The following is a 60,948-nucleotide window of genomic DNA, read 5'->3' on the forward strand; positions in this document are numbered from 1 at the left end:
CAGATCCTCTGATTACTGTTCTAAATAGCTCAGTGTGCCATGTTGAATTATGTCTGTACTTAGTAAAGGGCTTCAGGCAAAATGCCTGTTTGTGATTAGAGTGTAAAGGTTACCAAGATCATGTGAAACTTCAAAATCTTTGTCAGAATAATGCAGATGAACACGATTGTCCTCTGGATGACTGAAACGTGCACTATGAAACAATAAACAGACCATTAATGCCACTAAAGTGAAGTGGCTGTTGGTTTAAAATATATTCTTAAACAGGATCTTCTCTTTAATTTCGTATCCAAGTAACTGTGCTGTTTCTTCTCACCAAAAATCTGGAATACATAATTTTGTGAATGTTTTTTTGTGAATGTTTTCATTTAGCTTCTTCAAAGAAATATAAGTGAGTGTTGAAGCAGGAATAGTTACAGACTCTGCACAAAATTACCACTGAAGAAAACCAGATTTGACTTTCTCTGAGTGTTTTGTTATTTGAAACCACAACTTAAAAAATTCACTTAAAAACACAAGCCACAAAGTTGGACTCACTCAATCAGAAACGAATGGATGAAATTGATATAAATCTTGCCATCTACTATACCCTATACCTCTGCTATATAAGAAAGCAAGCGAGCACATTCACCAGAATGTCAGAGTATTTAAACAAGATGTAAAAGTTAGGCTACTTTACAGATGTCAACTTACATGACATGGGATGCAAAAACTGGATGATGTTGATGGTACATTTTATATTTATACACTAAAACACTAAAGTCATATCCTGCACCAATATTGAGCCATTAGCTAATTTTATTTATTTCATATAATTATCTCATATGTTAGCTTTAAAGAAGGTAATTTCCAATACCGGGTACTATTTTTATTTTCAGCAACTCATTGCATATTATTTATACAGCAATATGTGTTGCATTACTTTTTGTTGCTCAGCAAAGCTCAGTCAAAGGTGTCTTTAAACAACTCAAAATCCTCAGTGCCCACATGTTGCATCCTCTGTTTAATATGTGAAAACAAGACATTATGGTTTAAAAAGCAGTCAGCCTACATTTCCCAGGTGACCATCAACAGCTTGCTCAATTGTAGCTCCGGTGACTGCACAAAGCTCCCCCGAAGTCCCGACCTCACAGGGTTCACACATCCTCCAACTTCACTCACCACTTTCTCCACTGAACACAGAACTGATACATTACATTTAGCTGATGCTTGTTTTCCAAAGCAACTTACATTTTTGCTCTATACACTGTAGACACAGCAACGGGGAGCAATTCAGGGTTAAGTGTCTTGCTCAAGGACACATCAACATAGACTAGCGGAGCCGGGGCTCAAACCACCGATTGAAAGACGGGCATGCTTACCACAGAGCCACAGTCGCCCAATTATTACCAAACCTCCATCAAACTCCCAGTCACAGGCTGACCCCATATAAATGTCCAATTAACAAACAAATATGAAATTGGGAGCATTTTGATTGGCTCTAAACGGCCCTCAACATGGCAACGCCTGAGCTGGCGGCTTGTAACTGAAAGTAAAAACTACGGTGAAAGTGCTGACAGGGCTAACAGTGTTTACCTGAGGGCGACCCGGAGGGTGGGTGCTGCACCTGTGCGGTGTAGCCGCCATATGATAGAAGTGCAAAGCGGTGGCCTTGAGCTGGCCATTGGGGGACGCTCACATGCTCTAACATGCAGTAAAACAGTTTAAGTCAACAAAGCTCACATATCGCACACACAAAGGGAGAGCATCTTCCTTTCCTGCTCAGGTAATGACTTTACTATATCTTTGATGCGTGGGAAGTAAGGCCTACTTGTCATTTCTTAGCGGAAAGTTATTGAGATTAATGCTGCAATTTAAAGACCAGATGACTGGCCCATCAATGATGTTTCACCTCCAATATTTTCTGTCCCTAGAAACTCCTTCATCCTTTTTTTTTCTCCCTTCTTTTTTTCTACTCCGGTATTTCCCTCACTTTCTAGGGGTGTAGTCTGGAAGGGAACCTCCAGTTTACTGACACTGGAACACACAAGCGATCGAGTGTGGTTTTCCTGCTTAGATAGATGTTTTTCTGCCAAGCCATGGAAATGTGCTGTAGCTTTGGGGTTTCGGTGATGTGATGCTGACTCCATTACAACGTGGCTGTGCGTCAACCTCCGTTAACCCTCCTCTCTCCTCCTCTCCCCGTAGCCGAAGCCCCGAGCTCCATCAATCTGTAACAACAACACTCTAATGGCTGAGTAACACATGTGATTCAAGAGATTAGCTCGCCTTTGCGGCGGTTTTCCCCTGAGCGATAGCAGTGGAAATGTTGAAGAGATCAGAGACTATGGATACTGGAACCAGTGAACAGCAATATGGAACAAGGATACCGTCATTTGTTTTCATTGGCTCGACGCACATGTAAATTATGATCTTTAGTCGCTAAATGATGGCATCAGGTGAATCAGCAGTTAACGTCATGAGAAATGTTTTAATGTACCCCTGTAAAGATTTGTTGTTATACGTATAATACCAAAACATGGGGATCATTATAGCTGCTTCGCATAAGTGCATTAAAAGTAATGCTTCAGGTATGTTGTATCACACCAACAACACACTGTCAACAACTCTTTGCATTTTATGTGGCCTAATGAGCAGCTGTCCCCTTCAAAGAGGTTTAAAATATAATACAGTACCTTTTGGTTTATTGCGCCTCATACATTATGTGAGCTTTTCATGTGATAGATTATAGTTTCATTAAGAACTGGTGTGCTCCATAAAAGTCACCTAGATTTGACCTGCGAGTGTTTACATCCTGCTGAGTGCAGACAGACTTCAGAGATCAGTTTTACGACGAGCCACAACCAATCTTTACTTATCTGACAGGAGAGATATAATAGTTGCATGAAGGATTAAACCTCATGAGTGGACATAACATATTAGAAACAAGGCTGAGTTTATGACAGAGTTGTTTTGGCGCATTTAATAAGCATGTGCAGCCAGAAAGCCCTGCTTTAAAAAGAAAACCCGCTGAGTGGCTTGAGTAACATACTGCAGGGTGCTGTGGTTTTATGAGTCCTCCCATCGTTCAAAGACAAAACACTTTATCCTGAGACACCCAGTGCTTTGAACTGCAGGGGTGGACTCTGGTCATCCTGTCTGCGCTGTCTTCCAGGAATCAGTTGCTCACGTGAACAAGTACGCAGTTTTTCCCCCCTCAAGAATGACAAAGAATAACACTTTATAAGCTACAGCTGCAGTTTTAATACATGAAGGGACAAAGTTGGATCCAATACCTCTTTTTTTCTTTTTTTTGGCCGGGTTTGGTCTCCGGATGGCAATATTGATTGGTTGTGACTGATACATCTCAGCAACTATTGGAACGATTGCCATGATATTTGATCATACTGACTTTGGTGATCCCCTGACTTTTCATGAAGTGCCACCTGAGGGTCAAACTCCTCACTTATCATATGAAATATACCCACATCTAATAATAATAATAATATATCCTTTATTAATCCCCTTGGGGAAATTCTTCTCTGCATTTGACCCATCCTTGATTAAGGAGCAGTGGGCTGCCCTGTGAGGCGCAGCTGGGGGTTAAGTATCTTGCTCAAGGACACGTCGACATGTGAACTATGGGGAGACCAATGATCGAACCGGCTTCCTTACTGTTACGGCACGACCACTCATCCCCCTGAGCTACAGCCGCCAAAAACTAAAGCAAAACTACATGGATTGGCACAATATTTGATAATGACAAACCCATTGGCCTCCGATTGGTTTTAGTGGTGACATGCTAACAATGTAAGACGCTGAACATGGCTATTATTATCTTGATTGGTTGAAAATAGCACATTTCTTTGCTGTTTTAAGATTGACCAAAATAATAATAAACTTAGAAAATAGCTTAATAATGTGCTGTAATATGTATACATTAATGTCTTCATAAGAAATAAGAATGTTTCTAACCCTAACCCAACATCATTCAAGTCAAGACAAGTGAGATAAAGTGTGTCAGTGTTTCTTCAGAGTAGCTTCTTCAGAGTAGTCTTAGAAAAGTACTACATCCTCAAATCTATTGGAAATCACCAGTTTGTATTACGTAAAGGGTGACATTTTGTACTGCATATTTATAATACTGTATGTACCAAGTTCACTTTCCTGAGCTAGCTTTTCCTTTCATTCTTTCACAAAATGTCATTAGATCCGAAAAATTGCATTTGCATTACTCCGAAAGCTACAGGTGGTGTGTTTGTTAGTACCTGATTTATTTATAGTACATACAAACCTCATAGCATATACTCAGATAGGCAATACTTTCAACTAACGAAACAATCCCCAGTTCACAGACAAGACAAAGCGAACAGGAACATCAGGAGCATATTAAACAAATGCTTGTGTGTTTGTATGTTTTTGTGTATGATGCGTGCTGGCATGTTTTTCTATGAATGATTCCCAGTATGACAGATTATAAAACAGACAGATCACTTAAGGTAAAGCTAGGACTTTATACCGTAAACAAGAAAGCGCTTCTGGTGCTTAGCAGTCAAGTTGAACGGTGAGCTGCTGCTGTTGTGCTGCTGTTGTTTGCTTATTTCATTATATCTTTTTTTTTTCCTTTTTCAAAATGATCAAGAATGGATTCTAAAGTCAATAAAATGATGAAATGTAATGTAATCTTGAAATATGTTCCCATAAAATTCAGGACTCACACACTGTTCTTTCTTTCGAGAACAAAATGGCATGTTTCTCAAAAGACCGATGAGATGCATTAAGTTCTGCTGCCCAGGCCTTGATCTTAAACCTCCAGAGCATATGTGATGGCTCACTATACCAGAACAGTCTTGTCAACCTGCCTGCACTTACTACCAGGTGCTTTCAATAAGTTTCCCTCAGACTGAAATGTCCTTAAATGGAGCTCTGCTGAGTCCAAACATTACTATTGTACTCTTTCGCTTCTTCCAAAATAACAAAATAAAAGACCTTTCATCCCCAAGTCTTCTGAATTTATGGGGCCCTAGCTCACTTGTTTCATGAACAGTGATCAAACCACAACGTGTACGACCAAAACACGATTATCTCGCTGCCCCGTACTTTGGGCTGAAAGTGGAAAAATGTATGAAACTCCACTCAAGTGGTGACTTTTTATAGCTGGCATCAGATTTGTGTTTTACTTTTTCCATAAACAAATGAAAACAATTATCCTCTGAGATAAACCTGCTTTTCGTTGATGGAGATTTACAGATTCCGGCTCCTTAAGTTCCCATCTGTTCAACAGGTTCAGAGTGGCAGAGTGAACCACATAAACATTATAATCACAATGGTAAGCCTTACATAAAAGTAAATTGGTGATTAATCCAAACAGGTAGAGAAACACAGCTGACTGATTCCCTCTTCACCGCCTCGGCCAGCTGCCTTTGCTTGCTCCTCACCTCAGTAGGGCAATTAAAATGATAGAGAAACATTTGGAGTTGGTGATTGTAATCCTGACTCCATCACACTCTGCAGTAAAGGTCTTGAATGAACACCAGAGATTACAGACATGGCCAAAAGGATGACATCATCAGCAAACAGCACGGATGAAAGCAAACGTTTCCAAAGCAGAAAATGGGGCTCATGCAAGAACATTTTCATTTTCTTATTGTCCATACGAGTTAAATTCACAAAACTCAAGACAAACTAGACAAATGTGTTGTACGTGGCTGTCACTCCAGCTGCACCACCCACAGAAACTAAATGACTCCATAATGTTTCCAAACTCATGGCGAGGACCTTAGAAAACTTCCATGACTCATTTATTATCGGTTTTGCATGTACTGTACAAGATCACCGTTATTTGTCTAGTCATCACTCTAGACTTTGTCATTACACTTCAGGGAGACAGTTCCCAAGTTTGGTTTGTTGGAAAGCGTCTGGGTTCATTTCTGGTTACCATTACGATCCAAATGATGTAATGATGACTTATTTATTTTATTTTAGTACTTCAAATTATCATCAGGGAGTCTGTCCTTTTTGATAATAAGATTTGGACAACTTCAGCAGACTAATGACTTTAATGAGTTTTATTTCTTCTTCGTTATCTTCTTCTTTTTCTTCATTCTCTTATTCTTCTTTATCTTTTTCTTCTTTCTTTTCTTTTTCTAATTCTTCATCTTTATCTTCATCTTCTTCCTCTCCCTTTCATAAGCATACCATCAGATGTGGAGGTTTTAATATAATGTAGAAGCCCTGTTTTGTTTTCTATCAGGTAATTCCCACACAAACTTTGGTGAACACCTGTGAGAACATTCACTTCCCTCCTGGAGCTGTGAGGCTGATCACTCTTCTTTTCTCAGGACCTGCAGCAGGAATAGGATGTGGGTCGGGGAGCACTGCTGCAGGCATGTGTGTTTTCCATTGCTCAAGTTATATCTGTCAGTGGATCAGCTGTGGCTAAACAGGCATAAACTGTTATCCATTTACCACACAATGGCTGATGAAGGAATTTGAAATTGTGTCATGAACTGGCCTCTATGTTGCTGTGGAGTAATGGGAGTGAAGGTTTCCAAGTGTGTAGGCCTCACAGTTGACTTGCTGGCGTTGGCTTCTTCCAGGCTGTAAGTGGTCAATTAGTGCCAGAGTTTGGCAACACATTTTACACACTTGACTCGGTAACCAAGGCAATTCAGGAAATGGCCCGCAGGGTGGCGGCTGTGTTTGGGATGAAAACTAGCATCCGTACGAGTCTGTTGTTCCTGCTGCTCACGTGTTATTGTCCAATTTTCGAGGGCAGTTTGGTAGTTTATATCAGGCAATAAACAATACAAGTATTTGTCGAGAATCAAAGCTTAGTTTGAAAGAATATCATTTTTTTCTACTATGTTAGTATTCACTCATAACAACATATGCCTGGACTTAAATTGTAATCGCAAATCAGTTTGCACACTTCTTATGAAAAGAGGAACTTGGCAGGTTTTTTAAGTGCAATCTTCTCGCTAAAATACTTTGGTGATAATAATATGAATATTAGGAATATTATAAATTCACTTCAAAACTATAAAAACTACATCCAAGCTCTACAAAACTGACATTTTCCACAATCAAATGACTATTGTAACCTTTAAATACAGTGCTTCTTGAGCGGCACAAGAATACTGTTTGTGTTAAAGACCAATAATAACATGGATATGTATGGCCCACTGAACATGTCCATCAATGTCAGGCTTATCAGTATCAAGAGCCAACAGTGAGGCCGTGGATCACCACAGTAAAATTCCACTGGCTTCATCAGGTCACCTACAGAGCATCACCTGAGGGGCTTCCTGTCATCGGTTGTAAAACTGACTCGGACATGTGTGGGGTTGCCCTTTAAAGAGCAGGAAGCGGTGCACAGGCCGAGGGGTCAGCCCTACCAGAACATACTTGGTAAATCAGACGGCACATGTTACAACACAGGCTTGGCGGGGAAAACCTTTCTAATTTACAAGCAAGTGACTGTTCTTGGAGTTTCGTAATGTGTGCTTATTGACACATTCTTTTGTGATGCTATCAATGAAAACAGCTGTCGCCTCATGCCTGCTTAACAACAACAAATGAAGCCCTCGTTCAAAGCAGCATCTGCCATCATTTGTTTCAGCGCAAAGTCCTGAAATGACCTGTTAGTTTCACAATGTATCAAACAAAGAATGTGCCCATTAAAACATGCTCACGCCCCAGCAGGGACAGAAATGCTAATGCTTGTACTATTTCTTCATTGTATTGTGTCCAAGTCTAAGAACATATTAAAACAAAAACATGTTAGTGTGGTTGTAGCCTGAGCTTCATCGCTGTAAATGACCACATTTTGGCATGTCGTAACCACTCGCTCATAATGTGTATATGGGATGTGACAATTAAATTGATTTAGATACATAGTTTTCCCGAAATCCTATAATGTAAATTGTATGTGCTTTTTTTTTTGGGGGGGGGGGGGGGATACCTTCTTTGGATAGAATTGTTTTTGTTCGTGTTTTTAAAATTTTATTTAAGGGTGCCAGTGGGGATACATTTAAGGTTGTAGGCTGGGGTATGGGATGGTGGTTGCACCTGTAACAAAACCGTATAATTAGAGACAGCTAGCAGGACCTTCCACCTGTAGTAATAGAAGTCCATTGTTGAATGCAAACATGAATAATCACAAACGTCACACTATTCTTAAACACAATCTATGATCACAACCCCCCTTGTGTTTAAATCACAAAATAATATTGCATAACATAACGGCATATTCCTTGTACATTTGTATCTCTGTCGCATCGGCCGTGTAACGTGATTGAATCATCACCCCTCCTTTTGGATGTCTTCCATCCAGGGTTTCAGTTTTTTTGCAAGCCGGCTTTTATATTTTATTCCCATTGCTGGACCCATGTTTCTCATTTTGTTCTGATGGCGCAGATGAAACACAAATTGCAAGCCACGCTGAGCTCACAGGCGCCAAGGTTTAGAGAGGCAGAGCTTTATAACACTGGCAGCTTTTAAGCCTTTTCTGTTTTAATTAAAGCCACTCTCCTCTCTGCAAGACGGACACCACATCCATGTATGTCGAAGCTTCTTTGGAGGCAGTAAATCACCCCGGTCTTAATATCTTTATACCTGTTAATCGCATGCAACGTATACAGATCTCATTGGAACAAGAGAAGGACATTGACATTGTTTAGGGGTGTTCAAATATGATCCTGTGTTTTGCCTTTCTTACAACCTATGACAGATGTATGAGTAAGTGTTGCCACATTGTATCGCTTGGTCTCACTGAATAACCATGTGGTGACCTAAGACAGCCACGGTGTCTGTTTGTTTACAGCTCTACATCCTCCATGTCTCCTGCTTCAATATGTCTCTATCCTCTCAACCTTTAAAATGCAAGTTTGTTTTTTATCTGAGCAAATAACATCAGGTGTTTCTACTTAAGGCACCACGTATGCTCCAAGTCGGTGGTCTCCCGTCCCGAGCCTCCCTCAGTACTCATTAGAAGTGAATTGCCTCCATCTTGAATCAATGTTTTCTTGCTCCTCCGAAATGACAAAGAAATGTGATACACTTGAGATAATAATGCTTTATTTGCGTGTCGCACCAGTCAGAGCCAGGTTTAGCCTGCTGTCAGGAACACACTGCCCCATCTTTCTTTACATTCACACACAAATCATGCATTTGCGTCATTGGGACTTCAACTCTCTGTGATTCATGACCTGTTTCCAGATTGTTGTGAAAGTGCATCTTGATACCAGACCTGATTACTCAGAACCGGAAAAGAACTCTTGACACAATCTTACTACGAGAAAACAGGATTAATATACCCTCCAGATGTGATCATAAACATATGCTTTGATACCTCGAAAACAAACCATGTTTTCGAGTCAAAACAAACTTATATAGATTCAGTTATAGTTTGATAGCACACAACATGAAGCACACTGTCCATTTCTAACAATAAGGATGCTTCTCTTGTTTATATTAGTTTTGACCACATCAATCGAAGCTTTTACGTAAAATGCAAATAATCAAATACCAGTTATCTGTCACACTATACAAATTGAAGGTACAACATCATATTCCCATATAAAGCATGATGTAGCGTGTACGTATCTTTCATGCGACCCTTTTTCTTCCTTTGCACATGTTTTACTGTTGTTCATCATTCGTAATCCCCGGTGTCTGAAGTATGCAGGGGAGAGAGAAGATTCATGGTCATCTCTGTGCTGTTGCTGTCTTTGATTCTGAGTGAGTTATTTGATCCAATATATTCTAAAAGCCAAAATCAAGAATATTGTGTTATTACACTCACAGTCTTTCCAAATCGGTGATAGTAATCAAATACAAATAGTATTTGTCCATATAAATGTGTCTGAAAGCTCAAACTGAGACCACAACCGTATCTATGATTATCCGTTAAATTGCTGTCATTCTTTATATCTGCTACTATAAAACTAAGATAGAAATGAGTCCCTTGAAACTGACATTAAGATGTCCAGAAAGCCATTAAGCGGGCTTGGCAGACATCACTTAGTCATTTGATCTGACTTTAACACCATGCTGATTCTAAAAGTCAGGTATTTCTGTATTTCACATCCAAGCACTGTTTTATTTCCAAAGCTTAAGGACACTTTATTGTTCCAAGGCTCATGAGCAGCTTTAGTACTCTATTGGCTCAGAATTGTTTTCCATGATGCTGTTACCCTCCATCCTATCAGGCCACTCCTCGTCAGGTTTCAACAGCCGGATGGGTCAGTGTATTCTGCTCAAGGGTTCCTTGTTATGTTTTCAAATGGGAGAGCAAACTCAGAAAGATATATAATTGGCGGGTGTGTGGGAGTCCTCGCCCAAAGAAAAACTGTTATTTTAACACATTTCCTGCATTTCTGCACCACCTAACATCGCGGATTATTTCAAGAAGCATCCAATTGTAGTTCAGATTAGTTAGATTGAGGGTGCTAAGCAAACTCAAATATTGAGAGCCTCATTGCACTTGAAAGAGTCGACTCTTTAACTGGGCTCCTTCCCCATCTCCAGAGTTAACCCTGTCAGTGAGCCAAGTAAGCTCATTTTGACTTGCATCGACAGTACAATCCTCCTTTTAGCTCAAACTGTATAAAGTTTGGCTGGAACCTTGCAGGTTAATTCAATATGCACTAGCGGCTAGTGCATATTGAATTAACCTGTAACCGGCTAGTGACTAGCCTGTCTTTACCCATGTTCTATTTTCAGTCCATGATCGCCTTAAATGGTTTCATGTTTCTTACCTTTGTAAGCAGTCATACTTCTGTGTGGATGGACAGACTGTGACTGTGATTTCATTGACAGCCAAAGTACGCTGTGGGAAACGTTCAGCGACTATAGTTTGACTAAATTGGCTTCAAGTTCTGTATTACTTGTTTTTGCCCATTGCTAAAAATAGTAGAATGTTCATAATGGCTGCTTAAATAGAATGATGAAAAGCGAGGGGGCAAAATTATGGTTTTGCTAATTGAGTAATGTGGATGCATTTTCTCTACTAGCTCCATTGCTCAGGCGCCTCGGATCCCGTTTAGACCACACGAGGCTCCACATCCTCGGACAGAATTTACTCTGTATCTGTCTGGAATAAACTAAACTGTTTAACTACACTGATTGCAGCTGCTGCTGCAGAAGATGTTTACACAGTCTCGTCTTGATTACGTAAAAGTTGTTTATTGTCTAAATGCATGTAGAGCTAAATGACAATTAGCCAAAACATCTTAAACAGTCACTGAGGTCACAGAGTTCAGTCTTCAACCAAACGGCTCTATATGGGAATTATGATTGTCACTCCTGAAAGGTTGCACTGCCACGCAGTTTATTTCTGTCAGCATTGCTGATTAAGCCAAATAATACTTGTGTACATGTTTAACTTTGTTTACATGCCTTTGAACTTTTCCAGCTTCCTTATCGGCACGGTAACGTGGCTCTCTCATTCAACATGGAGATACTGACCGTGTGATATGCAGTCTGTTGATTGTCTAAGTCTAAATGTTTAGCCTAAACTCAACTGTTTTTCATACAAAGACTGCAAACATCACATTGCAAACATACAGAAACCACATATAGAAGGAAATTCATAATAAATGACCTTACACATTTTAATTTTCTATCTGCTGCTCTATAAACATTAAAATCCATTAAAATGTTCCTGTTCAAAATTGTAATATGGTTTGGATGCAAGACAACATTTAAATATTTTCAACCACCCAAATAAAAGAGGGAGCAGTAAAATATGATTGGTTTAGTATTTAGAATTTGCAAAGGTACTTAAACTGGGAGGGAATGTGGTTCAGTCTGAAACATTAAAACGTCACAATGTCCTAATTTCCACAGCTTTCATATATTCATTACAAGAGACAAAGTTTAACTTTTTAAGAGTAACAGAACAATATAACTAGACGCTTTTCAAAAAATTGTTTTTGCACTTGCTTTAGAGGCCCATTTGTTGCATTTAGTCAGAGCCAGACCAGCTGTTTCCCCCTGTTTCCAGTCTTCACGCTAAGATAAGATAAGCTAAGCTAAGCTAAGCTAAACCAAGCTAACTGGCTGCTGGCCTTTGCATCATATAAACATGAGTGGTCTCATTCTTCTCCCAACCAATAAGTGTATTTCCCAAAATTGTCGAACTATTTCTTTAAGCAGAAGCTGAACTTATTCTGAATTAGCCTTTTTTCTTTATAACATCCCCATATTTAATAATGTATCAAAACGTTGCCTGTAGGCATCAGTGTAAGCAAACATGGAACTACTTGTGCTGTAGTTCCATGTTTGCTTACACCAAATTTACACGGGACTTAAGAAATTAAAAATATGTTTTTTAAATATATTTTTCATTTCTTAAGTTACTCACTCAAACAGCTTTTTCCCCCCTGTAAACATGCATGTACCCTTACTCAAGTAATTATTTTGATGACTACTTTTACTTTTACTTGTTTTGCAAAGTAACAGTACTTTTACCTGAATGCAGGTTTTGGCTGCTCTGCTCACCTCTGACAACAAAGACAGTTCTGATACATGGACATAGTAAAACATTTTATGCTTCGCTGCACATTTCATGGCCTTGATGCTAACGTATATTTTCCCTCCTCTTCATCGTGCCTGGCAGCTATCCTTCATATTGTAAAACCTGCTCTCTGGTTTAACTATTACTCTGGGATATATCAAAGCTGAGATTCTTGGATGAGTTCCACATCCATTACTTTCTGCTTGCTTAGCAGATTGAACTGTTTGTAGGGGATGTAAATCTGTGTTATGAACTGTATAACCGATGAATAACAGCGGCCACTTCTCAAACAAAGATTTTGAACGATCAGTCACTCATGGCCACCGAAGGATGTATAGAGACTTGAGATATACTACAAGGGGCTTTTAGCTGGTTTTATCTATTAATCATTATTTTATGAACAAATCCTGGCTAGAGACACAATCAATTATCCATACTTTACACATTGTTTTTCTACTTGACGTTGTCTTTCTCAGTAAAGGTCAAACTAGCACAGTAAGGAGATATTTCCTGACTACAAAATAAATCAAAAGATCCACATGTTTTCTTCACGATGGCAGATCCACACATGTCTTTGAATCCCCTCCGTCTGTGAGGAACCACTTCACGACACGACTGACTTATTGCCGATGGCAGTGATGATTTCAGGCCCCCTTTGTATCTGACATAACCATGTTTCTTATGTCCAGATTGTCTCTAGATGTGGTTTAACTTCAGAGGAATAACCCCTCTCTGAGAAAGAGGTCTGTTCTATATGGCTGTTCTCATTACAGCTGTGGTCAATGTCACCACCATCCAGAGACAAATTCAGATGTGGGAGTTGAAATGAATGGGAAAGAGTTAGTTGGCCACAGCGCACGCTTGGGAGGCTCGAAGAGGAATGGTGTGTCCTCAAAAGGATGAAGAGCAACATCTGTCAGTTTTTTTATTAATGTAGTTGTATGGACCGATTATTGGAAATGTGGTTGATTCCAGTATTGTTACAATGTTTTGCATGGATGATGGGGATTTTTATACATCTTCTTTCTATCTTGTGTGAATTTACCACTGCATTTTTACAATATTAATGTTGGGTGTTTGTCCTAATCGAGTCCACATTATAGGATACAACTAACACCCATGCAGATTGATGAAATCAATTCATGTTTTGTTAAGGTTTTAAGCTTTATGTAAATAATTTGGAGCCAGGAGCTCAAGTTTTGTTTTGTAGATCTAAAAAAAATTTAAAAAATTAACACAACCTGCAACATTTACTTGTGAACCCATTGTAATTTGCCTTTTTAAAGCCCTGCTGGGCTACATTTAGCAAAACCACCCGTGCCGTTAACAGTCGTTTCCATATGGTTTCAAGCTTTTGCCCAAACTCTTGCAGAGTTACATAATATAATTCAACACACTCATATCACCTCCCTTTAAAAGCTGTGAAAACATTTTAGATTTGTTCATATTATGCTACAACTTTTGACCTCATTATTGAAACACACCGGTTGTTATACTTTTATTTACTGCTCTTCCCTGAAGGACATTAGAATATCACATGTTCATTTTTACATTTTGTACAGTCCACAGATGGCTTCAAAGATTTTAGTTCAACACCAGGACACTGCACAAGTAAAACTCAACATGAACATGAAATTAACATTACATGCATGCTACTTATTTCCCTCCTAAAATATATATGGTTTCAGTCTGTCTAACTGTTACACGTTGTGCTTTTGTAAAATAAATAATTTGCTTCAGCTGTTTCTGCTGGAATATAATTATCTTTCCAACCACAATAACTTCATTATTTATGTGTGCTGATGTGCCACGTCCTGACTAAGAACAGTTGCTGTAGACACAATCACAGTACCAACATTTGTGGGGTTGGTTTTCTGCCAGTTGGAGAGTAAATGTTGTTGTGCATCAACAGTTTCTGCTGGATGTATGGGTGGTAGGGTGGAAAATTATACAACGGCAGAAACAAAGATCAGGAGGTGAATGACTCAGCCCTCCTGCTGAAGTCGAACTGGAAGCTTTGATCATTTAAAAGGGAACTCCACCTATCTGACACATAAAGCCTGTTTGCAGGTCTTGGGGAGTACGGCTGAAAATGTGAAAAAAAAGCCTTTTGTGATTCCAGAGAAAGCTGCGTTGAACCTGTTAAATGACCTCAAGTGATGTCACTCGAGGCAGAGTCAGCCAGGGCTTAAGACGACAAGTTTTTAAATTAAAAAGATACCTCACCTTGAGGATATCGGCTCAAGGCTACACGAGCTGCCACCAGAATCTCTGACTGAACTGTTGGTGGCATAGTTGCATTGTGGGTAATGTGGCGCCAGATTTTGATGAGGTTCTGCTGCATATATTATAATTGGGTTAATTGGAGTGCAATGCAAAGCTCAATATGGAGTTAGATTTCATTCTGTGAGTAACGCATATCAGGATCCGGAGCTGACGGTCCTTCAATGACGTTTTCGCAACTTAAACAGAATCAACAGCGCCTTACTGCAACAGGTCTTTGACTATGGGCTTTAAGTCACACTTCAGTGCCTGTGCTTCACTGGCTGCTCCACAGTGGACTGTGAAGGAGTCAATTTCTGTAACTTCCCGAAACCGACAGGGTTTGAACTTCGCTCTAAGGCTATGTTTAGACCGACTTTATCTCTCCATAAAATAACACAGGGGCCTTATTCATTTAAGTAGGGCCAGTCCAGTGACGAGGCAAAAACTTTGCACCTGTCTTAACTTTTGTCAGACAGCATTGCGATGTCACCTTGCAAAGTACTGAGGTAGCCAATGAAATACATGCAAGCACACATTCCTCATAGTGCGTGAAATTTCTACTGCTACCTTAGATGCAACAAAAGAAAACCGCCACCATGATAACTTCCCAGAGTTGTGAAACCCGGTCTCTGGTGTTGCTCAAACTGGACTCCCTGGATCGTATTTCATGTCTCACCGATACCTGAAGCAACACTCCCCCACCAGCCCCTTGTGTGTGCACCGTTTTCGCCCGCTAACAAAAAAGATCGAAGGACATTATGGCAGATTGAATAGCAGATTGCCCCCAAAACCACCCAGCAACTTGGAAATATGCATCTGTAATTGAGGCAGTCATGTTGAATAGAGTAAACCTCCCACGTAGACAAAAGATTAAAGGTTTAGGAAAGGTCTACATAATATCTTTGTTGAGATAATTGAAGGTTTCTCGCAAGGAGAAATTACAGGACAACTGGTATAAGTACAACATACTAATGCACCTGTGCTGTACTGTAAGGGCAGATGAATAGAAACACTAAACCATTCGCACTTTTTTTCTCAAAGGGAGCTACTTTCTGAAACATAGAATTATTTTTTTTAATGTGCTGAAGGCTGTCGTAGATTATGTTTTACCCCGTTTTCCATCTTCTTTCGGGATATATTTGTAGAGAAGTTACAAAACCCAAACCAGTTTTTTTCAGCGAGCCGCTGTCCAACAATGTTTCTCACACAGTTTTACCACATTTTTTCCCCTTACACAATTTCATGCCAAGATTTCCATTTTATGTGACACACCATTTGTGGGAGTGCATCTCTACATGTGGAACCAATTTGCTGTGAGCTAATGAGTTTCACAGGTGGTTGGACTTGTTGCGTGCTACACTGTAGTCGGGAAAGGAGAGGAGATAGTGCAGTTTGGCTGAGGTAACTCATGCCGGCATTGTTACTGAGGGCACAGTCGTTGCAGGCTCCATTTTTACCTTATATGATGTCTTTTATTATCAGGTGTTTGCTCTTCAATCCCTCAGTGCATGAACTACACATTTGAAAAGAAACCTGTGTGAAATATTTTAATTCAAATGTATTTTTTTGCGTTTTATTTAGCTGTCCCGGCAGCTGAATACAGTAGGAATATACAGCACAATGTATACATGTGCAAACAGTATGTTATATTTGCAGAGCAGAGATAAACTGCTGCTGATGAGTGACTTTTCTGCTGAAGAAATGTGTGGTAACTCCACAGCTGTTTGAAGGCCATTGCTAAATAAAATGGATAGCTTTAGCCTTGGGGAGGAAAAAAAAATAAATGAGAAGGGAAAAATAGAATATTCTGTGAATGAGTCACAGGGCGAAGGGCGGAGTGATGCCGGCCCAGTCTTCACAGCTGAGAGAGAGAGAGTGTTTGTGTGTGTGTGTGTGTGTGTGTGTGTGTGTGTGTGTGTGTGTGTGTGTGTGTGTGTGTGTGTGTGTGTGTGTGTGTGTGTGTGTGTTGTTGGGGGTGGAGGGGTGGGGGGCACCATGAGGATCACTGGGGCCTTCTGGACCCAAGCAGTTGTTCTGAGCACAGACCAACACACATACAACCACACGTGCATCCACACAAATGATACAATAAACTACACACACATTATGCCTGCAGATTAGACATGTCCAGCAAGACTTCGGTTGTCCTCAGACTGAGGTCACTCCTGACACTGAGAATGACCATATAGATGTTAAATTGTTCATGACCCTGGTCCTTTCCATGAAACAATTGATTATTAAAATGCTGCTTTCCATTAAAATTAGTTTACACAAGTGAAAAAAGGTAGAGCGGCTTCACAGTTATCCTATTACTGTAATGTTAATGTGCAGTAATGACTGTATTTCACATGTATTGTACTAAATGTGTATTATAAGACGTCCCACATCACATACATCTCCACATCAACAGGAAGTATGGGGAAACGTCATGTTAAGGCCTCATAGCTCTCACAGTCCTACAGTAACACACACTCTACTATACTAACCTAACTGGTGTAATCTTTACCAGCTCCAGCCATTGACTCACTGCTTGTCATTTGGTGGGCAGGAAGTGTATTGTTTTTGCTTAAATCAGCTGCCATCTCCTGCTGTTGGAAATGAGGTTGATGAGAGCACTGAGACTGAAGCAAATTGATGGTTGCAAAAAAAACACAGTGAGCTAAAAGAGGCTAGAAGCTCAGTTTGAGAAGGAAGTCTCTCACTCTTGGCTCACCTTGGAAGAAAATGTGTCTACTCCAACAATTGCTAAAGGTGTCCAGCTGGTCTAAAACGATTATCGTCTTCGACCATTGAATGGTGAGAGGTTCCGAGAAGGTCAATTTTGATTCTCTTCTAAACATGTTCAATATTGATTATTTTTAAATGATTTTGAATGTGGGATCCTCTCATCATCATAATGCAGCCTTGATGAGGCAAAATCACAACCACCTGAGAGGAGTTTTTGTTGCTGCTGTTTACGTTCCTTTATGTAGCAAACTAAATACAATCTACTACTGGAATGTACTACTGTTTTTGTTTGCCATGTGTTTGTTGTGTTACAGATGGGCTACAACTGAATTTTATTAGGTTGCATAATGACAATAAATGATCCTTGAATCATTGAAACGCGCCAATTAGCCAGCTGCATGGCAGTGTGATGACTTGGCTGTATTTTTATTTCCTGTGTGTACTCTGTTTTGTTGAAATCAGCTAATCTAAAAATGACTGACAGTCGAAAAGCAAACAACTGAGCAAATATAAAACACATCCAAACATCACGTACTTGTGGCTGTTGGAGCTTTGTGCATTTCTCTATGAACGACGAAATGAAAGACGGTAAAAGCAGAATACCCTCAAGGAGGATAATTACAGGCTGTAGGCATAGAGACAACTGCCAAAACAAAATAGTTTGAACAATATACAGTGCTGGTTTTAATGGTTAATTCATTTTGAGGTCCCACTGCAACTGCAGCCGTCAATGAGTCACTTCTCAAGTGACCCATTTCTCTTACTTTGTGGTAAGGAACTCTGTAAAACAACCAGGAACTGTTAGTTTCTAACCACAAGAAAATGTCATTTACCCTCTCTAACCACTTCACTCTGTTTAAATCCTCTTGTCATCTTTGAAAGGAAACGTGGTGACATCCTAACCTCTGTCCCGCCATTGCCTACAAATTCCATCGCTTCTTTTCTGTGAATTGCTGTAACTGGAACAGTTGTACGGTTTGACCTTTGTGTTCTTCAACGCATTTGTGGCCGTAACTGAAATTTGCTGGAAATTTTTCTGGGCTTGCCAAAGTACAAATGTGAAGACATTTTCAAAATTGGTCAAACCCTTTGCCGAAAAAGTGAGTTTTTCTTGTACTATATCTAGTCTAGGAATAGTTTTTTTGCAATATATTCCACTATATTTGAAGAGAAAACTGTAGCCCCATGTGCCCAAAGATAAATATGGTATGATAAGCATGTATCTTAGAAACTCCTTAGAAAAGGAGCACAATCAAGATGGATTACGTTGCACCGGCAATTCGTAAATCCATTACTAATTGTGTGCATATAAACCACAAGCTTGCTATTTGTAAGCTATTAATGTAATAAAATCGGTCGCACCATTCAAATTTGATAAATGTTTTACTTTGTAAAGACCTCAATAATGTTGAAATCAATTGATAGGTAACATCTGTTGCCCTGTCTAATATAAAACCAGTGTGAACAGTAAATTACTTTCCTGGTTTGTGAGCACCAGTCCCTTTAGGTTTTTGGTAAACCTGCATAATTTTATCTGATTTCACCAGAATCGAACCCGGAAATCGATCAATCAAGCATTAAGAATAACTCTATAGCCAATCTTCTCGCTGATGGTCACATGGAGACATAAGCAGTAAATTGAGACATTATTTCTTGAGCAGACGATCAAAGCGCCTCCGACCCGCCTGTCTACAACCTCCACCACATGCATTATTGAAAACTTGATATAGACCCTAGTGTATACAAACAATTGGAGATCAAAGAATCAAAACACTCTGAGAAAATCCCAGCAGATTAATTTCAGGATATCAGCCCCTGGGTTTATGTTTGTATGACGTCACTAAAGACCCTGATTAACTGTCTCTGTACCGACACACGGATGGCATCCCTTTATCTGGTACACTGGCTTAGACCCAAAACCACACCTGCATCAGGGGAAGCCAAAGACGTCTGTGTGCTGAAAGGTCCATAAGCTGCTGTGACAGTCATGATGAAGACATCCACATCCGTTTTGGATGAACTCGAGTCTCTCTGACTGACGCCTTTGGCAGGCAGCCAAAAGAGAGGTCAAGGCACTGCAGGGTGTAGAGTGAAGGACACAACAGAGATTAATATCCTGTCAGACATGTGTGCACTTGATAAGCTGTTTGAACTGGCCTCCCCTGTAAAATACACTTCTATAGAACAAAGTATATGCAGCTATTCATCAGTGACTCTTGGAGGATTTTAATAGTTTTCATATGCTTCATAGCATCTTTTATTTTGTTTACCACAGATGAGTTAATGTTCTGCTTAAGATTGATTTAGCCATGTGAGAAAGTAAGAAAGGGCAAGTTATTGGTACCCAAATGGTTGTGCCTGTAATATATTTCAATGTTTTTTTAAACTGCCAAAATGCTGTTTTTCTGATAATTTCCACCAAAGATAGTTTGTATACCATTTATTTGTGTGGAATTGTACAGTTACTCTAGCATTGCAAGAACTGAGAAAAGTCTAAAGGTGTAGCTGTAATTGGATTTAAATTTGACAGACATGATTGGATTCTGGCCTAATGTGCAGTAATGTTGCAAACAAATAGCCCGTATACAGCAGCTCCACGTGTATTGTACATGAGGCCATGCATGATCCTGTTATTGACACCTCATCTGTACCACCAGTACCAGCTGACTGAAACATTCAGTCACATCCAGTATGGTCCATACAACTTGTGATTTATCACTATTACTCTGGTTCCTAATTCGATGGCCGAAGAGCAAAACCTCCAATCTGAAAAAAATCCCTTTTTTGAGAATGCAAAAAAAAAAAATGTTTTCTTGCAGAATGCTATTTGTTAAGGATACAGCTGATAGGAGGTTTTTCCCTACTTTTCCTGGATAATTTTGCAGATAGGTAGATGGTTACCCTGACATCTTAAAATATAAACGGACCACGCTATAATAAAGAGTTAGGTTGCTATACTCAGTCAGCCAAACCAAAACAATGACACAGGCTACATCAATTAAACAAAGAGTCCAAACACGGCTATAAATACCCTTTTCCAAAGCGGTATGCATCTGGCTGCACCAATTCAGTAAACATGTGACAGGATAGTAAAAACATCTGCAATCCAGCAAACAACAGGACACTGCCATCTTTCTGTACTTTTAGTGCAGTCGCATACACTCTGTACACTTAAATACATTGCATTAGCAGTCAGCAAAAAATAACAGGAATATCTTTGGACATCCTTTCTGAAACAAATCTATCTAGCTTTACATCTTGTGTAAATCAGAATAAATGAAAAACGCTGGTAGTAGTTTCACATTTATTAGACCACATGTGCTTTAAAAACCAATGCACAGCAGGCTGCATGAAACAATTAAATGAGAAGCGTGCCCCAACATAACACAATAAATAAAGAAATAATATTGGTGCTGTGAAATGATACTTATAGGTTTCAGTCTGGTTGATGGTATCAGGCTGGAATGTGAACTATTCACCCATCGCTATACATTTTAGGGATCTTTGAAAACAGATATATAGACTCCCATATTGAGTAGGTTGACTTGTTTTGAGAGGAAACACATCAGGTTGTTTTCATTGGAAGAAAATCATGTCCGTGATGAATACATTTAAAACAGAAATTGTGCAGGCACTGGATGATCAGTCAATAAGCTCCATAAGCCATCAACACTATCACAACACATGGGGGAATTAATGTATGTTTAAATGCCATAAAACATTTTTGTAAAAATACTGATGAACTGAATAATCTGTGCCGTAGGCAGAAGTAGATGAGCCAGAATACAACACTGCAATTTATGTAAAGCATTTCACTTTTTTTGTGCCTTTGCCAAGAAAGGTTTCCAGTAGATTCTCCATGTTGAACAAAACGTTTTCATTTAGGATACAAATACCTTTTAACAAAATGAGTCCAGTTAACAGAAAGCGTGACTCCTTGTGCTGTGCTTGGACACTAAAAGCCCAATTGTTAATGATAGAATAATGCTTATTTCAATCAATTTTATTTTCATAAATCTCCTCATGTTCCAATCAGATTCTGAGCTGCATGCCACCGACCGAGTGCCGCTAAAGGCCTAGTGATAGGCATTGGTCTCTGCCTTGTACGTCGTTCCTCCTTTTTTAGATTTTTTTGTCATATTTGAAGTCTCACATCTCAAAAAAATCAAATAAATGACAAATGTTTTTTCAAATTAATGCAAAAAGAGTATTTCATGTGACGTCGCAGATGCTGGCAAGCTTCCAGATAAAGAAACATGTTTTTTGATACAGTCCCTAAAACTCTTGTGAACTTGGCCCTACAAAGAGCGTGCTGGTCTTTGTGGCAAGCCAGACCATGTAGCTGGAATGTTGTTTATTGGAATTCAACGTCTTCAAGTAAATTCATTCCCCAAAACTGTTTCCCAGCCTACTGTGTCACGACCCTGGCTCCAGGGACCATTCCCAGGTTCTCCGCTAAAACATGAACATCAATCATAGTTTATACTTTGAAAGAAAGCGTCACAGATTGAAGGAACGCTGGCTATAGTTGTGGGTTTTCTGACCACTAGACCAACCTCTCCTGGGACATTTATCAACCAGAAAGGCAGTAAAAGCACAGAGGGAGACTCGCCAGGCAAGGCAAAGCTCCAAACCATAACTTGGTAAAAATCATGTTCTAATGTTCCTGGGAAGGTCCCACCAACACTCACACAAAATGTTACAATAGAAATAAATATCACTTATCAACCCAGTATTTTATATTTGGAATCTGCATTTAGTTTAAGATTTAATTCTCCGTGGGTTATGGATTGTTTACTGCTGACAGGTTATAAGAGGGAGATAAGTTTATCTCTGTAATCTTTTCATTATTATCCACTCAGCAATAATACAGGAAAAGAAAAATAAATCATCCTCTCCTGTGAGACTAAAGCACACAATTTTTGTTCTTACGCTGCTTTAGAGAAAGACAAACATTAGGAGACCCGTGGGTCAGGAGATTTCTTGAAGTAAAACAGAACATATGTCTCATGTTTGTGTCCAATAGTAGTTCACATTCAAACTCTGCACCCATGGCGTTTCCCCATATCACCTCTAGAGTTGGCTTCAGGATGGAGGGATACATCGTCTGTCCGTGCAATCTCTGTTCACTTTGTCAAGGAGCTTTATCTCTATTTTATCCACCCAAAACACAGACACACTCCAGCTGAGCTCTGTTCTGTGTCATCTGCAAAATCAGTGATGTACAGCCAGAGAAAATGTGTTCAGTTGTCCTGCATCTTGTCAAATTATGTCTTTGTTTGCTGACAGAGCATTTGTTTTAATTGACCTTCATGTTATTTCCATGTTGTATTAGAATTGATATGAATGAATATGGTTTTCTAAAAAAAATGTAAAAACCGTGACTTAAAAAAAGTAGTTTTTTTGAAAATGGACCAGAGAAATTTAGAGAAATGTAAAATGGATCAAATCTGAATTTCTGAGTTTAAAGTCAATAATTTACAAAAAAAACTTGGAAAAATAGTAGATTGCAAAACAGTGGTAACACCAGCCGTCTGAATTTAAAGAAAAACAAGAAATAACTGTCATTGTGGTAATGATGGCCTCTGAGCGAAGAGAAGGTACTGAACGATACATATACCTTGTTTTTTGTTGACTGTTTTTCAGTGGCGGGCCGTGGTTTTGGACGTACACCTGCTGTCTAACAGGCGCCGCGCCCCCCCGCAGAGTCACGTCCTCCTTGTTGTCTCCTCTGAATGTGCTGCTGCGTGTCTCATGCGGTCCATTCACCACATAATAAATCAGCCGTTTCTCAATCAAGATAGCTACTTGCTTCTAGCTTCTTCTTCTTTTTAAATGCGGATTTATCCAACAAAAGGTACATTACCGCCACCTACTGTTAAAATTACAGAAAGGCCACAACAACAAAAAAGAAGAAAAATTAGCATAGCTAGGGTTTAAACCACCAATCCTCTTATTAAGAGACATGCATGCTAACCATTGAGCCAACAGTCAGAATGGTTTAGAGGACTGACATTACTACAAATATGGCTTAACTGGCCGTATTCATTCGCAGCGTTAGTGAGATGTTGGCGGTCCCCGAGGAGTTCCTTGTGACCAATCACAGCACGCGTTAATGGTCACGTGGGCCCTGTATAAAATTTGTTTAATTTAAATTTATACTAAGTGATTCTGTTTAGGCCAGCAGAGAAGGCTTAGCAGGCCCTGGTGGCCCGCCACTGCTGTTTTTTAAAATGTACAACTTTAATCTCGGAGAACATACAAGTTTCTTTCTCGTAAATTACAACTTTATATTCTCTTGTTTTTTCAAAGTCAGTGGTCGTGTGTTTTATGTGGGCTGAAGGTCTTAATGCTTTTATGTATCGTCTGCTAGCAAATCTAGCGAGTTTAGTGAATTTAGAGAACCAAGTGAACCTGTTACCAAACTGCAAGGGTCTAATATGTTGGAGAAGCTCAGAAAATAACACCACAGATACTAAATTTGTGATCAGCAGTATAGTTTCCCCGGCAAAGGAAAAGTTAGATATCAGATATAACAAAGTGGTTTGTGACAAAAGTGCATTAAAAAGCTTAGAAATCTTGGAAATGAGTGTCAAAGCAATACTCCATATACATACATTTTCACTGGTGTTCTATGAATGTCAACTCTTTCCCTTGTGAGTCACCAGATGAGTTGTGGGAGCGTACAACCCGGGGGGATTCTTTCCAGTATGGTCTCTGAGAAATTTCATCAGTAAACAACCAACTAACCCCAAGGCAATAACACATATTGACCACAGTAAAACCACTGTGTCAATGAAAAAATAAAACAAAGCAATGAATATTGTAAAGAAAATATATTAAAAAAAGAAGAATGAGACCAAAAAAAAAAAACTTTGAAAGATCTGCAATTGGTTTGGAACAAAAACAACATGTTTGTTTCAGTGGTTGAAATTAGATTTTCTTTCCACTTCAAATGCATAAAAGACATAAAACTGCCCTTGGACCCTTTCTGAAACAGACATCTGACTATTGTCTTGCATTGCCTGACTTACCACAGCAAGCCGGTGCTCTGCCATCACGGAATGTGGAGGATTATTTTGGGAAAGGTGAAGAACACATTTTGAGTTTGATGTTTTTAGCCCACAGTAGTGGTAACCATGAGATAGATTGCCATGGAATTTGATACAGACGTTCATTCTGTTGACTTCTCTATAGTGCTGCCATTTTGGCTTTTGAGTGAAATGTTTTGAGAAGTATTAGATGGACTGCCATGAAATTTGGGTTGACACTCATCGTCCTCACAGGATGAATATGAGTAATGATGAGTAATAACTTTAGTGATCTGTACATTTTTTCATCTAGTGCAGTCGTCAGGTCAAACTGTCCAATACTTTGGTCTATGATGAAAAATGTGCTAAACTAATAACATTCCCATCAGTCTCAACTGTACAGTGTATATAAAAATACAAACTCTAACATAGCACCTTTCAAAATTACAAAGTGCTCCACAAATATATACAATATACAAAAATAAGATCCAGAACCCAAGAGGTAAACAAGATGGATACAAATTGTTCATCAATTACAGGGTTAAGCCAAAAGGTAAAAGTGAGTCTTTAGAAGAGATTTAAAAGAGGAGACTAAATGTGATCTCCATGTACGCAGTTCCACAGCTGAGCCTGGACAGCAAAGGCTCACTTTTAGTGAGCAGTCGTAATAGTGGAACTGTTAGTAAGGCCCTGCCGGATATAGTTGTGTAAGCCGACCTCTTGTTCGTGCAGGAGTTGCCATTGATCTCCAACATTGTGGACCAGTCTACAACACACAGGAAGGCTGCTGTAGAAGAGGAAAGCAAGAAAGGCCAAACGTGATGGTTATTAGTTAAAGCTTTTATCGTGGCTGCTTGTCACCACTGTACAGCACTATGCTGATTCATACCCGCTTTATGTTCTCCTGGCCGCTAGCATCATTGTTGACTCTTGCTGAGGAGCATTTTGCACGGCTACTGACTTCCTTATGCGCCATTAAGATCTTTGAACTCGTTCCCCATCATTAGCAGGTACCTGTAGAGCAGAAGAGAGACACAAAGACAACAAAAGATTCAACAGTCTGCCAATGGAAGGCTTCATAACTATAGTATGTGTCTCTTTAACCTCTGACGATTTCCCTCAGGTTTAGGGAGGTCTGCCACAAGACCTCATTCCTGCAACAGACATCTGGTATATGGCATCAACACCAGGCTGCTGAATCCTAGTATCCTTTAGTTTTGTTTCTATCTGCTTTTGCAATGCTTGCCTTGTTTAATTAAACCTGCATCCATCATAATGTATCCTGTTGTCATTTTCATAGTCAATGTGTTTTCCGTATTATATTTTCATTCCTTAAAAACTTTGTATAACTGTATGAGTTATACATTCACATTATTTTGCTCTGTTTGGCGATGCATTTGGCAGCTTCACTTCTGATCATGACAGCCCAATAGACTCATAATGTATAGAGTGTGGGTCCATGTTCAGTTGGCGGCTCCGCAGCACGGCCTCAAGAACATGTGGGAGAGACTGAGAAAATGAACATGGCTTGGTATTGTTTCGGCCATAAAGAATATTGGGAAGAGTATCATCTTGGGACCATCTTAAGGAAATGTAGGGTTATGATGTATTTTTCTCAGTCTGCTACTCCTGACCCGTTGAGATTTTGTTTCAGTCCAGAACATTTAAAGGTAGACTTCGTTATAGTTATGGGATTCCATTCAATTTGTATATCCATAAATTGCCCAACTGACTGATATCCCGGCCGAAGCCATATTATGTTTGCAACCCCTCTTATGATTATGCTACAGTTAGACAGTTAGACCCTCACCGGTCTTTTCTTTTCTGTTAAGCACAATATGACGTTGACCAAACAGCAAGTGCTGCATAGTTACAAAGATCAATACTCATATAATATTTTTCTATTTATAACATATGATAATTTAAGTTGTACATTCATCACCACAAAGCAACAGGAATATACCCCTTTGCTGATGTGTCTCTCTGAATTGAGATCAATCACAAGACGGAAAGTACATATTTATCCTCTTTACACCCATGGCTTTAAAATGAGTCTTGGGTGAATGGATCGGATCGTGTTTGACCACATGTGTCTTCGCCAAAAGGCCTTGCTGTTTTAATTCAGCAGTAACAAGAACCAATATGACACTGAATTTAAATACTTAATACATTGGCCCTTGATTTAATTATCCTCAACAAATGTGAAAATGGAGTAATCAAGTGGCTGTTGATCCTCTGCGAAAACGTCACATCCAATTACATAAAGCAATGATTACCTTCAAAAACCACAAACTGACTGTTGGACAGTTTATTAAATGAGTTGTGCAGTGAGGAAAATAAAAGAGGGGCTATCATTACCATGTGTAGTTTTCTGCTTAGTTTTTCATTAACTATAAATGTATTGACGCCTCTGAGGAGTAAGTTAATGTGTTTTAGTTCTTTCCTGTAAAGGTTCAATAATTACAGTGGAAACAGTTGCTTTAAAGCACAAACTCAAACTGTAACGACAGAGGAATTCTGACTTCATGTCCACTGTATTTCGGTTTCCTTTCAGTTCAGTTATGATATACTTTGCTAGGCCAAGAAAGGACTCGACAATTAGCAAACTGGGAGGGGTTCCTTTCTTTTTGTTTGATTTTTAACCATGCTAGCAGCATTGCTGTAGCAATGGCCCGTGTCTTTCGGTCTGGCTCGGTACAAACTGTTGTTCACACATTCATGGTTCCCAGAGGATGAACCCTAATGACCTGACTTTTCCTCTAGCGCCACTACAAGGTTTACATTTGTTGATTGCTTTTACATTTGGGGGACACATTCATATTCCCCTCAGGATGAATTGTCACATATTTTCATGTATTGCCACCATCAGGTAAAACATGTAATATGTCCCATACTTTAGTACATAAATACATCTTATCTATGTCACTCTGCTAACAAGCCAAACTAAAAAAGGTCAACATGGTAAACACTGCTCAACCTCAGCATGCTAGTATTTCTCATTGTGAGCATGTTAGCATGCTGACGTTAGCATTTAGCTTGAATCCCCATGTGCCTGACTGCAGACAGTTAGCCTTAAATAGAAAGGATCTTTTAAAGCTGACAATTTCAGGAGTGCCTCTCTACATTTCATCACTTGACCAAAGGTCCTCAAGGTCTCCAAGGATGTAAATCACCACCATGTGTTTATAGGGGCTACATTATATAATAATAATTTAAGAGATGTACCATTCAAGCTCATATTTTCTTGTTGTTACGATGAACTGACATGTTTTATCTTGTCTATGCTTTTTGTTTTAAATGCATTTCTCCTGACCTTGATAGGATGTGAAAAGTTCAATTCTATATTTTCAAAATGTGTCACACTGGCATTCAGTGCATGAAATAGTCTTCTTGTAAATCGTGTCTACACCTTCCTCGCTGTCTCCTATTTCAAATCTGCCCCTGAGCCGTTTTCTGGCCCTTAGCCATGTCACATTTGTTGGTCCCCCCTCGGTTCAATAGAAACCCGAGAGAGGAAAACAGATTATTCATGATCATTGTAATATCAATCATTACCGATCAAGCTTCACAGCTGGAGACTGATGATCTGTTGCTAGTTTGATGAATCAGACTCGCAGGATTAAATACTCACAGAGACTCGAGCACCAAAAAAACAGTGGTGCACCTGAAAATAATCTATCAAGCCTGGTGTCTGGTTTGCACTCTCCCGAGAAGTCGTTGCAGATTTGCAACTGGAGAAAAAAGATATTTTCAAACATATTGTCATATCTTAATACTTTTGGCACTCCTTTTGGTGTGGTAGACCATATACAGAGAGGTTGAGAGCTTAGCTTTTTCATATTGATTTCATTTTTGATTTGAAACACGATGACGCTTGCCATACGCGTTGGCAGAAGATGAGAGACAGCTGCATAGGGACATTTTCTATTTATCCCCTACAAGGATTATTTACTTCACTTTCGCTGCTTTTCTGACATGCATTCCAGTTCACCCGATACTGCCATTGAGAAGCCAACAGGAGGGATCAGCTCTGCTGTTCTTTTATATTGTTCTGCTGGAAAGGCTTGTGCAGTTTCTCTTTGTTTTCTTTATTGTGTTGTTTTCACTGGGTTCTGGCCAGAACATCTGCAAGTCATGTTGACCTGAACATGTTGACTTAAATGTCGAGTTTCACACAGTCACAATGTTAAAAATAAATAATAATGAATTACTATAATAATGAATTATTTACTTTTTAAAATATCTGAAGTGAACAAAACCTTGTGTTTCTCTTAAAAACTTTATGGCAATACATGAATCTGCATACTATCTCAGTAAGCAGAACATTACTTTGCATCTGCACTACTGACATGAGTATATTATCCACTGACCTTGTGTGTTTTTTTTAACAGGTCTGGTTCTTTTTTCAGGCATGTTTTAGGTTGTTTTGCACACATCAGGTTTGGATTAGTGGTACCCTGGCCTTGATTGCTCTTGTTCATAAATCATAATTTATGATTAGAGCTCTCAACTGCTCATTTAGAGATTAGAGTCTTAAAGCATGGTCATGAACTTTAATAATGTTGCATTGTCGGTTGCACATTGTAGTCAACATTTTGATTGAGACGGAGGTATAGTTGAATAAAATGGCTTTTCTCCTCCTAAAGACTCAGTTTTATAGATTCATAGCGTTATGACTTCATCCTCTCACTTCTCCCTTCAAGATGCTGAGCCAATGAGAAATTAACTTGGTCTTTGGAGACCGGCGGGGCCGGATTGATGTGGCCGGAATCCAAACACATACGCACACACATATGCAGCCAGGAGGACTATACTTCTCTTCTGGGCCAAGGTGAAAGGCATAACGTGACGTTTTGAAATTCAGCAGATTATTTGTCTCCGCCAGGAACTTGTCACATTATAGGAAAACCTTTTTGTTTCCCTAATGTGGCTCGCTAGCATCATTAGCATTCCCTGTTGAAACCAGGAGGCACGGCCAGCCAGAAACCCAAGGAAGGAGAGTTTTCCCCACATTGTTGCAGATGAAACCTTAATTTGAATACGTTATGCACATGCAATACCTTTATTCTGCTGATGAATTACAGATTGCATTTATTTTGCCAAAGGGTAACTCTCCGTCATTTTCTGGCCAGTCACCCCTGGACTTTTCCTGAGCATGTTATAGGCATGTCAAGCTTGCTCTGAGTTTAGCTTAAACAAAGGACCCAAGGCAGCCAGACCACCCAAAATATTCATGAGTAAGAATATGAGCGGCCAAAGCAGCCAGCCCGCGTCCTGCTCTTCCAGTATTCTGTATACACTCTGGGACTTTGATCACAGCTCCATGATTGATGCCATATTTTTCATTCGCCTGGGTTTGTCTTTGTGATCCAAATTATAGTGTGAAGAATAAATGTCAGAACTCTAAAACAAGCCCCCCACTTTTGGGTACTTACCATATCCCCTCTCATAAAGATACACATGGTTCTACTTAATCTCTCTCTGTATTCTGGGACCTTAAAAACCTCTTGATTAGAGTAAATGGAATATGAAACCTCAGATTTAGGCCTGATGGTGTGTCCTTAGATGAGCAACTCAAATGAAACATTAAATTATTTATCATACAGCTGGACTGAAGCAATGTTCAGCTGGCTGCTTTACAGGACTTCAACATCAGCATATGCACCGATGCATACGGACCACTCTTGATCTCTAGTTTGTGCTTGTCTGAATATCAACAACATTGCACTCAAACACTAAAATGTACATTCCACCCTTGGCTTGAGCAGATACAACTAAACTGAACTCATCTATCATCAAACACACACCTTAACGCTCAACTCCACTTCCATTGAAACAAAACAAAAAAAGAAACCATAAATGGTCATGTTCCAGTGTTCCACTTTTTTTGAAGAGGTTCATATGGAGAACTGATGATGGGAGTTGGAACATAAATTCAAACACTGACAAATAAGAAGGGATCCGAAAACAGAAGGGCTTCCCTCTGAAACAGTGGTTACCGACCTGGGGGTTGCAACCCCTGAGATGATTAACAGGACAGCAACCAGAAAAGAAACATAAATGATGTCCATTTTTTCAAACTTTTCTATAATCTTTGCACCCTTTCTAGTGAATGACTAGATTGTTGAAAACTCCAGGCCTCTTCAAATGAACATATTTGACAAATGCAACCACTGACAAGGGTCAGCCAGCTTTAAGGGTTCACAAGATTTTGGGAAACACTGTTGGAAAGAATGTCAGTGATTTAGATGATTATGAGGACAGGGAGACTCCACAGGAACTGAGAATATTACACGAACTTTCCAACTAAAAGAAAAGCATTTGCACTCAATAGGGTCATTTTTAACGCTTATTGATTTCTCCAGCTGAATCACTTATCGCCTTGAAACTTGAGAGAACATCTCTGGTAAATTGCAAGATTTAAAGTGGTGCTTTTGCATGATTCTGTGAGGAGAAACACAGTTTTACAGGTTGTTGATTTAATTGATTAGTTGACAAAATCATTTGAGAGTTATTTTCAGTCAAGGACAGCCCTACGTAGCACACATCATAAGTTCACATTTCGGCTGAAATCGAAACTATGGATGGGGCCATTGTTGGCTCGGGACTGATACTGCTGTTGATTATATAACATGCCAGTCACCAGCTCTTTCTTTATAATGCCAGGCTTAACATCAAAGGGAACAGGTCCATTCTCTCCAATTGCAAACAGGTAAAAAGGCTGTTGTTTTCTGTAGTGTCTGGTGTCTGTACTCGCACCGGCCTAATCTCATGAACATCATGTATAAAGGCTAAAATGTCGGCATTAGGTAGCTATCAAAGCTTTGTATTCAGACACTAAATGCTTGAGTTCAGAACGTGGTCATTACTCGTCTTAAATGCTCTGAGATTTAGTAAATGTGAAGCTCTGGCCAAAGGAATGTCCTCAGTGACCGTGTCCTCACAAAGACATGCAGCACAAACTCTCTCACACTGAAGTCAGAGCTTTATCTCTTGAGATATCCTGAATAGTCACTGCAGCTGACGGTTTTCTGTTCTTTCTTAGGATTTCTTTTCTTAAAGAAACTATTTTAAACCAGACATTCAGATTGAAGCCAATAATGTTCAACATTACTTTTAGATGATGACAAAAAGTATAGCAGGCTTTGGAATTTATGTTACCATCTTTGTCCCGTTTATTGTCATACATGTCTCCCCTCAAGCCATGTCAAAGGAGAGTGTCTCAGTGACAGGTGACCAAAACATCCGTTAGGCTTGGAGCTGATACAATGTGTTGCAGTTGCATTGTGTTACCAGAGCCGACTGGTGTAGTTCTGTAACAACAGACGTTTCAGAAAGCTTTCCTGCAAATTGTCCATATGACTAATGTATCCATGTTCACATAAAATGGTTAGTGTTAAGCATCAAATAGGTGGATCCCCGAAAAACACATCTAACCAGAGTTAAATGGGAAAGGTTATACCACTTGTATGCATTTACACTAAATATGAAGCTACTTGCAGCAGCCAGCTAACTTAGCTTAGCACAAATACTGGAAACGGCAAAAGGAAGTGTAAAAACTACACATTTCCATAATGTGTCAGACTATTTCTTAGTTGGGACCAGTTGCCCGGAAACCAGCGGGAACTCACAAACAGTTGAGTCACAAGTCAGCCTGTAAACACTTTGCTCAACAAAAGACAAAATATACTCTCTATAATCTAATTCCGTTGTTGAAACTGGTTGGAACAATTAGAGTGTAAAAAAAAAACCTGCATAGAAGAACCAATCTAAGGTCTTTATGGCAGCACTTTATATCCGGACACTGTCGCGTTGACCAACAACAAGTGCTAACCTCTTGTGTCACCTCTGTATGTCCCCAACACATAAATAACCTTTGCACAAAGCCATAGCTGTTTCTGTTTCCTGTCTTTGTGCTAAGCTCAGTTAGCCGACGTTAGCTACATATTTAGTGTACACACAAGAATCCTCTCAATGTTCCGTCTAAGTTGCTTTTTTGGTAGATACACAGGCAGAGGCAGAGGACTAAATGATGTTGTGCTCTGAGCATTGCTTCTGACTTAAGAAGAATGTTTGGTGGTCAACAAAGCCACACCCGCACAACAGACAGAAATGTTTTAAAAAAGAAAGTGGCATGCAGTTCAACTCAGCTACACTAAGATGAATCACTATAATCGTTTTCCATGAACAGAGTTCAGCTGTGGATCTATCATCACTATTGTTTGCAGACAGATCCCGTTCCTGCTGCAGTCAGCAGACCTCCTCAGAGATGCACATTAATTAGGCTGCTTATTGGGCCTTTCCATGTACCCATTCAGAATCATATGGACTCTGTACAAAGCACTTCTTTGAGACTGGGTATCTTTCAAATGGTCTGTGGTGTGCAGTCCATCTGACTCAGCAATAGCTGCAAAAACAAAAAATGTGTTGCTGATCAGACAGAAGACGCCACAAAAGTTGTCACTGGGCTTCTCACCCTAATTACTTACAGAAACTCTAAGGTCTCAACCAGTTTAAATGGTTTCAGTCATTAGGGCTAAGCCTTTCCTTGGTAGGGAAACTATTAAAGGGACCACAAGAATGTGGAGTTAAGGGTAATTTCTTTAAAAACAGGAAATGCAATGATGCGCTTCTGGCTGACCCAGCTAGTCAATATTGTGGCTCGATGGCAAGCCTTTGCAGCAGTGGTGAAAGAAACTGGACTTAACACCAACTTGCTCCCGAAGGCTGATGATTCCTGATGGAGTCCTGTGGCACCCTGTATGGTATACTGCCATTGGTGTTGGAAGACAACCTTCCTTGTTGGAAGACATGTCCATTTACCATGTACAACGGTGCCGGTGTTGGTGGTTCAGTGTTTTCCAATTCCATTTTATGAAACCTTTTGGTAGTTTTGACAACCTGATGGATGCATAAAAAAGGCTATTATGGTCAGAAACATTGCTGTCAAATACCTTTTTCAAACCTTTTTTTCTCCCATTTTAATCAATGCAGTGCCTGTTCAAAACATGCCTGTACAGAAGGGGCCGAGTACTTGGCATGTGGTAGGAACCGCTCATACAAACAACTTTACACTCAACAATGTGCTTCCTTGGGTCCTGAGCAATACAACTGCCTTGAGTAACCAGAGCGGTTACTCAAAAACACCGGGGAAATACACTCTTTCACAAGAAATAATAACACCAGCATACAATTTAATTTATATTTAGTTTATATCTTGCAGTTACTCTTTGAGTTCAAATGTAACACGGGCCTCCCAATGTAAGAGATTTGTTTTTCCTATTCAAAAGCTTCACTTGAGAGAAGCTGGTGAGGCCAAACATTCTTTATGATAAGGAGTCTGGCTCAATTAAAGCCATCAAACCTGCAACTAGATATGACTATAAACACAGGCAAGAGGCAAGGAGGGGAACAAATAAATATTTCCTTTGGCTCTCCTCCAGGTTGTCCTCGATCTGCTCTATAGGGCAGAATGTTCAGCCTTTTTGACATATCACGTCCTTCTTAAAAACTAAAAGAAAATGTCTGACACAAGACCTCCCATGCTAGACTCTGACCTTTTTCTCAAAGTTCTCAGACATGCATAAGTCATCATGCCAGAATTGCACAATTCAAATGTTCCACCTTCTCACACACAGCTGCGTTCTTGGACTGGTCATAGACACAGACAGGGAGAATGAGTTCACGTCAACCGGTGGAAAATATCAGTAGTTGCATGTCTAAAATGTTGACCGTGAGACGAATGCACGGCAAAGTAGAGTTAATAGGCTACGGTGAACTGCTACAAGGCATGCTGGCCACCCATCTCATCTCTACGCTTATACTATGGCTGCACATGTGAGAGCTGGTGATTAGTTTGGATATTTCACAGAGAGGAAGCATATGTCCTGGCACATGTTTCATAGTCCACACCTCATCTGCTTCCTCTCTTTCTTCTCTTTAATTTTAATGCTGACCCTTGCTGCAAGTTTGCTCAGTATGTGTTCTGTAATTGTTCTCCCTCTGGCAGTATTATATATTTTTGGCAAAAACTATGCATTACTTTAACTGAAAAATGGCTTTTAGTGCATTTGGCCTTCCCTCAAACCTTTGTGAGTATCTTATGGACAAATGTGGCTTCCTTAAACTAAGAATTCAAAGAAATCCTTGATTTATAATGTCAGAGCATCCTCTCAGAAAGGTATCTGAAAAAGATTTTGATACATGTACCTCAGCAGACTGAGGCTCCTGTCTCTTAAATGTGTGTTAAATGTTTTGTGGATAAAGGTTATAGCCTACTCCAGCACAGGAAATCAAAATAAAAGTAAAAGGTGCAACACAGTGTGCTACGATGGCTCCTTCCATTTTGGACTCTCTGTCTCACCGTCTTCTCAAAGGTGCGAATAAACAGCTCAAACCATGCATGGATTTACCTCATTCCCACAAAGGAATCTACTAATTGCGTCAATTGCATTTGAATGAACTGCATTTGCGTAAACGTTTGTGACTAGGCCTTGATAGTAACAATGAATAATTGCAGAACAGGGAAAATGAAATGCAGTGTGAGTTGTAATTATACATGAATGGCTTTATTTTGGAATAAATACACTGAAGTCAAAGACAATTACAAATGCCTGTGTAAAAAAGTATTTAAAAAGTATTTACATAATGTTTTTGCACAGAGCTGAATAAATATATACATAGTATACAATACAGCTTGTGTAGGTCATAGTTTTCTTTTGCTGTACAAAGTGCAAAAGCTGATACAAAATTAAAATGATCATCCAACTAATGCAGGATCCATCCGTTAGTTGGATGTTGGACTGGACAATGTGGCCCCGTTAAGAAACAAAACAAGAATATAATGGATTACAGGATTTCAGCAAGTTTGTAGAAAGAACAACTTGGCTCTGGCTTTGGGGCCACGAACAAGGCGATCCAGGAAAACACAAATTCTGTACAGCAAAACGGAGGGCGTGCCAGTTTTTCTTCCCCTCTCCGCTTTATCGTTTCATTGATAATAAATTACAGTGGTAACTGTGCCAGACAGGCGTGACTCGACATGGCTGAACACTATGAACTGAGAAGACAATTGTTGTGGTTGAATGATAAAGGAATGAAGGGAATTGAATGCAGAATGTGTAGCAATTATTGAGATAGGGGCTATATTATAGCCCTTATCTCAGATAAGTGTTATGTTGGGTGGAGCTTGATGAAATCCCTGACAGGGACCACTGGCCATTATCTCCTGCCCTGCTTTGTTCAGATCTGTCATGAAAACCACCAAAGTGACTTCAGATTCTAGTTTAAACTGTGTTCATGACTGCTGCTGAGTGAGGTCTGCAGAAAATGTTTACAGCTTCCTAGTTTTGGAAGAGCAATGTGGGCTTGATTGTTATTCTTTGTTTTCATGAAAGTATCAGGAGTAAAACATGTTCAAATATACAGTGGTTGTTACTAAAGATATCTATCCAATATTGTATCAACCTTTATCTGCTATAGCTGTTAACCAACACATTTGATTTGCATTGTATAAATGCAGCAACAACAGAACAAAAAGTACAACCATGCAAATTATGTGATATGTTTCATTTCTCAATTAATTCCAAGATTTTGTTAAACTCCCTGAAACACACCTATAATGGCAGATGAAGATCACACACAAGGTTAATCATGTGAGAGTTACATATTTGTCCAGTAGTAAGTAAGTTATGGATGTCAAACCTGGTATATTGGAGTAATTGTTTGGAAAACCTAAAGGCTTCACTGATTTATTTGCAAGACTCAACTAAATCTTTGAAACCTGAACAGTTAAAAGATGACATAAAATGTGGTTCAGACTCACAAAGTAAACTAGATTGATTGTTTGCAAATGGGCATTCTGTATCTGCTGAGAGTACAAAGGATTCCACTACATTTTATTTGACCTTTCTATCATGGTGTTATGTCATCCGAGTTAGACCTGGACAATGTCTTTTGAAGTCAGAGTGATAGCAGTAAAAAATATCTTGCAGCATTCATCCTGCGGCTTTCACTCTCCTTCCAATATTCTTGGTTTCCCATGAGGCAGGTGGAAAGATTTGCACCCGACAGACAAAGCGTGTGTGATACTTGCAGGTGGATTCAATTCAGTCCTAAAACATAACACAGATTTTGTAGTTTATAGGTTTTAGTCACTAGCAAGGCATTAGGTTACAGAAGTCCAGCTCCTGTGGCTTGCGTAAGCCAGTGCAGTGGTCCCTTGGGAGCAGATGCCCAGTTTGGGTTTGGCAGTGCAAAGGTCGTCTCTTGAAGCCCTTCCCACAGGTTCTGGAGCAAGGTGACCACTGCCCAATAAGCCACTCCGGACAGGGGTCTCCACAAACCCTGGTGGCTGAGGGTCTTTCTGAAGGATCGCAGTCCAACCCTGGCTTCCCGTCCGGTCTCAGACACTGCACCATCCTCCTCTGGATCCCACTGCCGCAGGTCACTGAGCACCGATCCCAACCTGTGGATATCCATTTCCCAAGAGCAGGATCCTCCTTATTATAAGACTTCTTCAGGGTGTCTCCCCCATTCTCCTTGACACTATCCTCAGCCAGAACACTGTTATGGGAGTTTACACCCCCCTCCTTCTTCAGAGTCTTGTCCTCCTTTATCTGACGGGCGAGGTAGAAGGAGTAGCGAATGCGAGGCGGCGTCAACTGGCCCGCACACAGCACCTCCACAGTCAGGGATTCTCCCAAGGGCTTCACAGCCTGCAGGGTCTCGGCGAGGCCGGCTGTGCCGCTGTAGCGCAGCAGACTTTTCTTTATAATGATGTCCCTCTCTCCAGCTGACACTACGTAGTTCCCATTGAGCAGGTAGTGGCCCTCGCTGTTTTTAACCGCCAAATAGTTGTCATCACTCCTCATTCCCTTGTAGCCTCGCTGACGGATGTCTATGTTGGCTGCGCCCACTGGTAACATGACCACGAAGTTGTATCCGTGCCTGTATGCCAAAACATATTGCAGTCAGTGAAGGCTCAAACATAGTGAAGTTGATAATGCTATCATGTTTAAATAATAAGAATGACGTGAGCAATATCCCATGACGATGTGGATTTTACTCACTCAGGCTTTGTGAAGAGTCCCGACACCTTTTTGCAGCCCTTGCTATCACCTCCGCAGATTCCACACTTATCAAACTTCTTGGTGGAGCCAATCTTTCCATCACAGCCAGCCTTAATGCACTTCCCTTGGACACACACTCCTGTGGAGTCAGGGGAGCATGGAGTCCCATCCACCACCTTGTTTGTGCAAAGACACTACAAGGTTAGCTTTTCACATACTTTAAAGTACAGAATAATCACAAGCAGCAAACACAAGAGGAACTTTTAAACGTCTATACTCTCTTACATAACAGTCCCTTGTGAGTTTACTTTGCTTTATGTCTTTATTCCAGGTTGTTAAAACATAAAAACAGTTCTCTATATACTGTCCTGTGCAAAATAAACATTAAATGTACTAGTTACAGACCAATTTCTTTTAGAATGAACACACTGGGAAGATGTAAGATCCAATATCATACATATGACATCATCTGAAGTAAGCCTGTTATATATATTTGAAAATATTTGCAACTGCATTAAGTTCACTTGATTCAGGACTCTGGCATTTTTTCATCCTAAAATGTATCCGACACCATAAGAACCAAACGCCCACTCACATTTTAAACTTAACTGTCCACAGAAAGTACTCTGTACACTCATTTTTGGTTAAAAGTCATGACTAGACGGTTAAAACATCCAGCTGCTCTGTGATTCAGAGCTACGTGTCCCCTGAGCACTCTTATCTGCTCTTGCTGAGCCGGTATGATGGAACGAAGTGTGAACTCTGCCTCACTGCTGCTAAAGCTCACTCTACACCCTGCTATCTGAAATAATTAAACGGTCCTCCTCCTCTCCTTCATTCCTTCTTTCACTCTTTGCACTTCTACCAGAGGCAGCTGGCTGGCGTTTATTCTCGTTCCCCAAACTTAGCCTCATATCTCAAAAGACTTTTCTCCAATCACCAATCAACTTATCTTTACATTTGTTCAGACAGAGCAGAAAATATACTTGCTGTGTTGCTGTTTACCTTGGGTGCCAGGACATAGAAGTAGCCTGTGCCGTTAGCTCTGCAGATGAGTTTACACCTGTCATCAGTGGACACGCCAGAGTACTTGGGTACCCACACCACGGAGGGGTCGATGCGGTTACTATTGAAACTGCGGCCACTGGTTGCACACTGCTCCTCACGATAAGTCTTGCCTACACAGAGGGGAGGATACGAGGTGAGAGGGGGAGCGCTGGGAAAAATGCTATTGGACATAGTTGTCTGCTAAGAGCCTCGTACCTGTGTCAGGACAGCGGTTTAGGTTGCAGGAGCGGTATTTGACCCTCACCCCTTGGCAGTATTTACCCCCATTTGACGGAACTGGGTTGTTACACTCTCTTTTAGAGAGTTGGACGCCGCCTCCACATGTTCGTGAGCAGGAACCGAATGGACCCCACCTCCCCCAACGACCGTCCACCTGGAAATACACAAACATGGGGCTTATTGCAGAACAGGTAAAGGCCGTCCTTAATCACACCCCAGTCAAGATATTCATCTATCTCAAATATTTTGTCTTTTTGTAAGCCTTACCTTCACATTTTTTATCTGTTTGTTTGAACAGACCCCCTGGTTGCAGACCTGATTGTCCCCACAGTGTGTGCCATCTGCCCAGGGGAAGTGACGAGTCATACACACCAAATGGCCGTTGGACTTTCCTGTGCACCACAGACGGCCACATGCTGGCTGCATAAAGGGACAGGGCTTAGAGCCCTCTCCGAACGCGAGCTCACACTGACGGTTGAGGATGTAGGATGTCCCCGGTAGCACTTCAGGGAGGACCAACGGTTTCTGAGGCTGGTCGAGCAAACATTCCCCTAGAAGAGGGAGACTCGGTGAGCAACACACTAAAGCAACAGTTATTTCTGGTTTCATTGCCTGTCTTGTCCAACTTTGAGCACTTAACACCTATTTATTAAAATAAGTGCCAACATTTCACCAAAGTAGTATCACAAAATCATGGAAAACAGTGTGTGTGTGTGTGTGTGTGTGTGTGTGTGTGTGTGTGTGTGTGTGTGTGTGTGTGTGTGTGTGTGTGTGTGTGTGTGTGTGTGTCTTTTGGGTGGTATTGTGGGTTGGAAGCAGTAAACAGACATTGCCCTTGTGATTTGGGCTCTTTGAAGTGAAAATACAGCCCGATGCAGTGTATGCCACATACCACACACACATGCATGAGTGCCCCACATGCAGCCCCCCTACCCACCCACTCTCATCCTCGCCTCTCCCTAAAAACCCACACGGTCTTCCTCATGTTAAATCCCACCCAGGGATGAAGTTATACTAGAATAATCTTACATTTTTAGATATGAGTTTGAAATCTTAACTTTAAACCAAAATGACATGAGGCAAGCAAGCAGTTCAAAGGTCAAAGGACTCCATTCACAATAAATGGCAAACAGAAATCTTTCCAGGAACAGGCTATTAATAGGTGGAGTTTGACGAGCAGGTGCTTGGAAACATGAAAGATCAACGTCACTGGATAAGAAGGTTTCCAGGAGAAGGTTTTTTATCACACAGCTTCTCACCCTTATGGGGAATTTGCACATCCAAAACAAGCATTTGCATTGGGGAAAAACTAGGTTTACTCGCTTTGAACAGTTTATTATGCCATTTGTGTAGCGGTGAATTCATAACAGATAACAAGGCAGTGAGTGAATGAGCTGTAACGGATGGCAAATGCGTTTACTCCCGTTTAACCGCAAATTTAGCAGAAGAAACACACCGATTTACTGATAGATCCTATATAAACAAGTCACTCTACACTGAACAAGCTCAAACTCACCTCTTCCTTCCTACTCTCTTCAAAGAGCAATCATTGAAAACAATAGCTGGTATTGCGTGTGTGTGTGTGTGTGTGTGTGTGTGTGTGTGTGTGTGTGTGTGTGTGTGTGTGTGTGTGTGTGTGTGTGTGTGTCTTTTGGGTGGTATTGTGGGTTGGAAGCAGTAAACAGACATTGCCCTTGTGATTTGGGCTCTTTGAAGTGAAAATACAGCCCGATGCAGTGTATGCCACATACCACACACACATGCATGAGTGCCCCACATGCAGCCCCCCTACCCACCCACTCTCATCCTCGCCTCTCCCTAAAAACCCACACGGTCTTCCTCATGTTAAATCCCACCCAGGGATGAAGTTATACTAGAATAATCTTACATTTTTAGATATGAGTTTGAAATCTTAACTTTAAACCAAAATGACATGAGGCAAGCAAGCAGTTCAAAGGTCAAAGGACTCCATTCACAATAAATGGCAAACAGAAATCTTTCCAGGAACAGGCTATTAATAGGTGGAGTTTGACGAGCAGGTGCTTGGAAACATGAAAGATCAACGTCACTGGATAAGAAGGTTTCCAGGAGAAGGTTTTTTATCACACAGCTTCTCACCCTTATGGGGAATTTGCACATCCAAAACAAGCATTTGCATTGGGGAAAAACTAGGTTTACTCGCTTTGAACAGTTTATTATGCCATTTGTGTAGCGGTGAATTCATAACAGATAACAAGGCAGTGAGTGAATGAGCTGTATCGGATGGCAAATGCGTTTACTCCCGTTTAACCGCAAATTTAGCAGAAGAAACACACCGATTTACTGATAGATCCTATATAAACAAGTCACTCTACACTGAACAAGCTCAAACTCACCTCTTCCTTCCTACTCTCTTCAAAGAGCAATCATTGAAAACAATAGCTGGTATTGCGTGTGTGTGTGTGTGTGTGTGTGTGTGTGTGTGTGTGTGTGTGTGTGTGTGTGTGTGGAGAAATGAACAGGTTACAAATCATTTTGGGTGCAGCACTGCATAAAAACTGCCTGAAACATGTGGCAACATGTTTTTTTTTTCTCTCCGCTGCTTTTTGAAGTCTAGATTTATGACAGATGGTCAGGAGAAACCAAGTTACAAGATTGTTAGATATAAATTACTCCCTGTCAAGTCAAAAATGTTCTTCGCTCTGGACCAGTTTGTGTTCTTTTGTTCTCAGATCATCTCTGGGCACAGAGAGAGGGGGGAAGAAAAGTGTGTCTTTTTGGAGTAAACCTGCATGGGAAACCCAAGGCAGATACACCAACCTGTCCAAACTACTGTGGCAACTCTCCCCAGAACAAGCTCTCTAATTTGGGACAGATGTGGGGGCAATTTTAAAATAAACGTTTAGCATTGCTCCGAGGCTAAGTCCTGTGGTCTGGCCTGCTTGGCCAACAATCTGCATCTAACTGAATGAATTTCTCTCCGGCTTTGCTTGCTTGTCTTTTTTATGAGCATGGTGCTATACAAGTTTAGGGTTAGAAGTCATATTTGAAGCAAGACTGATGCTAAAATGCAATCATGCTCTCGCTTGCATATACCTCAAAGAATTTTTACAAATCAGGAAAATTAAGTTAAACTCAGTAAATGTCACAAAGAGAGCCTGCTCCTCTTCAACAACTGCATAAGGTTTGATCCACGGACAAACAGAACAGTAAACAGAAAAAGGTCTGATTATATGAATAATACAATTAATGTGTACCCTCCTAATGTGATCAACACCTAACTGTCTGTGTATCTTTATTGATAGTAAGTGTTTGTTTGTGTCTGTCATGACTTTGACTTTACACCTCTTCAAACACACTGTGGGGCTGCTGGCAGTCAAACACAGGGGTCAAGGGGTCGTGGAAGCTCACCATGCCCGCTGTCCAGGAATTCAGTGATGATGGCGGCACTGCAGGGGGACCATGGGCTGGTGCGGTTGATCTGAATGAGAGTGGGAGACATCATGTGGTTGTCCTGTAGTTTCCCAAACACGTCCTCACAGGCCCTCACGTTGTCGTGTGGCATGTTGAACACGTGTCCTGCCGAGAGGGAAACGAGACGTCAGATGTCTTTCGTGAATTACACCTATTCTTTAATCTGTAAATCGCGCATATGCACTCACGCTATATAAGAAATGTTGCAGCGCTAATGTGTTTTGAATAATGGATGGTGTGGGCTCACCAAGCTCATGAGCAGTGGTGAAGGCTGAGGGGAGGCCGTCGTCTTCGATCACAGAGCAGCTCCTCTTGGGGTCGCACATGGTGCCAACATCTGCCATGCCAAGAGTGTCACAGGTGGAAGCTCCACACAGGTCCTGGACAAAAAACAATATATATATATATATATATATATATAGATTTACATATATACTGTATATGTTTGTTTTTGTACATTTTATTTTCCATTTTTTGCATATATTCCTATCCGAGCCAGAGTTGGAGTCAGGTCGAACAAGGCACTTTTTATTACAATTTGGGTCTACATTTTTGTAACACTGGCCTTCATTTCTGCGTGTTGCGATACATTGTAATCCGATTGAAACATTCAACATTTGGAGTTTGTTTGAAACCTGTCTGATCATGTGATTGTTTCCATTTCTTGCCCTGTCTGACCTCTTTTTATTGATGTCACATTGTTTCCTTCAGCAACTGACTTGGTGAGTACACGATGGCCAAAAGTGCAAACACAAGACACGTTGTAACTAACTGGAATTATCCTTAAATTGTCTTGTTGTCATTACAGTAAGGTTTGATTTCTAGAGATTAGTAAAAGATGTGATAGTGTTAAGTCAGGCTTTCCACCACCCAGTATTGAAGTGTTTTAATGGGCAACAGTGTTTAGAGCACACCGTCTTGTATGAGGTAATGCAACTGTCCCCAATCATAACATTTCAATGCCAGAGCAGAGTTTCCAGATGACCTATTTCTCCACCACAAGGTTTTAGAACCCAATCTTAGCGAGCATCCATTTGGAGCTGAACCTACTAATCACAGGACAACTTCTGCAGTAACCGCCACAGAGAACCGCCCATCTGCCTGGCTCCTAAACAGCCCCGTCTCTGCATACACACACACACACACACACACACACACACACACACACACACACACACACACACACACACACACAAGCCAATGGAGGTCAGCTACTAGAGATAAAGCAAAGCACTGGATTAAGCCACACCACCCTTACAACCCTCCTCTGCACTGGATGTACACGTGAAACACGGAGCCAAGTGAAGACCCTGAGTGCTCTGACAAATCATTCTTAGAATAAACCACAAAACCACAATTGTTGGCCAGCGCAAATCTAGTCCAGATGTGCTCATGTGTGCAGACGACATCTGAACGATTGGGCCCTTTATGAGCAAAAAAAATAAAAACTGCAAAAGAAAAGGGGAGAAGGAACATCAGAGTCAATGAGTTTGTTCTTTGCTTTGACCTACTTCTCACATCTGTCATCTATCTATGCATTTTGTGTGTGTTTCTGCAAAAACAATATGCAAGCTATCTCAGCAAAGAAATATTTCCATTTTATTTTGTGTACAGATTTCCATGAATTTAACTACCATCTGGCTTGTTACCGTCTATCACGTGGCTCAGAGTTTCAGTTAGTACTTTTTAAACCAAAGACTGTGAGGAGTGGAAAAATAGGTCTGATAAGACGGTATCAGTTTACAACGTGCAGACATTTTTGGGTGTACTCTTTTCTTTCTCAACCAATTATCTATCATGTATATAAAGGCAAACAAGTACAATCCCCTCTCCTCTCTCCCTGGGAAAATCTAAACACGTCAGATTTACAGTCGTAGTCTTTTACAGACTGGATGTTCACATTCAATAAACTTTCTGCCTAACTTAATGAACTGAGTAAACTTGCAGACATTCTTTACACAACAGTCATGCTGGCTATAGAGTTAAAAGACAACCACAGTTGCCTCTGGACAACACCGAGTGGGTCTTCATAAAACCAGCAAATTAAACTGTGGGATGGTAAACAGCAGACAATAGACATGCCTTAAATGCACATTGAAAGCCATGGTAAACCAAAACAACAACACTCACTAAACAGACTAATTTCTGTCACCAAGTCATGAATCAACAGAAGATGGACTGTTGTTGTCTTTTTTTACCTTTGGGGATGTGCTAAGCAGAATGTTACATTATCAGACGCCTTATTTGATATATGAAGTTAAAGTGTGAACTATAATAAGTATCTTGAGTGTGCGAGGGTGAACTTGTTTGTATGCATGTTAGAGGCCTGAAAGGCAAAAGGTTTGCTAAAAATATCAGATTTTCACAAACAAAACCAAGCGGATTAACTTGATTTCATGACCATATTTGCTGTCTTCTTGTACTTTATACTGGAGCACTTCAAGTGTTGAGATTCTGATGTCAGCGAGCTCAAAACAATAGTCTACATTTGTTTATGACAGAGAATTACATCTGATGGATTTGATATTCTATGTATTCATAAATAAAGCTGGAAAAATGCAATTCAAACAATGTCACTCAAACAACGACTGGATCTCTTGACGTGTGACTCACTGTCTCTAGGCAGGTCCAGTGCATGGCGTCATTTAAACTGGCTACAGAATTTATAACACAAACTCTGCACGTGGAGTTTATGATCCCAGAGCCTGGTAACGCCCTAGATTTTGTAGCTGAAATACATTTATGGAAAATGCGGCCCGTCTTAGCGATGTCATGACACAGGAAGAGCATGCTATGAGCTTTACAGCTGAAAGGATGAATGAGAGAGGAAGTGTGGAACAGAGTGAAGAATGTGTTGTGAAGATGCAACTGTGCAGGCTGACTGCAGCTGTGCAGGACTGCCCCTCCGCAGCAGCTTGTTTCAGACTGGGGTTGAGCAGGTGGGGCAGAAACATGGAGGGATGTGACATCTCTGACATGCACATAGGAACCTCCCCCCTCCTACATCACTCCCCCGCTCCCTCCATCTCTCCCTTCGGGGGCCTGTTTAATGAGGAGCAGGCTAGGTGGTGGGTAGGGCTGGAAAACCCTCAGCTGGAGGAGGAATGGGAAATGCTGAGAGAAACAGGACACTGCTGACTAATGCATCCCTGGTGGCACTTAAATTTGGCAAAGTTGCAGTTAAAACAAGCATTTGTTTGAGGTCTGCTACGATCGTGTGTCGCGTCATGTTAGTGGCATCGGCCAAAGGTAATTCAGCACATTATACATTCTCACTCTTTCATTCTCACTCTTTCATCTGCAGTTGACCCTTTGACTGCAGACTGAGCAGTATCCAAATATAACAATTATCAGTAATTGAATCTGCTGATTTGATTTGTCAACTGTAGTGTTCAATGTATCAAGTGTTTGAAATGAAATCAAAGTAGCCAGATCAGCGCTTTACACACTGACCCGTGAATTTGAGTAATGACTGCATCTCTGACCCGGTGTCATCTGCCAACTATTTGGGAGTGCAGAGAGAACTCGGAGGTGTGTTCCAAGTCTATAAAACTACCCTCTCGGGATCCATGAAGAGACTATTGCTCATTTCCTTATTGACCCAGCCTCAATGTCAAAGCTGTGATGGTATTGGTGGGCTGTATATTCACTGAGGGCCTGGGGAGTGTGTTTTGAGAGCAAACCAATATCCTGACACAGCAGGAGTGATTATGTTTGATACGAAATAAACTAGTTCATCTCTTATTAAAGATAATAATTTCTTAAACTCAAAAGACACTGGATGTTGTTATCTTGTTCAGGCCTCAATATTTTAGAACATATATGTATAGCTGAAATAAAGATGTATGAATTTCTGTGTGTAATTGTGCTTATAAGATACCACATTCTCCCGTGTTCCTCAGATTAATCCCTCTTTTTTTGTTGTTTTACCTGTCTGGTGAAAAGGATTGCCGTGTCCCAGTAGTCGGGCTGCTTGTCATTGTTTTTGTTCATCTTTTTTTGCCAAGTGCAAAAGTTTCGCAGCGTCAAGGCTGCGTTACCGGACACCTTGGGTCCTTTGTCCTCCTCGGATATAACCATGATCTTCACAACCATGATGTTGATGGAGTTGAGAATACTGGGGTGTTTGTAGAGTCTTGCTGCCACTGACATCAGTGTCAAGAGGTAGTGTTTTAAGTCATCTCCATGGAACTGCGCCATGGACTCGTCCGCCACCACGAGCGTCTCCACGTACCTGGGGATGGACGCGAACCTTTTGGTTCTCCCCATCTTCTTCAGCATCGTTTCGGTCACATTGTTGTAGTCTCGTAGTCGCTTGTATTTCTCCAACGATTGCGCAACCTGGAGACTTATGTCGCTGTCCACTGCGCACCTAGAGGTTGAATTGAGCTTCAGGTTGTTGCTGGTTCTGCGCCGAATGATGTGCGCACCTTCTGCGCTTGTAGAGTCATTTTGCACCGGGCTGATAAAATATTCCCAACCTTGGAAGCCAAATGCACCATGCAAACCCTTACAGAGGCTCAACGCAGCATAAGAATGCGGGTCTGCGTGCACGTATCCGGAGTAAAAGCACTGGCTCAGGTCAGTGGTGACATCGCTGTTGGAGAGCCAGAACGCGTCTTGGTTAGAAATGGAAGGCGCAATGAAATTCGAGTCCTGGTGTAAATCGATCACAAATTCCTGCTGGAAAGCTCGTATTTGTAAGACAGATTTTCCATTTCGGATTTCCACGTCGTTGTCAAAATCCCTCCTGTCATGTTTGTGGTTATCCAATCTAACGGGGAAGCAAAGTTCAGTTTCCATGCAGCGAACAAGTTTTGAGAGTGAAACCACAAAGCAGAGGAGAAAAGTTGTTCTGATAAACATGACGATGTTTGTATACAATAACGAATGCAGTGACCATCAGAGAAAACAACACGATATTGAACCTGCAAGCTCAATGGATGCAGTGAGAATCACAGATCAGGATGAAGAGCATAATCCAATGCGCAGGGCTCTAAAACAATGCAGGTCGTACAAGTCCACTCAGTGCAAACTCCTCCTGGTCATGACCCATTCCCCACCTGCGTGTGCTGAGTCGACTGCTGCCTTCTGCGGACTTTATGCATTTTCGTCATGTGTAAAAAATATGGAAACTCAATCTCTCTTTTGGAGGGGGCCGTCTTTGGAAGCTCTCATTGGATGCGCGTCTCCGCTCACAACTTTTTCTGCGGCCACTTGAAACTCAGCAAACAGCAGGCCTATCATCATGTCCCAACACACTGGGATGAATTATTACATGCCCCACTTACTTCCAGACCCTGCCTGACTCCACATAATATGCAAGTCGTTACTCACACCCGCATTGAGGAGATGCACTTAATAAAAGTACTTTTCAGCTCACATAAATAGCAGTACGCTCATGTTTATTATATATATAACTGAGACGGATGCTATTACCTGCATCTTAAATGGAACATCAGTGCGCTGCAGGAGTATTACAGAGATGTTAAATTAAGATGAACATGACACAAGTTACTATACTATTGCTGCTGAAGTCCTAGAGGAATATGAGGCTGCTGTGATTCAGCTTTCATCTCTTGGTCAGATCGATTTCTCTTCGTAACTCGCGTATGACATCTGGTGGACAGTACGGGAACTGGCCTCCCTCAATTTAAATAGTGTGTGTAGTCTGATTGTTACTGGCACATCCATCCTGTAATACAATGACACAAATGTAGGCTACTGTACTTTGGTTTAAATATGACATATACTTATAACGCTAGCATATACGTATATGTCCACGACATTGCATAGGGGCATACTTAGTTGCATTTACAAATTAGTTTGCAAATACAACTTTTTTTTTTTTTTTTTAGAGAACAAGTGATTATCCTTTTAACATACATTAAACCTGTAGGTATCAAATGCATATATGTAACTGTATCTGTTCTAATAATCAATAAAGCCAGATATAATAACAATAATAATAATAATAATAATAATAATAAAACACTGACAATGCTCATGCTGTATGAGTGGGCTACTTTTACGTCAAGTACATTTTGCATACTTTTACTAATGTTGAATTCAGGACTTATTGTAGAGTAAATGTGCACTGCGAGAAAGAGATCTGAATAACGCTTCCTCTACCATCACAGAGGCAAATGGAGAGACAGGTGGAAGAGAGGAGGGGATGCTGAGAGGCAGACCCGTTAAACTAAAAAACAATTATCTGTGAAAGGCATAACAAAATACGTTTGGTATAAAATACATTTGGTGCCTAAATAAGTGGCTCTTCCGGGGTGTGACGCCTCGGCTCCTAAAACGAGGCCACTCTCCAGCTCGCTGGCTGCTTTGTTGTCCGTTCTCATCCAGTTGTCAGGAACGCAACAGTGGTTGCTAAGCTAAGGACCCCGACTTGCGTGTTGTCCACTGAATAGCCAGTTTGGACTTTTGTATTACACTTTCTAATAATGCTTTAAACAACCGTTTGTTGTTAGAATATGCAAACAATAAATACGCAAATAAAAGTCCACGGGTATAAATGTGCGGCAAGTCAAACTTAACTATGTTTTATGCAACTTTTTGTGAAACGGCAGCTAGCTACTTGCTCTCGAGCGTTAATCACTTTTGTTGTCACCATTTCCAAAAAAGTAGCGTAGCGTTAACTGTGCAAAGTTAAGTTCACAATAGCATGTAAACTAGCCTGCTAGCTCGGTCAACTTGTGACCTGTAAAGGTAAAAGCTGTGTACAAGTACCCATGTATCCTGTGCTCGCACGTGAGGAATGAAACAGCCGGATAAGTTACCGACCCGGTGTGACGTGTAAGTTAACCTCCTGCCGTTAACCGTCGACATGAACTCCTATCACGTTTTGGAGGTGGTGGGAGAGGGCTCCTTTGGTCGAGTTTACAAGGGGAGGAAGAGATTTACTGGCCAAGTAAGTCGCTTTCGTTTGAGTGCTTTGGTATCTGTGTGACTGCTGTGTGTAGCCGTTTCACCGTGTGCGTGTGTGTGTCCATCAGGTGGTGGCTCTGAAGTTCATGCCAAAGTTGGGTCGTTCTGAAAAGGAGCTGCGCAGTCTCAAAAGGGAGATTGAGATCATGAGGGGTCTTCAACATCCAAATATTGTTCAACTCTTTGACAGCTTTGAAACTGAAACGGAGGTATATTTCCTACAAAAGTCATGAATGTGCTTAGTTCACAACATATTGCTACCAATTGTATCCACCTAACTATGTGTCTTTACATGTGAGTTCATAATCCCATGAGCACAATCCCTCTTCATGTGTGTAACAGGTTGTGGTTGTAACTGAGTATGCAGAGGGTCAGTTGTTCCAGATTCTTGAGGATGATGGGAATCTACCAGAGAGCCAGGTAATCATTGTCAGAGTAATGAAATAAATCCGACATCATGGTGTCTTATGATCAACATGTGCTGCATTCTTCTCTTCTCTTCTTCCAAGGTCCATGAGATCGCCTGCCAGCTGGTCTCCGCTCTGTATTATTTACACTCCCATCGTATTCTCCATCGTGACATGAAACCACAAAATATCCTGTTGGGGAAAAGTGGGGTGGTGAAACTGTGTGACTTTGGGTAGGTCATTTATTTATTTTCAAAGAAAAAGTATAGCTGCTTCATTCATTTCCACGAAGATAAGCTACATGTGATGCAATCTTGCTGTAGGTTTGCTCGGTCCATGAGCGTCTCCACCTTGGTGTTGACTTCCATCAAGGGAACGCCACTGTATATGTCTCCTGAGCTGGTGGAGGAGAAGCCATATGACCACACTGCTGATCTCTGGTCTCTTGGCTGCATCCTTTATGAACTCCACACGGGGGCGCCTCCGTTCTACACTAACTCAATTTTCCACCTGGTGCAGCTTATAGTGAGAGACCCAGTCAAATGGCCAGACACTATAAGCAACACCTGCACGGTACAGTATAGCTGCAGTCTGGTCAGCATGCATCATGTTTAGGTCAAAGCTCACATCTGTACCGTACCAAGATGTGATTTCAAATATGGCAAGCTGATTGAACAGAGAAAATGTAAAGCCTTATTGTTCAACATGTTAGCCAGGTGGCCAGAGCTGTGCTTACGGGCAGGACCATAAGAAGGATTTTAATATTACTAAGGTTTTAGCACCACTGCTACCAACAGTGCAGATAAATTTCCTCCAGCTCTCCTCTTCTTTCTTGGCATGAGAGTAGTCAAATGTATCATTTATTTTTTCTTCAGTGATGTGTCACTGTCGGCCACAGAAGGTGAACTGCTCTTCAGGGGACTCAAACTCTTACGTTTCAGCCACAAATACTGAGAACATGTATTCCCAGTGATAGCTACAAGTTTGTTAAAGTGTATACAAGTCATTGATGCTTATCTGATTGTTTTCCCTTCCAGAGTTTCCTGAAGGGTTTGTTGACCAAAGACCCTCACAAGCGGTTGTCATGGCCAGACCTCCTTCATCATCCCTTTGTTGCTGATGGTGTTTTAGGTGATGCCAAATATTCATAAAGCTGGTCTGTTTTTTAGATTATTCTGATGACTGATTTCAACTGTTGTGTTTGTACAGTGTTGTCAGATACGAGCGTGTTCAGCCCTCTGACAGTCACACCCAGCCCAGACATGATGGCACTGAAACTTCAGCAAGTGGCGGCAAAGACGGTACCGACTCCTGGAGGGAGCATATTACTGCGGAAGGCCAGGCAACAGACGGACAATGGCAAAAGAGGGAAACCAGTAGGCGCTGACAGTGCGAAAGTGAGTCACATATATAGATTTTTCATTCTCAAATTAGTCACATGGACATTCATGGAGGAGCTTTATGCCGTTCTATGTACATTGACAGAAAGAGAAGGATGGACGGGGAAATGAAAGGGTCAACTCTGCAATGGCAGCAGCATCCCCGAGAGCCAACCCCCCTTCCAGTGATGTCTCTGTTACCTCAGGTCACTCAGTCATGACAGCTGCCAATCAAAGCCTCCACCCTAATGGTCAAGTCTGCGTGAAATCAAAACACAGGTGTTTATGAAGTTCAGATAAAAAGTACAATATACTACCAAATCAGACCGAGACATGTGTTCACGGTTGTGGTCATTTGTTCTGCAGGGGTCAGATCAGCCGGGACTATGAACAGGAATTTCCCTGTGTAGAGGTTGGGCCGCGACTAGTGCAGAGAGGCAACGCAGACAGCCGAAACACTCTGCACAAGCAGGTCAGTGCTGGCTGTTTTTTCTCATGATATAAAGACATTCCCAATTTAGAACATTTGTCTTGTTCCGTATAGTAGAGTATATTCTCTTCCAGTTGCAAATCTGCTTTGGTTATTAATAAACTGTTTGCTATCTTAAAGAGAAACTTTGGTATTTTTCATCTTGGGCCCTATTTTCCCATATTGTGTGTTAAGGTTGCTAATGAGGCAACATTTAAAAAAAAAATTGGTACAGTATTGAACGAGAGCGCTGTAACTGGCAGCCGCAAAACAAGCTGCGAGAGCTATTGCGCACCGTCGATGTAAAGTTATATTCACTAAAAGTGTTTGTTGTTGCTACTGACAGGCACGTTGTCCTCCAGCAACACATCACCTCCCAAGACTATAGAGACAACGAGACTTCTCCTTGAGCAAGACTCTTTCCATAATGTTGTCTGACACGTGTCAATACCAAACACATGTACTTTTAATGGGACTAGATTGACGTTGCCAGATGTGATTACATTGCAGCTTGTGAGTGTCTGCCATTGGCATCGCTCTCGCTCAATACTGGACCAATTTCAGAAATCGTTCTTCAGACACTTATAATAAAATCTGAGTAGCAACAACGAGCACTTTTAGTTAGCGTTACTTCATATTGACAGTGCACAAATTAATCCTGTTTTGCGACTGCTGGTTATAGCGCTATTGTTCAATTCCAAAATGTTTGTCCCGATTAGTCTCTTAGACACAAAATACGGAAACATTTTGAGTTGAACCATGCCATAGTTATGCTTGAAAAGAAAATGTGTCTTACAGTATCAATCATGTCTTGTTCTTTCAGGATGTTGACTGTGAGGACTATTGGGAGAAACTGGCCCAAGAATCCGATCCAAGCAGGCAGCAGAATGAATTATCAAATTACAGAGCAGTTATACCGCAAATTAAAGCCAAGATCCTGGCATTTAAAGCTCAGGTACTTGGGTACAATTTTCAATCCACCATAAATTATGTTTACCTCAGAACAAGTTGACGTTTAGTCTTTTTTTCTTTCTTTGGTTAGCTAACAGGTGGCGTTGTGAAAGAAGCGTGGCGGATTCACCTCCCGCTGAAGGTCTTACACAACCTGATTCTGACCTCTGACCTCGAGAAGTCGCATCACATTGGTCATGAACTTGGACTACCCCGTGTCCTGTTTGACCTCGTCCATGATGCCGTCGACGACTCAAATTTCATTAAGGTCAGTGCTCAGGAATGGGACCATATTCATCAATGAATTAGTCCTAGAACAGTATTCCTGATTATTATTTTGTTCTACTTTTTCCCTCCGCAGCAACCATGGAGTGTCCCGGCATACGGAGAAATGATTGTTGTGCTTATGATCTACTGGGAGAAGCACTGTGACTGGGTGGAAGAAGAGCGCAGGTTAGATTTAGTCCTTTTCACTGAAGCTGATCTGGTTAATTATTTGAATATCATACATCAGTCATTCAACTATTGCAGCTCATCATCTGCTCTCTCACTGTAGTCTAGACGAGTTCACCAAGCCTTTCATCACAATTCTCAGTCAACCAAACCTCCTTCCTCTGGCGGTAAGAACTCATTGAAGTTAGTCTGTGTATTTTATAGAGTGACTGGCAATTAATTTTGGTTTATATACCTTGTGATCTCTTCTTCAGCATCTGGCTGCGTCTTTTTTGTCTCTGCTAACACAACACGATGTCCATGTCAAAGTGGAGATGGACACTCTGACCTCCTTGCTGAAAGAAATGCTTTTGGACTCCTATGAGGTACTGAAACTGTGAGAAGTCATTTTGCAATAATTTTACAATTTTTGATGTAAGTCTAAAGTGATCCACTATTGTGTCTTGTCAGACCTACCTTTCTCTTCCTGCTGGGTTTGGACTCTGTGACGGCCTCCTGTCTTTAGTCCTGCACACACTCTCTGAGGTCAGACAGCAACTACAATGTGTTAAAAACTATTTGACTGGACCAGAGATAAACCTGCAATGTCTTCCTCTGAGCTTTGCCTGATTTGTCTTTAAACAGCATGACAATAGCTCTGGATCTTCATGCTTGGATCCAGTAGTGTTTCTGGATCTATGGAGAACAATAGGCAGTTCATTAGCAAGGACAACACCAGACACGGACTTCTGTTCGGCAAATGGTAAATATAAACTTCTTATAAGGCTCACAATATTTAAGAACACTAATAGTGTCCTTACTAATTTCTTTCATTTTCTTTTGATATCAGGGCTTCATTCCTTTCTGTCTACTGCGCTGTTTCTCTTCACCAAGGATCCATACTCATGCATTGCTCTGTTTTCTGAGCGGGAATCAAAATGTGTCTCCACTCTCGGCCAGCTGCTGGCCACCGACAGGTTGGTGTTCAAATTTCTTAACTTACCATTTCTTTCGTAGCACCAATGTTAGAGCAGCACAGCGACTGCATCTGGCGCTAACAATATCATATTATATACCCTCCAGTCTTCATTTGTCTGCTGAAGGCGATCCCGGGACACATGAGCTGGATGTAACTGACGGCCTGTCGGTGTTGAGCTGCCACTTATTGTGCTTTCCGTTTGCTCTGGACCTGCCGTCAGGCGCCTTGTCCACAATTTTACAGATATACGAGAGTTGTGGAATAGTTGCAAGCCTCCTGCAGGTGAGTGCCTTCACGTCTTCCAGTAAAGACCTTGCTGACAAACACAATTCTCTGATGCAACACAGGATAACTTTTGCAATAGGCTCACATCAGCCACACACTACTGTACATCTTAATGTCTCTGTTCTTTTGTGAGAGCATTGCACTGTTTGTTGTCGGCTGTTTGATCTGTGACGAGTTGTCTGGGTGATTTTGTTTTGCTTTGCTTTGCTTTGGCAGGTGATTCAAACTCTTCCTCCTCCGCTGTTAGAGCTGCCTCTCTCCCTGCTGAGCCGTTTGCTCCTTTGTGACCCCGAGCGCTCTGTTTCCCGCCTCGGAAAAGCTGCTTGTGGTTTTTTCGCGCCACCGAGGGACGGCCAGCTCACTGCCTCCAAACACCAGACGCTGCTGTGCAGAACTGCGAGCTCCCTGCTCTCTGACCTGCTGCAGCTGGATGTGCTGTGGGATTCTGCCGTGGAGCTCTTGACTCTGTTGTCCCAAGTGGCCCGCTGTTCCCCTCGGCCCGCCCACCTCCGGCTTTACCTGGAAGCCCCAGCGCTACAGCAGGCGCTGGCTCACTCTTATGACCAGATTAGGGCTGCCACATGCAGACTTCTTGGACATTTGCATCCATTCAGGCCCCATGCGCTTCACACCTTGCAACCTGACACTTTCAAAAGCTTGATAGACTGTCTTCACGACTCCTGCATGCATGTCCGCCGTATGGCTTGCAGGGCAGTTGGGAACTGGTTGGGATATATTGCAGCAGGGGCAAGGTTTAAAATGGGTGGCTCCAATGCAAAGGGCCTTGACGCTACACAGTGGGGCAAAGGGAAGGCACACAGTGAGGCAGCAAAAGATTTGGCTCCTATTCTAGAACAGGGATTGGACGATGAGGAGGGGCGGAGTTGGACAGAGGAAGCCAGGAGGACGGCGGCCATCCTGACGTCTCTGATCGCTGACCCCGATGCCCTCACACGCCGTCACTGTTGTGCAGCCCTGGGAAACCTGGTACATGTTGATGGAGCTGTATCCCTGTTGGTGGCGGAAGACACGTCCAGCTCCCTTCTGAGAGCTGCATGCATGGATTCCCATAATGCAGTGAGACAAGCTGCCATAGCAACCCTGCTCCTGTACAGCGAGCAGGACGCAATACGCCAGGTAACACGATGAACGGGTTGCAGGAGGGCCGACGTCGACACTACAATCTGTCTTTTTCAGTTTTCAGACTTTGAATAGAAACACTTTTTTTGTTATTTACTGACAAGAATATTTGTTGTTTCTTAATGGTGGAAAACAATTAACACTATTTCCATTGAATGCATTCAAGTAGCATTACCATGAGCCCATTCCTTCCTTTTATGTAAACTTATTTTCTGATCATAGCATAATCCTGAATGGGCTACACAGATATTTAGCCTTAATCAGTCACCTATGTAACTGTGGCACTTTAAACATGTAAACAAATGTGTTTAATTTAGTCACTTTCTTTTGCGTTCATTTGAAGGTCCTGAGATCCCTCGATGCCAGTAAGAAGCTTCTTCAGGCTTCACAACAAGCACCTCCACAATGTGACTATCAGCAGCTCATCGAACAGCTGCGAGTCCAGTATCAGGAATGAAGATTTAAATGTCATGTGTAAATATTTCTTCTCCTTCCTTACATTACAAAAGTCCATCCTCCTGTCTCTTGAGTAGTTTGGTAGAAGACTACAGTCAGTAATCAAATCCCATTTATTATTTTTTTATAAAGCGTGTCTTTTTTTATTTAAAGATTAGTACACTTACATGAAACCATAACGGTGGATATAACAAGTAACTTTTCTTCATGGAGATCTTTGTACAGCAGACATGTTGGATGTGTGTTGAAATAAAACAAAGTGTGTTACTGTTACCTGATGTTTCATTTAATGGCGCCAGCTGATCACATTTCATGAGTAAAAAACGATGCAACTGTAATCGAAATTCCACAGATATGACGGCCTTTTTAATTAGGGAAGAGATTATTTTTACCTTTCACTCCCCAGTAATAAACAGTTGTTATACGCGCTACAATTCGGGGGAATACAAACTTTCGCAATAAAATAGTGTCTCTGCTGTCACAGTCGCGCAGGTTGTAGTTTTGTACATTTTGCTGGAGTTCAGAGCCATCATTTAGAGGATGTTGTATCCAGAAGTTAAGGCCTTGTGACGCAAAATTGGGATTTTGGGCGGTATAAATAATATCAACTTGATTTATAAAAAAATTGTAACTGCCGTGCAACTGCGAACGGCGTTTTAACAAAATAGGGCTGGACGTTGAATTAATTGTTCCCTCTTTTTTGAAATTGTTCAATTTTCAGCGAAACACCGACTACCAATAATAATAACGCAATAATGACATTTAGAACTTAATCAAAATAGTTATGAAGCTGTTTCTCTCGGTTGTAAGACGGTCGGATGGGCCGCGGGGTCGGATCAGAAAGCTGCGCGTGCATCATCAGGCCCGCAGGTGCTTTTCCAAAAATAATAATTTATGACGTTCAAGAAGGCACGACTTGTTTTCAAGATAAATTACACATCAAGTTGTAATTTCGGTTTAATACAACGGTCGGTGCTGGTAAAAAAAAAAACATGTCCAGTCAATTCCCAAACTCCGAGAGGAAAGCGCAGAAAGAACACAACGGACTGAGTTCATGAATCACTTTATTTTTATTTTTTTAAGAAAAAACCTGACTCCACACAAATGACATATTGATATATGATTAAATGACCATGGAATTACAAAGCGTTATTTTGTGCTGTCACATATTTTTGGTTCGGAGTTGATAGTGCACCGCAGGGTGGAACAATGGGACATTGATTTCTTGCCAAAAGCTGAATAAGCACATTAAAGAAGTCCGCGTTCATATCCAAGATTGTCTTAAAATAAATATACATTGGGAAAAAAAATCTATTCTCGGTATAGGCATGTTTAACAGTGGTTATTTCCTTAGCAATAAATCCGATTGGACAATAAATTAGACACCAACGCCCACACTGCAAAAGCATTAACAAATAACCTAATGAGATATTTTTTCAGTCATTTTCTACAAAGAAAAGGCTAACACACTTTACTCCCTGAACATACAAAAGTTTTTACAAATTAGTGCAGATCAGCCAGAGGCCTATAAAACGTATTGCCTCAACAAGCATTTTAGAGGGAAAATCCCCCTCATTTCAGAAATTCTACATTTTCTACTCCGTTTATGGAAAAACATGCAGAGGAAGGCTGCTAAAAACTCCACCAGTTACAATTTTTGTACATATGGAAAACCTTTTTTTTTTTTTTTTTTAAACATCAGGAAACCGTCATGTCAAATATAGCAGTGAAATATTTACCATGTAAAATGAAGGACAGAAGTGTCCTGCCATGAATCATCCACTGGCTTTAGGACGGGAGAACAGATTGTATATCCTGAGCTGCAAAATAGATTGTATGATTTGCAAAATTTTGCAAACTGCAAAAAACACAATACAATGTAAGTTTCTTACTTCAAAATTGTTTAAATAATAAGCTAATTCTCTTTTGGTCACAGAATCAATCATTTAGACACTGCTGGATAAAATCAATGATTTGGGCATTAAAAGAAAAAGAAAAAAACTAATTAAACAAAGTCATTTTTCTAACAAAGCTGGGTAAAATGTAAATGTTTGACCTTCAGTAAAAGAATAAAGGAACATCCAAATCCTTTTAACGACTGATATGTTGGGCTGCATTAAACCTGAAGTCAATCAAAGGCATCGTCCCAAAAGATTTAACAATATTAAACTGATAAACATATTTGCTATACGGTTGATGATGAAAGGTTTCTCGCTCTTCCGTACATCGTCCGTTCTTTCCCATTTGTTGAAGTCAATACATCTTCAAGCGCAGTCCTAATATTCTAAAATATTCATAGCAATCGAAATACAGTTTTCTGTTCGAGAGGCGAGAAATTATTCTAGAAAAGTATTTGGTTTGAAAGATGTGTTCAAAATGAAATGATGCTCTTTTATGTGTAGACACCAACAACATATTTGACGACTTCAACTCATGTAAATGCTGATACAGTGATTGTAAATAAAATTTGGAAGAAAAAAAACATTAAATTCTATTGCTGACATCAATTCCAATGTAAGGCTGTTACTAATATTAAACCTGCATAATGAATAACATTACTTCTTCAGAAATAACTGTATTTCAATTAGTAGATCCAGGCAGTGTGAGATCTATTAAAATGATTGTCATTTAAAGCATTGCAATGCCACAGTGCAGGCTCAAGTGATTATAGTGCGAAAGCAATGGAAGCATTGGAAAGTGTTGATTTCAAATGTAAAAAAAAAAAAAAAAAAATCACATTAGCAAAGCATGCATTTATCCCACCCGTCATAAAAAAAAAATTAAACATTCAGTTCTGGACAATCTTACAGACACAAAGAGCGCCACACTCTCCCTGCTGCGCCCTCTGTAAATGTACTTGCAGGAGCTCGGTGCTACGCTGTCGTGTCCTGCTTGAGCCTTTGGCTGCGGGCCTTGTAAACTTCAATCAGCAGGTCTTTGACATACTGGATTTCACGTTCTACCGACTCTGCCTTGTCCCGGAGCTCCCGGTTCTTCCCTTCAAGGCCATGCAACTGTTCCTCCAAAGTATCTAGCTCCACCCTTTTTCTCTGGCGGTACCTGCATTAAGGAAAACAAAGATTAAATGCAGATCTTTACCTTTTTTTTAAATCATGCCGACGGTTATATCTTTAATCGAGCAGAAACTAAAAGGTTACCTGTGAGCGGCGGTTTTGTTCTGATCTCTCTTCTTCTGTTTGCGCTTCCCGCCTTCAACCGGGACGAGGTCCTCTTCGTAGTTCAAATCACAGTGGTCGTCCTTCAGCCTGCATGCTTGTCTGTGCCCTGAAGGCTCTAAGTTCAGACTCTCCCTCATTAAAAGACACTCTGGGCCCTGATCCTCCAGGAAATTACAGTGCAAATCATGTTGCCCTATCTGTAGACCCTCTGATTTCACCTGTTCACTAATGTTGCTTAAGAAGCTATGATAGGCCTCAGACTGTGATGTTGCTGGAAGATAACAACCTTCGCCGCTCTCCGTTTTCCACGAAACGGAGGCTTTTGTCATCTCCACACTTGTTTTGATAACATTCAGCACCTCGTTGCTACCCGTGCCTCCGCTGACCTCCCTCATGCTATACATCAGCAGGTCCTCTTTCTTGTGTGGGATGCTAAGTGTTCCACCAAAGCCAAATCCACCACCCATAACCTTCGCACCACCTATGACATCTTGACCGAAACAGCAATTTTGGTCGTTTTTCGGTAGAACGGCGCATCTTCTGACCTCGGCTGCACTACCCAGACAGTAGCTTTTCCCTACCAGCTGCTCGTCCTCGACACAGTCGTAGTTACCTGGAAGGGTCACCGCTAAGTTACCTGAGTTACTTCCTTTGGAACTCAACAAACTGTTATCATAGCCTTCACCGAACCTCACACCGTCAGGGACTCTTTTCCTAACGCACCCACTGGGGCGACTGCAGCTGTACGGGGTGTGTCTTGGAATTTTGGATCGCCCAATGGGCCCGCCACAGATGCTCAGCAGGTCCAGTTCACCGGTTGCCAGGGTAACAAGGAGTGGGCTGGATTCCGATTGGTTGGATGTTGCGTATGATGCGTATGGCAGCTGACTGAACGGCTGGGGACCCGCCGGCAGTGGACCCCTGTCGCATTTTCCGAGCCTTGGCCCTTTCTCTGGCAGGGGCTCAGACAGGAAGTAGTCCTCTAGTTGGGCAAGTTCCTCTTGCAGCAGAGAGGTCATGACCTCCAAATCGGAGGGCACCTGAATATCATTCTGAAGGGGCGAAGAGGGAAGGGAGGCATTGGTGGAGGAGGGAGGGGAAGGAGGGTTTGGGAGGTACGAGGAGAAATCCACTTCTTCCGTCATCCAGTCAGTGAGACCATCACCTATTGAGGAGAGGGGAAAAATGAATTTGGGACCAGCTGTTTGCTGGAGGAAAGCATTGCAGCTAAATAACAATCATGAAAACGTTATAAAAATTCCAGTCGTCCAACATTGCACAAAGTGGTTTTCTAAAGGCAAAATCTGATCGACAATAGTAAAAGCAAAAGCAAGATTATTTGAAACTATAGTTGTAGCGTATCAACATATTAGGCGTAGCTAGTTTTTTTACTTACTGTTCAGGAAGGACGAATGTGCTGCAGTGCCGAGCCCACCTGAAATGGGGAAAAATATAAAAAAGCGTACTCGCTGCAACTCACCAATTAAGTGCTGACTCTCCTCTGACACCTCCCCCCTGCACCCCTGTGATTGGCTGTGGTTAGCCTGTGGGTGAGAGAGAGCGAGGGGGTCTGCCGGGCAGACATGAAGTGTCTTCCAAACAGGAGCTGATGTTGCCATCATATTGTCTGTTGGCGCTTTGATTCAATTCAAGTCCAAGCATATGCTGAGAGCAAGCAGGGTCTGACAGATGGGCCACAGAGAGCAGGGCTGGGCGAGCATAATGAAACCTGGAGGGCAAACACAAAACATGGATCAGAAACATGCTGCTGAAACACATGCAACTTATTCAGTCAACCAGGAATCAGGAATATCACTCTTGATGCCCTCAGCAAGTTTCTCAAAAGGAGTCTGTTGATGGAGAGGATACAATAAAGAAATCACCTGCAGCTCATCATGCAATAATAATGTGTTTTTTTTAAAGCTTTTCCAAAACAAAAACATGTATAGCAAATATCAACTATTTAAAATAGAATATTTAAATGTCAGTGATACACACAT

The 60,948-nt window shown here is 41.1% G+C and overlaps 3 protein-coding genes across 3 annotated transcripts; 1 reads left to right on the forward strand and 2 right to left on the reverse strand.

Annotated features, from left to right (window-relative positions):
* Window positions 1–35,076: 35,076 nt before the first annotated feature.
* Window positions 35,077–47,198, reverse strand: LOC306753184 (A disintegrin and metalloproteinase with thrombospondin motifs 15-like; the record flags this gene model as incomplete). Its single annotated transcript, XM_079237043.1, has 8 exons — window positions 35,077–37,470; window positions 37,593–37,768; window positions 38,598–38,770; window positions 38,856–39,033; window positions 39,147–39,430; window positions 42,270–42,437; window positions 42,580–42,712; window positions 46,263–47,198. The coding sequence occupies 8 exons, from the start codon at window positions 47,196–47,198 to the stop codon at window positions 36,678–36,680; spliced, it is 2,841 nt and encodes a 946-aa protein (XP_079093169.1). The 3' UTR covers window positions 35,077–36,677.
* Window positions 47,199–49,170: 1,972 nt separating this feature from the next.
* On the forward strand, window positions 49,171–55,830 carry stk36 (serine/threonine kinase 36 (fused homolog, Drosophila); the record flags this gene model as incomplete). The annotated part of the gene is made up of 20 exons (XM_079237881.1): window positions 49,171–49,254; window positions 49,340–49,480; window positions 49,614–49,691; window positions 49,781–49,911; window positions 50,002–50,251; window positions 50,716–50,809; window positions 50,888–51,075; window positions 51,164–51,336; window positions 51,424–51,529; window positions 52,350–52,481; window positions 52,569–52,745; window positions 52,839–52,930; window positions 53,034–53,097; window positions 53,185–53,295; window positions 53,381–53,455; window positions 53,555–53,672; window positions 53,760–53,886; window positions 53,993–54,170; window positions 54,390–55,310; window positions 55,657–55,830. The coding sequence occupies 20 exons, from the start codon at window positions 49,171–49,173 to the stop codon at window positions 55,768–55,770; spliced, it is 3,354 nt and encodes a 1,117-aa protein (XP_079094007.1). The 3' UTR covers window positions 55,771–55,830.
* A 2,812-nt stretch (window positions 55,831–58,642) lies between these two features.
* On the reverse strand, window positions 58,643–60,570 carry atf5a (activating transcription factor 5a; the record flags this gene model as incomplete). Its single annotated transcript, XM_079237882.1, has 3 exons — window positions 58,643–58,829; window positions 58,928–60,113; window positions 60,429–60,570. The coding sequence occupies 3 exons, from the start codon at window positions 60,568–60,570 to the stop codon at window positions 58,643–58,645; spliced, it is 1,515 nt and encodes a 504-aa protein (XP_079094008.1).
* Window positions 60,571–60,948: the final 378 nt, after the last annotated feature.

This window comes from Taurulus bubalis, assembly GCF_910589615.1.
Source record: "Taurulus bubalis genome assembly, chromosome: 2".
Classification (NCBI taxonomy): Eukaryota; Metazoa; Chordata; class Actinopteri; order Perciformes; family Cottidae; genus Taurulus; species Taurulus bubalis.